This window comes from Pituophis catenifer, unplaced genomic scaffold, assembly GCF_029215685.1.
Source record: "Pituophis catenifer annectens isolate HBS135680 unplaced genomic scaffold, rPitCat1.0.hap2 SCAF_6, whole genome shotgun sequence".
Lineage (NCBI taxonomy): Eukaryota > Metazoa > Chordata > Lepidosauria > Squamata > Colubridae > Pituophis > Pituophis catenifer.
In genome coordinates this window covers 78,003,740-78,064,687 of record NW_027256886.1, presented here as the reverse complement: position 1 = coordinate 78,064,687, position 60,948 = coordinate 78,003,740, and the positions used below count along the sequence as shown (strand labels likewise).

The 60,948-nt window shown below is 40.9% G+C and overlaps 2 protein-coding genes across 2 annotated transcripts; both read left to right on the top strand.

Annotated features, from left to right (window-relative positions):
- The first annotated feature begins 1,188 nt into the window (after window positions 1-1,188).
- On the top strand, window positions 1,189-21,300 carry DDX21 (DExD-box helicase 21). The gene is given in 17 exon segments (XM_070946365.1): window positions 1,189-1,288; window positions 1,291-1,341; window positions 1,344-1,537; window positions 4,746-5,000; window positions 8,253-8,328; window positions 9,348-9,526; window positions 9,747-9,864; window positions 10,401-10,586; window positions 11,557-11,702; window positions 11,872-12,021; window positions 13,281-13,442; window positions 14,679-14,798; window positions 14,966-15,039; window positions 15,737-15,896; window positions 18,690-18,824; window positions 19,235-19,279; window positions 21,038-21,300. Coding segments are annotated over 17 exon segments (2,343 nt in total). The 3' UTR covers window positions 21,230-21,300.
- A 3,482-nt stretch (window positions 21,301-24,782) lies between these two features.
- Window positions 24,783-37,069, top strand: KIFBP (kinesin family binding protein). Its single transcript, XM_070945891.1, has 7 exons — window positions 24,783-25,218; window positions 27,803-27,901; window positions 30,458-30,534; window positions 30,729-30,912; window positions 32,724-32,808; window positions 33,854-33,963; window positions 35,679-37,069. Exons 1-7 carry the CDS (start codon window positions 24,820-24,822, stop codon window positions 36,555-36,557), a joined length of 1,833 nt encoding a protein of 610 aa, XP_070801992.1. The 5' UTR covers window positions 24,783-24,819; the 3' UTR covers window positions 36,558-37,069.
- The last annotated feature ends 23,879 nt before the right edge of the window (window positions 37,070-60,948 follow it).

Genomic DNA, 60,948 nt, shown 5'->3' with positions numbered 1-60,948 from the left:
CAGCACCATTATAATCTTGAATGTTCACTAAACAAATAGTTGTTGAGTTGTTAAGTTGTAAGGATTTGGAAGCTAAAAATGGACAAAATTTACAGGAAAGTTTAAAGTGATATTTGACAAAAAGACAAGCGGGAGACATAGTTCTACATTTTTTATTTTTTCCCTATTGAGAGAGGGAGACAAGACATGATACTGTTGTCCCAGGAAGTCTGAGGATTTTTAGACGTTGTGCTCCACCCAGATGTAGAGAGATCTTTGCAAAACTTTAGTCTATACAGAATACTTGATGCTTCAGAATAGATTCCAAATCAAGCATATTGTCCACTTCAAGGTGAGTTCCATTTATATAGTTCTTACAAACTGTCCCTTTAAAAGAATAGTCATAAATCATTCAGTCTCAGACCTTTTACCGCCTCTCCCTTCTCACTAGACAGGAATCTACAAGTAGCTTGTTTCTGTTTATCCCATGGAAATTGTCCCATTGTTCTGATAGTTTTCTCACATTTCATATCCTATTGGTACAATTTCCATGCAGTTTTGCTTCTATGTAGGGTAGTTTTATTATCATATTTCGTGAATCTACAATTTGTCCTTGTTTGGTGCATTCCTCCTCCCTCCCTGACACCCTGCATCAAGCCCGTTTTAAATAGAATTTTTTTTTCTGCTGTATAGTGCAATACTAATGCAATATCGGGTTTTCAATTCAATTGTGTAGAATGTGAAGGATGGGTGTTTGTGTTTTATTTTTATAGTTATAATGTACACTGAAGACGGCATTCAATTTCGGTGTAGGAAGTTTTTCTTCTTTCTTTCTCGTCTTTCTTTCTCTCTTCTTTCTTTCCTTTTCTTCTTTCTTTTTCTTCTTCCTTCCTTCCTTCCTTCCTTCTCTTCTTTCTTTTTTCTTTTCTTTTTCTTCTTTCTTTTCTTCTTTCTTTCTCTTTCTTCCTTCTTTCCTTTTCTTTCTTTCTTTTTCTTCTTTCTTTCTTCCTTCTTTCTTTCCTTCCTTCTTTCTTTCTCTTCTTTCTTTCTTTTTCTTCTTTTTCTTTTCTTTTCTTTCTTTCTTCCTTTTCTTCCTTTCGTCCTTCTCACATTTTCCAATTCCTACCCGACCACACCTCGTCCCCGTCCCCTTCTGGACGCGCCGAAAGCGGCCACGCACCAGGAGGGCTCCCGGCGGCCCTGCCTTTCATGTGGGCGACCCGGCTGCTCCGCGGGGTGACGCCGCACCTGCAGCCCTGGCGAGGCCCTTAGCGAGAGCCGAGTCGCCTTCCTCCCCGGCCCGCCGTCTCCCGCTGCACGGCCGCTCCTCCTCCCGCGCCGCCCCTCTTCCCTCCGCAGGGCCGGCGGGGCGGAGCTCTTTCCTTTCACGCCGGCCTCGGTTTCGAGTAGCCGCTTCTGCCGTCGCCTCCGCGGCCAAGAGTCCCAGGAAATGCCCGCGGCCCCCCGCTTCGAGTCCCAGAGCGAGGACGACCTGGAGCCCGAGACCCCCATGGAGCCCGACGCCGCTCCGCACAACGGCGGCCCCAAAAAGAACAAGGTTAGGCGGCCCAGGCTGTCAGGCCGGCCTCGTGGCGGCTGTAGCAAGCGGCCGGGGAAGGAGGGGCCGAAGGCGGGGCAGCGGGCGAGGAAACGACGCGGCTGCGTCAGGAACCGAGCGGCCTGCTTTGCTGCGTGTCGGCCTGGCCTGGCTCCGGAAGCGGAGGGCTGGGGGTCTGCGGGGGCTTCCCCATTGTAGGTTTTGCGTCTAACATCCCTACCTGCCCTGGGCTTTTTTTCAGTACAAAAATGGACAAATCCTCCCCCCCCCCCAAATAATAGCGGATATACCAAGACGAGAGGCTCACGTCTTGCTCTTATTTCTTTCCCACAAAAAAAAAAACCGTTTTCTAATCCAGGTTTTATGTGCCATCTGTAGATGTAACAAACAATGCTTGTTTATTTCCTTCGTCCTGGTTCTAAAAGCAGGAGCACGTGGAAGGCCAGAATGCATCCCTCCTCCGCTTTCTAATTAAAAACCTCACCGTTCCACCCGTTTTTATTTTTGCCAACTTGTCAGAGAGAACTTAGAATTTCAAGGTTTAAATATCAGCATGTTAAAAAAAAACATATATATTTTTTAAATTTATTGCCACCATTATTGGTGGCAATAAATTAAAGGTATTCCGTAATGACAGTTTTTGTTTTTGTGATAGAAAACAAGGAAGAGTTAGTAAAAGGTCCTGTATAATGGATATTCAGTACATTTCCATTTCTATATATTTCTACTTGTTTCTGGATATTTTCTTTTTTTTTTATATATTTATAACACAACACAATATAACAAACACAAAAGACATAATATAAATTCCTTTTTTACAACTGTTTCCTAACGGTCATCTTCTAATATTTACATCTTCCCCCTGTTTCTGAATATTTTCAGCATATCTGAACATTTTATATCTGGCTAATTTTTTTTCCCTCTCTGGATAGTTTCCTGTACACATATTTTGGGTGTCTGTTAGGTGATTGATTCCAAGAGTTGGAATCAAAATACATCTGGAAGGGTAAAAGGAAGTTCAGTTAGGATGAAGGAAATATAATTGCTTTATTTAAATATATAACCATTGCGATGATTTCTTGTTTTGAGCCTTAATTTAATATCCATCTTTGGGGATATATTTTAATGCTTTAATTTTCAGACTTGGTTGCTTAACAATAGTAACATATTCAATCCCCAATAAAAAAATCTCTGGTTTAAAATCTGTGTGTTTTTTTGTAATTTTTTCCAACCATGTGTGGATTTTAGTCCAATATCTTTTGGCTTCTGGACATATGGTAATATGAACCTGGTATCTGATGACATTTCCAACATTTTTCAGATTTATTCTTGAACATTCTGGCTATTCTCGTCGGGGTTAGATGCCACCTGTAAAACATCTTATACAAATTTTCTTTATATGCAGTTGACGTCATTTTATAATTTTGCAACCACAATTATTGCCATTTGTCTAAGTCTATCCCATGTTCAAAATTTTTCCCCCAAGCAATCATTGTTCCTTTGAATTTCTTATTTTTTTAAATTTAATTGTGTTATGTTTTTACTGTAAGGTGCACAGATTGGTGTTGAGTTGGGCAGCCTTGTATATTGTAAAATTAAGTAACATAAAATTAGTTATTAAACTATAGTAACAAATGAAATAAAAAGAAAAAAAAAGAAATCCCCAAAATGAACATAATAAATTGATATACATCACTTAAATGCATTGCATATTTAATAATTGTATTGAATTATGCATTAAAACTGTTCTTGTAAAATACTGTATTATGAAATCTGCCAAAAGGAAAAAATGTGCCATTTGTTTCATTAGTAGAAAGATAGCTGTTCTAAAACTTGATGGGTTACAATATTCTTTAAATGTCATCTTTCATGTCTAGGGCAATAGTACATTTTGTGGATGGAGCATTAATTACCATTTAATGCACAAAGTCTGTAGAGATTCTCAGTCATCCAAATCATGGTTGTCTCAAAGATGCTTTTTCAGGAGGCAACTGGACTTACTTTTTTTTTCTTTGAAGACTTCATTTCTCATCCAAGAAGCCTCTTCAGCTCTGACAGGATAGTGAGGAATGGAAGGATTTACTATTCCTTGCAGACAGCTGGTACATTTGCATCCTTTTAGAGGGTCCTTGAAGCACTTGGAGGTTTATCTATTTCCTCAGGGTCACTGAATGATGTGGGAGCAGGAATGGATTTCCAGAGGAAAAATTGCAGACTCCAGGAAGCAGGAGCACAATTCAGGTGACCCTGAGGACACAGATAAACCTCCAAGTGCTTCAAGCACCCTCTAAAAGGATTCAAATTACCAGCTGTCTGCAAGGAGTATTATAAACCTTTCCATTTCCCACTATCCTGTCAGAGCTGAAGAATGAGATGGATGAGAAGCGAAACGAAACTTCTTCAAAGAAAAAAAAAGAAAGCCTCCTGAAAAAGCACCTTTGAGACATTTAATGCACATAGCCGGCAATTCTGGATAATCTGGACATAGAGCAGATACAAACGGATTTGGTCTAGGTATGAATTCAAAGCACCTGTGTCCCAAGCGGATATGTGTGTCAGGGTAGGATTTGTGAGACCAGGACAGTGGCCATTGGGGCAGCAGAGATGAGGGAAAAGAAAATGTGTGTGTGTGTGGGGGGGGTGAGTTGTGTATTCCATGCTTGAATTCAGCCATGGTTGTTGAGTGGTAAAGGAAAGGATGGTCCTGGGAAGATCAAGGCAAGAGTTGCAGGTTACCTGGGCCAGGTAGATAATGCCATGCATGGATTCAGTTTTGCTGCATGAGGAGTAATAAAAGGAAGGAACTGAGGAGCATAAAAGGAAGGGAGGACCTGGGAAAGTCAGAACATAGGCCATAAGAAGGAAGAGAATGAAGTGTGCAAGGTATGCCCTGCTCATGCCCTAAGATCCTTATAGGTTTTGTCTCAGCCAAAACCCAGAACCACCATCTTTGAGTTTTGCTAGCATATAATTCAATTTGCAGTGTGTTTGTCTCAGATCCAAAACAAAACACATTTTCCATTTTATGCATCCTGTCTACCTCAATAACAGCAACATCTCTATGGCAATGATTTCTGTTCTGCTTTGTTTCTTCTGTATAAAATTATATTCCTAACATTGTAATAACTGTTAGGAAAATTATTTGTGCGGTTTGAAGAAAGTATGTCCAATAATTTGAATATTTTTCTTTAATATGCTTGTTTTTCAGAAGGATAAAAAAGATAAAGCAGAAAAGCAGAAACGGAAAAAGCATACGTTAGCCGAGACTGAATTACTGGATTTGGAGTTGGAGCCACCAAAAGCAAAGAAAATTAAAAAAAAGAAAGAAATGGCTAATAAAAATGAAGATGCAATTTCAGAATGCAATTCAATATTTCACATGAGTAATGGGGTAAAGCACTCAAAAAAGGATAATAATTCTGGCGAAGATTCACATACAGAATGTGAAAGCGATCAAGATCAGGTGAGATTATTCTTTGTACTAAATATCTTTTATTTAGAAATGTCAATACTATAAAGAAGAAAGATCAGACATTTTACAGCTATGTCAGGGCAAAGCATAATCCTGATGACTCATTAGTGTAATATTTATGTGCATTTCTATTGGAATATTAAGTATTTTTGAGATTATAAAAACATGATTTTACCAACTGGGAGTTTGAATAAAAAGCATAGAATCAGGCTGCATATCTCATTCTCTGATTTCAAATATAGTATGTTAATATTGAGATATTGACATAGAGCCACTTTCTTATGATGTTTAATAGGTAGTCCTTGTTTTAGGGACTGTTTGATTATGACAATGATGAAAAAGTAACTTTGTGACCTATACTTGCATATATGACCTTTACAGGTCTGTAAAGCAAAGGAAAGTAAGATCACAAGTGCAATTATAGTTTCACTTAGTGACTGCTTCACTTAATAACCAAGTAGCCAGTCCCAATTGTGTCTGTAGACTATCTATATTGCAACAAGACATTTACTTATGAAAGTGTAATAAAAAAATATTAGAATGTGCTGAGATCAATAGACTGACACTTAAGATAAAAGAAAAGGAAGAAACAGAACACTTTTTAATATGGGGTATATTTTACTAATGGTTAACTAACAGAAACAGAGGTTAGAATTTAAAAAGAATTTAAAGAGGTAATAAAAATTTGTATTATTGCAAGATGGACAAACTAATTGTATTATTATTTTGTGATTAATATTGATATTAACCACAAAATTTATTAAGATTACTAGTAAGATTATGGTTGCTGTTATACCTTTATTCAAAATTAATTATGCGCAGACAACACACTGTTTAGATTAGACATGGATTTTTGTATGTTTTTAAAGAAAAAATGTACCAATAAAACATATTTTTTTAAAAAAGACATTTACTTAACAGACATATTTATTGCCGTGCATCTCACTGAAATGTGACTCTTCTTGGGTGGTATACATAAAACCGTAAAAAAATAATTACAAAAATACTCTAAAATTAAAATAATATTAAATAAGAAACAGGGTAGGGAGAGCATAGATGTTATATATATGTTATAATCTAGCCACCTCATTAAATCTCCATTTCTGAGAGGCCCCTAAGCCTGTTGACTTAATCATGTTTTAAGGGACTTCTGTAGAGGAACATCAAGGAGGGTTCCAGTCGTACCTCAGGGGTGGGTGGGAATAATGTTCCACAGAGTGGGTGCCATGTAGTGGTGGGTTGCTCCTGGTTCAGTCTGGTTCTATAGAACTGGTAGTAAAACTGGCGGGAGGCTCCGCCCACCCGTCACAATGTCATAATGGGTGATCTGCGCATGTGCAGAAGACCATGTGCGGGCAGTCCTGTTGCAAACCGGTAGTAAAGATAAGTGGAACCCACCCCTGGTGCCATGACAGAAAACACCCATCAAATAGCTGCTTAGGAGACAGAGCCTGGAACATGCATCTCCTGCTGGATCTGATGTGATGAGTAGATGTAATTGGAAAGATGCAATTCTCAGATAACCTCCCCCATGCCATAAAGGCCAGAAGCAGCACTTTGAATTGGACGCAGAAGCAAACTGGCAGCCAATGCAGCTTGCAGATCAGAGGTATAATGTGTGTCATTCTAAATCTAGGAGCACACATAACTGCCTGCACCGCTGCATTTTGCACCAGCTGAAGCATCTGCATGCTCATCAAGGGCAGCCCCATGCAGAGCACATTACAGTAGTTCACCCTGGAGAAGATCAGGGCATGAATGACTGTGAGCTGAGCTAACCCTTGATCCAGCAACTCACATCATTAATGAACTGCCAATCTTCCAACACTAAGCTTACTGGAACAGTGATGCAACTTAACAGGCAGATTCATATATTTGTTAAACATAGCAGTAATCAGATCCTAAAGCTATGAAATAATAGATTTCTGTGTATTAATAACCGAAAACAACTTTTTAGAATTACCAGTGTTCTTTTGTCATACTCCATATGGTGCATGCTACCATGCATAATACAGTTGTTAGTATTCATCCTCCATTATTTTGTATGTTCCTACTCTTTGCATTTCTGATGTTTATCTTTGGTGCATTTTGTATTTAACATTCTTAGCACATCTATGTTATTTATTTATTCACATGCATACATACATTATTGCTCTATAAAGAAATTACAATGTTCTGTCCCCAACCCCACGCACACACAACAACAGACGTTCAGGAGTTAAAGACCAAACCAGCCGGCAAAATCCTTTTCCTTATGATAACGGAACTTGGCAACAACCTAGTGGCTGCCTGCCAAGAGTTTATTATTTACAAAGAGGAGAGATAACTTCTCCCCACTTCTGATACATCAAAGGAAAGCAGCTCAATAATTACGGAATTAATCAAGTCCAGAGATACTCCAGCAAAGTCTTAAAGCAAAAGTCCGGCAATGCAGAATGGCGTGGAAGCTTTCAGCTTTGTTCGTCACAAGGTTTGACTGGCCACCACGCTCCCTTTTATTTTTATTTTTTTTATTTTTATTTTTTTATTTTTTTTAAAATTTGATTTATATGCTGCCCTTCTCCGGAGACTCAGGGCGGCTTACAATATGTTAAGCAGTAGCCTTCATACTTTTGTATATTTATACAAAGTCAGCTTATTGCCCCCACAAACTGGGTCCTCATTTAACCTACCTTAGAAAGGATGGAAGGCTGAGTCAACCTTGAGCCTGGTAAGATTCGAACCTGCAGAAATTGCAGGCAGCTGTGTTAATTACAGGGTGCATTAAACCACTGTACTACCAAGGCTCTTATATCCTGTGGGGTGTGGTCCAGTGACTCAGCCTAATCTCGGGCACGCCCTTCTGTTGCGCGCGCTTATCTCTGCGACGCTGACGTGGGTCCAGCCAAGACTCATTACCCTCATCACTGTCCATCTGTGGCTGAGTGGACGTGCTTGGCCCTGGCCCTATCTCTTGCCCTTCGGCGGACACCGAAGGCATTGCCAGAGAGGAGGGTCCTGGAGAGGGAGGCTTTGCCAACTCCTCCCCTTCACTCTCGGAGTCCTCTCCTGACGATGACAAGGCTCCGGTAACGGAGCCACAACATACAACAATAGTTGTGTTTAATTTTTTTTCCCTTGGGAATATTTGAAAGTGTGGTTATTGAGTACTGTAGATGCTTTTTTTCTTTCAATTCTTTAAATATTTTTTGGAATTAAAAGCTTATACTTTCTGTAACTGCTTTTTATTTTTGTTTAAAATAGGAGCTAACAGCAGAACAAAAGGAAGGTGCTTTTGCTAATTTTGATATCTCTAAAGCAACCCTGGATCTTCTGAAAGGTATACCCATTTAATGTTTTCAGCCCAAAGCAAATTTTCACTTATTTTCTAAATCTGGTAGCCTGATGATTTCTGCACGAGAGGATTTGATGTTAGCAGATGAAAATCGGTATAATTGAAATATTCCTAAATTCATTGATGAGTTACTGTCTGCAAAAATTTTGCAATTTTGCATAGATGTTAACTTGGTTTTCAAGTAAATATATTATTATTTTCTTTTGGAAGTAAGGGGTCAAATTTTGACTTATTCTGATGTTACTATGATTCTTACTAGATCCTGTAAATTCATGAATAAATTTCATGTTCTTTAGAAAAGCTCAGAGAAAAGTCGAGGAATAATAACATTTGGTGCCACATACAACATTTCATGTAGATACGCAAACTATATATAGCTTTATTAAAGCCGCATCAGGGTTGTGTTTGACCTTGGGGGACGGGTGGTTGTGGCCATGGTGGGTGTGGCCAGCTTGACATCACTCCTGTTGGCGCCTGTGTCGGCCCGAGCGCTCTACCAGCGGAAACAGGCTCCTGAGCTCCGTTTTCGGCTGCCACGGCCTCCTGCAACCCTCTGCCAGTGAAAATGGAGCTCAGGAGGGGCGCACGCGGCCCTCCTGACCTCTGTTTTCACTGGCAGCGGGTTGCAGGAGGCTGTAGCAGTAGAAAACGGAGCTCAAGAGCCTGTTTCCACTGGCAGAAGCATCGTGGGCCGTCCTTTGCTATTTCCAGGGTGGCTTGTGGTACCTGTGGGCCGTATCCGGCCCCCGGGCCTTGAGTTTAATACACCTGATCTATGGGATTAATTATCTGGGTAAATTTCTAGGACAGCATTTCTCAGTCTCGGCCACTTTAAGATTTGTGGACTTTAACTTTATGTTGACTGGAAATCTGGGAGTTGACGTCCACCTCTGTTAAAATTGTTGAGCTTGAGAAACACTGCTCTAGGAAGAAGGAAGGAAGGAAGATTTGATTCATAGATCTGACGGATGTAAGCAAATCTAAAAGTATTCTTCCTTCCATAGCTCGTGGTGTCACCTACCTGTTTCCAGTACAAGTGAAGACTTTCAAGCCAGTATTTGAAGGCAAAGACGTAATTGCCCAAGCTCGGACAGGAACAGGAAAAACATTCTCCTTCGCCATTCCATTAATTGAAAAACTTTATAGAGATCCACAGGAAAGAAAAAGAGGCCGTTCGCCAAAGGTAATGAAGTCACAATAAAATTACAAACTTGAGTGGGGGGGGAGGGGGACGACAAAAATACATTGATCACTCATATACATGAGAAGTTGCTCTCATCATGTGGGCCTTAGATTACCTTAACATCTTTATTATGTTTGGGGGATGGGGAGGATGATTCAGCTTGCTCTTAGTGCTGTCTAATTGTGCAAGAATCCACAAATAATTCTTTGTTTGTAATTAGGTACTAGTTCTGACTCCAACCAGAGAATTGGCAATGCAGGTTGCCAGAGACTTCAAAGATATTACAAAGAAACTTACCGTGGCTTGTTTTTATGGAGGAACGGCGTATAATGGACAGTGTAAGAAAGTACAACTTGCTTTTTGATGATATAACATTTCAATTTAAAAACACCTTTTTTAAAACTGTCTTTGTTTTTTGTTTTTTTAATGTGCATTATGTTGCTCCATAATACTTAAAAAAACTATTATAATGCATCATGTTCATTTGTTGGACTCGGAAATGTAAATAAATTGTAACATGTTAATTTTAATGTGTTATTTGAAATAGCTGAAAACCTACATATCAAAGTGAAACAAAATCAATTTAATCTTATGCATACTTGAAGGAATGTTTTAGTATGATGTTTTCGATACTTTAGAGTGGTGCTTAGTTTAAAATAAATGTTCATTGTGGCTTTAGATTCTTATATTTGTAAAATTATTTAGAATATGTATTAAATTAAGCACACAAAGATGAAAATTGTTGGAACTTGTTTGGTGACTAATATAGTTCAAACTCATAAGTAATGCTGACAGATTTCACAACATTGGCCTTAAAATAATTCTTTGAGTTAAGCATTAAATTTGATATATAACATGTTAAAATTCCTTCTAGTGGATCTAATTAGAAATGGCATTGACATCCTGGTTGGGACTCCTGGTCGAATAAAAGATCACCTCCAAAATAATAAATTGGATGTTTCTAAATTGAAACATGTTGTCTTGGATGAAGTTGATCAGATGTTGGATATGGGATTTGCTGAACAAGTAGAAGAAATCTTAGTGAATTCTTATCAGAAAGGTAAGCATGTTGTCTTGTGTATCTGTTGCATTTTGAAATCTTCTGTTCCTGGGTTTTAATGCTCAGAGAATATGTAAGGGATTAAGTGCAGGACTAGGAAAACCAGTTGGTCCATTCGATCACTGATTCTATGTCAAATTTAACTTCACACGGTAAATTTAATTTGGAACCAATTGTAATGTGTCATAGGGCCTGAATATAAAGAACTGGAATGTAGTTAAAAACCTGTATCAAAATAACCTGGGATACAGATTATCAAAGGCAATTGGGAGTAGAATTAAAATCACTTAGGGACGTGGTTGTAAAATGGGATGTCAGATGACTGCATTGCTTAACGACAGCCGTTCTAGCACTTCCTAATTGCATGCCGTTGTTAAGCAAGGACATCATGTCATCATTAACTGCGACCCTATTGTTTCCATACTGACTTTGCTTTGCTTGTAGGAAGTTGGTGAAAAATGTCACAAACAGTGACCAGCCAGAATGTTTGAAGACGGTTCATAAGTACCACTTATTCAGAGACATTGCAAGTTTGAATAAGTGGTTGTTGAGCGAGGACCACCTGTATATTAAAAGCATTATAATTTATTCCCTTAGTTATTTTCTTGCTGGCCCATCCAAAAATAATTTGGAAGTACTTGGCAATAATGACAGCACACAAATAATCAATTTGCTTTTTATTCTGAGACGTGTTCTCTTGTTGATTATATTTTATATAACAATGATTAGAGATGTACAAAACATTGTGAATTCAAATCATTGAAGGCTAATTTGCTCATTTGGGGAATGTTTGAAACCTGCAATCTGTTGAGTTTTTCAAATGGCATGATGCAAAACTGAAAGCAGGGCATTCAGATTCAAAAAAATGTATATTTCTAGATACCATCATATAAATGTTTCTTGCTTTGCTCTTTTATGAGCATGTATATGGATTTTCTAAACATTTATATGTGTTATTTATTTGTTTAAGATTCTGAAGATAACCCCCAGACTCTCTTGTTTTCTGCAACTTGCCCTCAGTGGGTTTACAATGTAGCAAAGAAATATATGAAATCCAAATATGAGCAAGTTGATCTTATTGGAAAGAAGACTAAAAAAACTGCTATGACTGTAGAGGTAAATTACCTTTTTATAATAGCATAAGGTTAATACTGTAACTGCATCTGGCTGGAAATCATGAACATGTATGCATACACATGCCTTTCTAAGGGTGCAACCAGAATTTCACATTTTTTATGTCTATCACCCCCATTCTTTGCTAATGAATACGGCTTTGCTTTGGCAGCATTTAGCCATCGAATGCCATTGGTCCCAAAGAGCTGCAGTGATTGGAGATGTCATTCAAGTCTACAGCGGGAGTCATGGACGAACCATCATATTTTGTGAGACAAAAAGAGAAGCAACTGAACTAGCTCTTAATGCCTCAATAAAACAGGTAGAGTGACACAAAAGTATGAAAAGGAATAAATATAATAGAACACAAGAGAATGATTAACAACTTATTCAGATATGGAATATTCCTTAGAGCAATTTGCTTCAAAATACTTTCAAATTCATGTGCTTGATTTCTCCCCCTTGAAGCTTTATCTTTTTTCCAAAGGGTAGTTTTAATATCAATCCCAATTTCCATTTATACATAGTTTTTCTTCAGTTTGTGACCTTATATAATTGAATACAAAACCTGATGTATAGAATTCAAGTAAAATAAGGCTTGTGACTAAGATTTCCATACTGTATTTATTTCCTCTTTATTTTAATATACCTCAGTTGTTCTTTAATAATGTTTCTAACCATTACTTTCTGATTTTCCAAATGTCCTAAATGGGTTTTGGGGGAGTATTCTGGGGTGGCAGCCATAGTCATTGGAGTAAAATTTGTTCCACATATTTGAGACGGAAGTGTCAGAATCAAGGGAAGAGGCAGAATTGACAGCCAGGAATTGGGTGCAGATTGGCTGCAATCTGTCACTGTGAGCAGTAGTAATAGAGGAGAGATTGAGTAGATGAGACATAAGCAGGTATCATTCAAAAGGAGATCAAGACAAGGGAAAAGGAAGTTTAGCTCTGCAATGAATAACATCCTGGAGTTTAGTTGAAGGAAAATATGGAAACTTCTGGGGAGCCTTTTCTAATTCTAAGATGTGGTATTATGATGTTATCTGAAGTGCTTTTGTCTTGAGGCAGTTTAGCCGTCAAAATATTTGGAGTAACTCTAATATAGTCTTGGACGTAGTGGCTAAGAGACTGAGCTTGTGGATCGAAAGGTCGGCAGTTCAGCGGTTTGAATCTCTAGTGCTGCATAACGGGGTGAGCTCCCGTTACTTGTCCCAGCTTCTGCCAACCTAGCAGTTCAAAAGCACGTAAAAAATGCAAATAGAAAAATAGGGACCATCTTTGGTGGGAAGGTAACAGCGTTCCATGCACCTTTGGCGTTTAGTCATGCTGGCCTTGGCGTTTAGTCATGCCGGCCACATGACCACGGAGACGTCTTCGGACAGCGGTAGCTCTTCGGCTTTGAAACAGAAATGAGCACCGCCCCCTAGAGTTGGGAATGACTAGCACATATGTGTGAGGGGACCTTTACCTTTACTAATATAGTCTTGTCAAGCAAAGATTTTGATATTTCAGTTGAATTGAGGAAGATCAATCCTGTTATTTGGACAATTCTTTTCATTTATTTCTTTAATGTTTGCAGGATGCACAATCTTTACATGGTGACATTCCCCAAAAGCAGAGAGAGGTCACTTTGAAAGGCTTTCGTAGTGGAACCTTTGGAGTACTGGTTGCAACTAATGTGGCTGCCCGTGGCTTAGATATTCCAGAAGTTGATCTGGTAATACAGAATTCCCCACCAAAGGTAAAATAACTGGTTTTGGGCAGAGGGAAAAGTTACTTGTACCAAAAGGTGCTGTTGCTTAGTTAAAGTGACACAAAAAAATTGTTAAAGCTTGCTGCAAAGAGGACTTGGGATCCTCATTTGAATTGCTTTGCCTTTTCTGCTGGAAAACTCAGCACAGTTGAAGTGAGAAAGTCGGAAAATTATTGTTATTTCTTCAAAAATAGAACTTTATTCTGTTTCTTAGACTGCTGGCTAAAATTTGCTATACTGTCTTATCAGGAATCCAAAGCAGCTATTACTCCAGGCACATCCATGAATATCGTACTTTTCGGAGTATAAGACGCACTCCCCCCACCCCAAAAGAGGGTGGAAATGTTGGTGCATCTTATACACTGAATACAGCCATTTTTGGCCTCTTGAAACCCTGCCCCGCACATCCTGTTTTCACCAAAAACAGGCCCATTTTTCGCAAAAAGTGGATGTGTAGAGGGTTTGGGAGGCCTGCAGAGTGCTCCTGGGGGCTGGGGAGAGCAAAATTGCGATGTGTGGGGGGGTTTGGGAGGCAAAAAACGGGCCCATTCACAAAAATGGTGTTTTTGCCCCCCCCCCCCCCCCCCCCCCCCCGCCCTCAGGAGCACTCTACAAACCTCCCAAACACTCTGTGTGCTCTGTTTTTGTGAAAAACGGGCCCATTTTTGGCCTCCCAAACACCCCATGCATCGAGTTTTTTCCCTCCCCAGCCCCCAGGAGCACTCTGCAGGTCTCCCAAACCCTTTGCAGGCCCCGTTTTTGCGAAAAACGGGATGCACAGAGGGTTTGGGAGGCCTGCAGAGTGCTTCTGGGGCCGGGGAGGGCAAATTTTTTTTTTCTTTTTTTACCTCTTTGAAATCTTGGTGCGTCTTATACTCCAGTGCGTATTATAGTCCAAAAAATACGGTATTTTGTAATTCTTCTAAATTCTACCTATAAAGGTGTAAATTTATTCAAATATCATCTTGCTGTTCAAGTGGTTTCTAAGTAGATTCCTTTGGAATTTATTAATTTTAACATTCTTAAAATTTGTTGAATTCTCATTATAAATGTCACACAATGGTAACATAATTTTCTGTTCAGGCAATTCATAGTTTACAAAGATAGTTTCGTTTCATCTTTCATTAATAGTGTATTTTAAAGAGTATACCATTCTCTGTATTTGTAAGTAAAAATGCTGGCTTTTCTGCAAGATGCATATCATTTGTATGTTTCTTTGTAAAGGATGTAGAGTCTTACATTCATCGGTCTGGACGCACAGGCCGAGCTGGACGGACTGGGGTCTGTATCTGTTTCTATCAGCGCAGGGAAGATTATCAGCTGAAACAAGTAGAACAAAAAGCGGTAATTATTTCTGAATTTCTTAGTGGAAGCTGTGACATCTCTCTATGTTGTAATTTTTTGAAAGCCATGTAAGTTTTTAAAGTGCTTTTTACCATTTCAACTAAAGTATTTAGGACTAGTTTTTTGACCAACTTTACTCAGTGAAACTGTGTGCCTTCTATTTTCAGGGCATTACATTTAAGCGTGTAGGTGTTCCTACAGCAACAGACATAATTAAAGCTTCCAGTAAAGATGCAACCAGGTACGTTAATCTGTATATATAAAAGCAAAAACCACTCACGCCGTAATCAGGATATCTCCAGAACCGTAAAGCCTACAAACTTGAAATTTGCCACATATGTTCCTCTTGGCTTCTAGGTGCTCACTAAGAAAGGATTTTTCAAAGTGACCATCAGATCATTAGTATTTCTTATATTATTATTACTAACATGCTCTGATGCTAATTATTTAGACATTCTACTCCCCCTCCCAACTTGAGAATAACTGGGGAGAACAGGACAGGCTTCTGTGGGGCAAGCCTGAGGGAAAGAAGGGGCTAGAAAGCCTGAGGGAGAGAAGGATAAGAGACGTTTCTGTGGGCCAAGGCTGAGGGAGAGAAGAGGATAGGATGGGGAGGCTTCTGTGGGACAAGGCTGAGGGAGAGAAGGGGAGAGGAGAGGCTGATTGTAACTACTCATTAATTTTCAAGCTTTAAGAGTCAATTTGTCAAGCCCCATCACATAGTTTCGTAGCGGGTGTCCAGTTAGTCCTAAATATTAAGTAAAAGTTAGTATCTGAAATGTGATAAGCAGCTTTATGACAAGCCCCACTCCTTTTTTTTTTCATGTGTGTTATATGGATGCTGCTACCACTGTAAATTAGTTTGTTTGAACATTTCATAAATAGTTCCTTGTTTATTTTAATGGTTTTGTAAATAATTCTTAAAATTTTTCATTCAGAGCTTTGGATTCTGTTCCTCCATCTGCCATTGACTACTTCAGACAATCTGCTGAACAGCTAATAGAAGAAAAGGGGGCCGTGGAAGCTCTGGCTGCAGCCCTGGCTCATATCTCGGGAGCTACATCTATTGAACAGCGCTCTTTGCTCAACTCTGATGTGGTAATAAATACATGGAGTTTAATAGTTACTTACGCACATCCTGATTTTCCTAATGCAATAGATGTAACCTGAGGAATCATTTAAAATTTATGCATTATACTTATGTTTTCAAAGAGGCCTTTACAGGTACAGTTTTTAATCACAATTAAGAAAATATAAACAGTTTCTTCTTTGGTGATGATTTCCCCACTGGTGCTTTTGAATAACTAGGTGAATACCGACACCTTTCAGGATTTGACTGGCCAATCTTCCTGGGTATAGAAACTTAGGTAGTATATGGATGGGTACTGAGGAGAGTTAAGGAAGATGACCTTGAATGGCAATTGGCAGGATGCTACCAGGGCATGGATTATTCTAAGTAGCTAATAAATTGGTGTAAAGTAGTAAAAAGTATTGTGTTAACTCCAAAGTTAAGTAAATATTCCTGGAAAATTCGACGTCCGGTTTAATATTTAATATTTCCCACAATGAAGGCGTTTAAATACATTTAGTCATTACAGGGTAAGAAATTCAAATGTAAGTTTAGCTGTCATGCAAACTTGATATGGTGGAATTACCCTTATTTAAAAAAAAAAAAATCAGCAAAAATGTTTTCTTTGCAAAACATGGGGTAAAATTAAGATAGTTAATCAGTTATTAATGATACTTCAAAAACTTTTTAAAAACTACAAGGAATGTGCCAAAACAACTGAATGGCAATGAATTCAGTTAAAACTTCATATGTTTCCCATTTGGTCCAAATGCCTTCCTTGCCTCTAAAACCTGTGATTTTGAATGTATTTCAAAGAGATTTTAAGAAATTACAAAAATATGAATATTGTATAAGAAATTTACAGTGAAGGCTTGGAGTTTCCTATATTACAAATCAATGGCTCAATACTTCTTAAATGTGTTTCATGAAGTAAAACCAGTGCAAATTAAAAATAGTTAACTATTATCCTTAAACTGTTGATGAACACACGCAGAGATACATTAATACATTAATCATGTCCAAATGTATAATAATATACATGTATAACTGGACAACCGTTTGACTGAGATGGTATAAGGTCTTCTGTCTTGAGCAAAGGGGGGCGGGGTGGGTTGGACTCTCAAGTTCCTTCCAGCCCTGTTTCTACATTGTATGTATTTTCCTTTTTATTTATTTATTTATTTATTTAATTAAATTTTTATACCGCCCTTCTCCAAAATAGGACTCAGGGCGGTGCACAGCCAAGGTAAAAACAAGACATATATACAAACATGGTGAATCTAAAAAAAAAAACTATTTAAAATAATTAAATGTTTTGGCCGAATTAAAACCATTTCCAATTTAAAATCAATTTAAAAATTAAAAAAAAATTTGGTCAAGCCAGCCCAGCTTGTTGGAATAAATAGGTTTTTAGGGCCCGACGAAAAATCCGGAGGTCTGTTATTATGCGTAATTCTGGGGGGAGGGTGTTCCAGAGGGTAGGCGCCACCACAGAGAAGGCTCTCCCCCTGGGGGTCGCCAGCCGACATTGCCTGGCGGACGGCACCCTGAGGAGGCCCACTCTGTGTGAGCGTACTGGCCGGTGGGAGGCTATTGGTGGCAGAAGGCGGTCTCGTAAGTACCCCGGCCCTAAGCCATGGAGCGCTTTAAAGGTGGTCACCAGCACCTTGAAGCGCACCCGGAAGACCACCGGGAGCCAGTGCAGCTCGCGCAGGAGAGGTGTCACGTGGGAGCGCCTCGTCGCCCCCATGATCCCCCGCGCGGCCGCGTTCTGGACCAGCTGGAGCCTCCGGGTGCACCCCAGGGGGAGCCCCATGTAGAGAGCGTTGCAGTAGTCCAGGCGGGAGGTGACGAGGGCCTGAGTGACTGTGCGTAGGGAGTCCCGATCTAGAAAGGGACGCAACTGGCGTATCAGGCGAACCTGATAAAAAGCCCCCCTGGCCACGGCCGTCAAATGATCTTCCAAGGACAGCCGTGCGTCCAGGAGGACGCCCAAGTTGCGAGCCCTCTCCGTGGGGGCGAGTGATTCACCCCCAATAGTCAGCGATGGCGTCAGCTGGCTATATCGGGACGCCGGAAGCCACAGCCACTCGGTCTTGGAGGGGTTGAGTTGGAGCCTGTTTCTCCCCATCCAGGCCCGCACGGCCTCCAGGCACTGGGACAACACTTCAAGGGCATCATTGGGGTGGCCTGGGGTGGAGATATACAGCTGGGTGTCATCAGCGTATTGATGGAACTCCACCCCGAAGCCACGGATGATCTCACCCAGCGGCTTTACATAAATGTTGAACAGAAGGGGCGAGAGTACCGACCCTTGTGGCACCCCACAAGCAAGGTGCCTCGGGGTCGACCGCTGCCCCCCTGTCAACACAGATTGCGACCGGTCGGAGAGGTAGGAGGAGAACCACCGCAAAACGGTGCCTCCCACCCCCAACCCCGCCAACCGGTGCAACATGATACCATGGTCGATGGTATCAAAAGCCGCTGAGAGGTCTAACAGGACCAGGATAGAGGAATGACCCCTATCCCGGGCCCTCCAGAGATCATCCACCAATGCGACCAATGCCGTTTCCGTGCTGTGCCCAGGCCGGAAGCCGGACTGGAGCGGGTCTAGATAGACAGCTTTTTGGCTGGTTATTATATTGCCTGCTGGCCTTATCCCATTTTTCAGTTGTTTGCCCTTTGCTTGCTGAAAAAATTGTTTAGCAGATCTCTCAACATTCCTTAAGAAGAGCTTTAGTAATATAATAGGTATCTTTGTACATGAACTAATAATTGCACTCTATCATAATTGTATCTCACTAATTTTTTTTTTAACAAAGGGTTATGTGACCATGATACTTCAGTGCTCGGTAGAAATGCATGCCACTGGTTATGCTTGGCGGGGTCTGAAAGAACAATTGGGTGAGGACGTGGACAACAAAATAGCCAGAATGTGTTTTCTCAAAGGAAAAATGGTAAGAAACATTTTTTTCTGTCTATACGGGTTATAGGTGTTACTTTAAAATGTTCTTCTAGTAATTGCTTTCTTTTCTGCCTAATCTGGTAATGAGTGAAGCTTAAGTCAGGCATACAGTGTTGATAAAGTATTGGAGAAGATTTGTATAGCTAGCTAATTTTATCTAGAAGAGAGTTTTGAGTTTAAATAGAAGATACTTGGACTTGAATGGTTGTTTATAATTTATGAATAAATTACAGTTCAGGATTCCTGTGTGGGCCAACTGTTATAACTAGGATAGTAGATTAAATACAGGTGTTCTTGACTAATCTGTTGCTTGAAACATGTATATTAATGCAAGTATCCTGCTCCTTAAAAGAGTTTTGAATTTCCTCAATGACTGATATTCTGTCTCTTTCTTGTGTTAAGGGTGTATGTTTTGATATTCCAAAAGCTGAATTAAATAAAATAAAGGTAAGATTTTACTTTCCAATGTGGATCAATCTTGAGTAGCTCATGCCATTGGATGCCCTTCAGCTGTCATTTATACTCGGATGATCTTAAATATATTTACTTGTTATGCTTGTTTCACAGTCCACTGTTGCAAAAGACTTCATAAAATGCCAGGGTGAACTTAAAGTATGTACAGGTAGTCCCTGCTTAACAACCCTAATTAGACCCAGAATTTTCACTTCTAAGCGATGCAGTTAGGTGAAACGCTGTGTGACCACACTGCTTTGCCATGGCAGTTTTAGTAGTCCTGGTTGCATTCATTAAGCAATTCTTAATCACACTTCTCCTGACTTGCTGCACTTGCCTCTGTTTCGTGTCAAATCAAATCTTAATTACAGTCAAATATTTAAAATGTAGAGATTTATCTTGAAGGCTGTTTGAGCCAGGCAGTCCTGCAAAGTTTGATTTCTAACATTTGAGCAATGGATGGGAAGGAATCCATTGGCTCCAGAGTTGGGAGGGGAAATTTGTGCTGTGCATAGAGGATGCATTTGTTGGGGCCCAAATCTAGCATTGAAGTCCTCTCCCAGGTCTGCAAATTTGGATTCAGCAATACTGTATAGAGTCAGCAGCAGAAGTTTCCAGTTCAGCCTATGAGAATCTGATCTGGGTTTTTTGCACCATTGGGGGCATATAAGTATTTATTACCAATAGGGCCATTGTGATTGAATTGAATTAACACTGCTGTGACATATAATATTAATGGGAAGAAGGGGCTTGATATAGCATGTAGAGTAGTGGAGACTAGAACCCCCAAGTCCCCTTTCATTCTTCCATACTTTACCCCTAGTTCTGCCCCAATTGAAAATGAATGAAATCCATAAGCAGTTTGTCAGCTGTGTCGTGTTTCCTAAATTACAGTGATGCCATGGCATAACTACCTCCATTTCAATTCCCCCCACCCACCTATCTCCCCTCCTCTGCCCATTTAGCCACTCTGCACTGTGTCCTGCACCCCCACTGCCCTGCACTTCAGTGCTCCTGTTGCCTTCCACCTGCCCCCAGCTGACCTTTGCCATCTTCTTCCTCCCACAGCTGATGAGTCACACATGGCCTGGACCTTCACGAGGCAGTTGCTGGCCATGCGATGCCTTCCCAAGCTTGGGCTGTACAAAATTCCTCTATCACCTTAGGGATGAAGTTTTATCCATGTAGTTTAAGCTTCTGGTATTTTTTCTAAACAGCTGAATAGGAGATAGAGTAAACTGGAATGTTAATTGATCTACACTGTAGGCACAGGCATGCATTGGGGGGGGGAGCAAGGAGCAAATGATGAAAACTTCATGATGACATCAATGCACATTTTGTCATTCTGATGAATCCTCTGGAACTATTGTGGAGGATCTCAAACTTAGGCTGAGGATGTGCTGCTGGTGGTTGTACATCCTTTTTTAAAGAATTGATTGTTTCTTATTCAAGGGTTAAATAAGTTGCCTTTTCCTATTATTGTTCTATAAGGGTGAAAGCAACTTTCATTTACACTATTTTCTGTGTTACCTTAAATACCAAGTTTTGAAATGCTTTGAAAACATTGTTCTGAAAGAAGGCAAAAGACTTCTTGAATTCAGGTACAAAAAGTAGTTCGTGATAATTCATATTTGTCTTTTGTGAAGTTAACCATTTTTTATTGCTTTCTGTTTAGTAGTAAATGTTGGTCAGTATGCAAGTTTGTCAATTCCGCTCTTCCTATAGAATAATAAATGTTTTTTTTTTAATTAGGAAACATGGCAAGATACAAGACGCTGGCAACTTTCTGTAGCAACAGAATTGCCTGAGCTTGAAAATTTACCACGTGAGGGAGGCCGAAATCCAGGCTCGGAATTCAGGAATGGAAGACGAAATGGTGGTTTCAACAGGCCTGACCGATTCAGAAATAGGGGCCAAAAACGGAACTATAATCAAGCTTTTTGATATTTTGTTAATATGTCAAAATGGGACTCGAACCTCTTGTTTTACCATAAGTAAAATTAATTTACACTTTATTTATTAGCCTGGTAATTTGTGTTTTAATTATTAGCCTGGATGTGTCTCATTCATTCAATTTGGGCTGCAAAAATTCAGGTTGAAAAGATGATTTAAGCACAAGGACTGCTACACTGTCACAATTATTGCAGTGCCCCATATCTTGGGGACAAGTAAATCTCTAGCTTTTGGAGGTTGGTACCACATTAGAAATTTTGAGAATATGTTGTGGATGCTCCCTATGGCTTTTTCCCCCTTCCCCCATTCTCTGTATTATTTTACTTTACTTTTTCCAAATCAATGAGAATTTCTAATGAAACAGTGATCTACACAGTCATCCATTCTTCTTGCTTTGTAAGAAAGCTTTTGAGGATCCTTTCATATCAAATTTCCAATTCTTGAGATTTGTTCATTCAGTTGGCTTCCCTTTTATAAAATACTGTTATTCAATTAAATCAGCCATGAGTCTGCTAGGTGCTTAGATATTAAATAAATTAACCTCAAGGACATGTGTGACAGAAGTAGGACAAAAGACAACTGAATATCATTTTAAAAACATTTTTACAAAAGCCTATGTATCAGGAAGAATGTATTCAATGATTTTTTTTTGCATTTGCCCTAACATGGAAGAAGGAGACACTCGGTGTTCAACTTAAATTGAAATTGCAGAAGTTGAAATTGTATTGTTTTATTTTTTCCTATAATACATTCCTTTACTGGTATAAGTAAATATTGACTATTTTATTTAAAAGATGTTACTTGACTTTTTTTCAGGTGATATTTAGAGAATTAAACAGAATTTGTATTTTATTTAGGAATACTGCAGATCTCTTTCTGATACATTGTGTATAGCATGCTGCCCAGAGATGCCAATTCCTGGCTCACGCGATACCTCTCAAAAGTTTTGATAATAAAACACAGTTCACTATTTTAAAAAACCCAGGAAGCACTGGTCTAATTAAAATTCTCTTCATGTAAATAGTTGGATGAAAGTAGATTTGATTAATTCCCTGGGTCATTTGCTTAAAGAAGTTAGAATTTTTTAATACTGTGCATAGTGTAAGGACAGTAACAGAATTATTCCTTTCTTGCCCCTAATAGTGCTCTGAAATGAAGAAAGCATAGGGGGAACTCCCCATGTAATGAATTTGGAGATAAAGTGCTTGCAAGCTCTATTTATGTCTCCTACGGTATTCAAACTTGTGGGCACAATTCTTTCTAGTTACTGAGCTGTTGAGGTTTAGCATAAGAACAAACTAGATCTTGCAAGCCTGGAGTTGACTATTTTATAGAAGTAAGATTTTAAGGTTAATCCCTTGAAATCATACATGGTTGTCTTGATCTTTTTCTGCCCCTTAAGATTGTTTTACAAAGCTTAAAAAAAAAAAGATTTGCAGCATGTGTTCTGAACTACTGTATTATTATTTTTTGCTCCGAAACATGAGATCTACTCAAGAAACAACTAATATATTTGAATATTCCTTGAAAATAGTCTATTTGCAATAGCAATGCAATTTAAAGTAGGGTTAACCTAAATGGTTTAGGGCCATTTAAAATCATTTAGATATATATATTTTTATAAGTTTACCCAAAGTAAAGTTTTGTATAACCTACAGAGATGGAACTGAAATTCTAATAAACTAGTGGTGTATTTACTATTAGAAAACCAAAAAGATGCAAAGTTTCATATAGTGCCTAGGAATCCACTTATCAATCCTTTTAAAGAAAATGCTAAATATTCCAAATGGCCGAGGAGTATATGTAATATTAAAAAAGCACCGCACCGTTGGGAAACCTACCATGGTTTTGAGTGAGGAAAAAGTTGGATAATTTCAATAATGAATTTAATTTTAAAATAATGAAAATTGAAATTGGGGGAGTCTGTGCTGCTTATTTTCTTTGTAGAATTATAGTTTCCCAGGGTTCTTCAGCTAGAGGTCGAAGTGATTTGTAAACTACCGGTATGTGGAACTAGGCTGCATTAAGAGCCTGTAGTACAGTGGACTAAGCACTGTTATTAAGATCTGCTGCTTGCAATTACTGCAAGTTCAAATCTCACCAGGCTCAATGTTGACTCAGCCTTCCATCCTTTCAAAGGTAGGTGAAATGAGGACCCAGATGGTGGGGGCAATAAGCTGACTTTGTATAAATATACAAAAGTATGAAGGCTATTACTTAACGCATTGTAAGCCGTCCTGAGTCTCCGGAGAAGGGTGGCATATAAATTAAAGCCAAAAAAAAAAAAAAAAATAGAAAGGTAGAATCAAGATCATGTGAAGTCTTAATGCCCGTTTTATAATGCCTTGGCAAGACCATACTTGGAATGCTGCATCTAATTTTGGTCACAATATAAAAAAAGATGTTGAGACGCTGGAAAGAGTGCAGAGAAGAGCAACAAAGAATGATTAGGGGGCAGGAGGCTAAAACATACGAAGAACGGTTGCAGGAATTGGGCACATCTAATCTAGTGAAATGGACAAGGGGTGACTTTAGCAATCATCCAATATTTGAAAGAGGGGTCAACCTATTTTCCAAAACAGCAGAAAGCAAAACAAGAAGTGATGGATGGAAACTAATTAAGGAGAGAAGCAACCTAGAACGAAGGGAGAAATTTCCTGACAGTGAGAACAATTTAATCAGTGGAACAACTTTCCTCCGGAAGTTATGAATGCTCCAACACTGGAAGTTTTTAAGAAGAGACTGTTTGAAACAATATAGGCTTCTTGCTTGAGCAGGGGGTTGGACTAGAAGACCTCCAAGGTCCCTTCCAACTCTGTAACTCTTGTTATATAAGTGAAAGCTAACTTGAAAAAAAGCTAACTAGAGTCCGAGCAGATTAATACCCGGATGGGAAACCCCAAAAGAAAAGCTAGGACTACAGTTTATAGCAGGGAAGTCGAAAGGAACATGGGGGAAAAAATCAATGGCGAAACCCCTGTCCCTTTTGGTGTCAAAAAAGGTACATGCTCAGCCATATCCCTGGACCTGAGGACTGGAGGGAACCAGAACCAGTTTAGAGCAAGGAAGTACGCCACTATACTGTGTTTCTCAGTCACTAGAAGGATACCATGGTTGATGGAATCAAAGACAGCCATGTCCCTGGACCTGAGGACTGGAGGGAACCTGCGAGCAAATTAAAATTAAACTAACAAAATCCAGTGATAATTGAAGATGCAATCAAGGCCCAAATGCCCCCCTGGAAGATGCCTCCATTTGAGCACCACTTGAAAAAGTAGAAGTCCACTGGAGCAGGGGTCTCCAACCTTGGCCAAGGTTGGAGACGCCTGTTCTAGATGAGACCCTTGAACGAAGGTATTTCTCTCATAGAGTCCGAGGTTGCCTAGCGACCGTTGCCACGAGCAACTTCCTCTGGCGGCGGGCGGAGGTTCCATTTTGACTGCGAGAAGACAGCCGCGTCAGGGAACGCGCGTATCTCTCTCCGCGCATGCGGACTATTAGAGAGAGACCCGGGCGGGGGAGCGTCCGTCGGGCGACGCCAAGCCGAGCAGCATCTCCGAGCAGCAGCGCCAAGCGGGCAAATGGCGGCAGCTGAGGCGTCCGAGTGGGCCTCGCTGTGCGAAACTTTCCGCAGCGCCCTCAACCTCTCCTACGTGGAGTCCAAGAAGGACCCGGACAACGAGCCTTACCGCTCCAAGTACAGCGCGCGGGAGCTGCTCGAAGGCCTCAAGCAGCTGCTGGGCGCCGGGGAGGCCGAAGGCGCTCGCGGCCCTGGCGAGGAGGAGGCGGCGGAGTCGGAGTCCGAGGGCGAGCAGCGGCTAAGCGCCGTGCGACTGGCCGCGGTCGAATATGAGCTGGGGGTGAACCACACCGACACCCAGGAGTGCTCGGCCGGCGAGGAACACCTGGCCAAGTGCCTGCAGCTGCTGGAGCGGCACCGCCTCTCCCGCGACTGCGTCTCCCTCTACATCCAGGCCCAGGTGCGGGAAGGACACCCTCCATGCCCCCACACCCAGCAGGAGCCTGGAGCGGATGGAAGCGTCGCCCGGAGGAGGCCGACAAGGCATCGGCAGCACCGGAGGGAGGGGGGGGGGAAAGGGAGAGGCGGATAGGACAAAGCTCCTGCGGCGTTGCTTCATTTGGGGAAGAGGATGCTAGGATGTGGGGTGGGGGGGGGGAGAGAATTGTAGTCGGAGCAGATGCATCCGATATACAGTTCAGACGAGGATGGAAGTATTGGCATTCTGCAACTGCTTGCAGTCTTGCATTTTTGCATGGAGGTATTGCATTCTGCAACTTCTTTGGAACCAAATACCCCCTGGAATACGAATAATCCCAGATCTTCCCACTTTCCGACGTGCCCTGAAGACCTTTCTGTTTCAACAAGCAGGGCTAGCATAAACATCTAAATTCTATGCCAAGATCTTAGCAGATACACCAAGTTGACTCAATTTATTATTTACTGTTATATATATATATATATATATATATATATATATATATATATATATATATATATATATATATATATATATATATATATTATATGTATATATATATATATATATATATATATATATATATATATATATATATGTATATATATATATATATATATATATATATATATATATATATTATATGTATATGAAATCTTAATCTGTTCACCGCCCTGAGTCCTTCGGGAGAAGGGCGGTATAGAAATTAAATAAATAAATAAACTTCTTGAGTTTTTGCATGGAGGTATTGCATTCTGCAACTTCTTGCATTTTTGCATGGAGGTATTGCATTCTGCAACTTCTTGCATTTTTGCATGGAGGTATTGCATTCTGCAACTCCTTGCATGGAGGTATTGGCATTCTGCAACTCCTTGCATTCTTGCATGGAGGTATTGCATTCTGCAAAGGACGTGGTGGCTCACTGGCTAAGACGCTGAGCTTGCCGATGGAAAAGTCAGCAGTTCAGCTTTTTGAATCCCTAGGGCCAAGTAACTTTGTCTCAGCTTCTGCCAACCTAGCAGTTCGAAAGCAGGTAAAAAATGCAAGTAGGAAAATAGGGACCACCTTTGGTGGGAAGATAATAGCATTCGTGCGCCTTTGGCGTTTAGTCTTGCCGGCCACATGACCACGGAGATGTCTTCAGACAGCGCTGGCTCTTCGGTTTAGAAACGGAGATGAACTCTGCCCCCTAGAGTCAGGAACGACTAACACATATGTGCAAGGGGAACTTTTACCTTTATTGCATTCTGCAGACTTTTGCGTTCTTGCATTTTTGCATGGAGGTATTGCAGTTCTGCAAGCCTTAGCCAGCCAGCTCGGACCCAGGAACTTTTGGGCTGCTTTTTTTTACATGTATTGACTAACTCCCAGAATTTCCCAATGATGAGTGAGTTTTTGGAGTCAGAAGGCCTATTTGGAGGAGTGTGTTCCATGTTGAAGACGCTAGGTTGGCTTGGCTCTTACGTGTTTGTTGTATGTATTTTCGAGTACTAAAAAATAGTTGACAAAAGGCCAGGCTGGACAGTGATGCAAAGTTCTGAGAGTTGGGTAATAATAAAACTTCAGTCTGCATGAGCTGGTAAAAGCAGAATATTGCAGTGTGGATGGTGTTTCAGTGTTGACAGACGCATTATTTTCACCCACCGTTTAGTGATCTGTTGCAAGCTTTGATCAGACAGCAGTATTGCCTTGACCAATTCCTCAAAGTGGCTACCCTGTGGGGATGGAGCTTTGGAATTGGCTAATAAGAGACCCAGTGAAAGGGGTTGGCTCCTTTGCATCTTTCACAAATCAGAATAAGAACTTTACCATTTAGAATGATTTTTTCCTACTTCATACTGGAAGCCTGCAAAAGAAATATCTATTCTAGGCAATATAAGGGTTTTGGGGGGTTGGGGGGAGAGAATGGTAACATTCCCCCCCCCCCCCCCAGCGTGCTGTGTCTCTCTGCTGTCATCAATTCTGAGTTTGTGTTAAATCATCAAGGAATTTCAGCTGTTCTATCCAGCAGTAGACTGGCAGTAAGGGAACTAATACATACTGCTCCGTTGGAAGCGACCATCATTTCCATCTGCAGTTTAGGAATATCGTGTGCTGTTGAAGGCAGAGTTGAATGCCTGTTATTCACTGGATCACTCTGGGCAGTCAGGAATTTTATGCATTACATAATTAAAAATTCCTTTATTTTGGTATTTCCTGCCAAATAACATTGAGCAATAGGAACCATTGTTAGTAACGTCCTGTTTGAATTACGCCTTCAGCTACCCAATATTTTCCTTAAAATTATAGAATTGAAAAGAATATCTGATGCAATATTTTAGATCATTTTTTACTGCTCCTAGTAGGTAACATTGACATTGAATACAGTTTGTGTTTTAGGAGTTGCCCCTGAATAAAGCATGAAATGTTTCCAGTATTTGAAATGATTCTAGTATTTCTGCTTAGTGCAGTTCATATAGTATTTATTTCTGAAATGACCCCATATCACTCCTATGTAATTTCAGGTTTAGGTTATCTGTCATTTGTCATTTTAAAAAATAACCCACTTGTTCCTCATGTTTTGTAGAATAATCTGGGTATCCTCTGGTCAGAAAGAAATGACATTAAAACAGCACAGACTTATCTGGAATCCGCAGAGGCTTTATATAATCGGTACATGAAAGAGGTAATACGTGAATCAATGTACTTCATGATTTTGTGGTATTCCTTGGATATTTATGTGGATGATTGAGTTTTCTGAGAAAATGTACACAAAGATTTTTAAACGTTTTCCTCGTGTCATTCTTTTGAAAATCAATAGCTAAGCCTAGCTGAGGTACCAATGTTGCAGTTGCAAAAAATTCTTGGCATTTAAGCATCAGTGCAAAAATGCATAAAATATTAGCATAGTTGCAACATTAAATTGTATTAACATTTTAAACATTTTAGCTATTAAAGCATTTCCAAAACAATCTTACCATTACTTCTGTAAGTTTTACTAACTGTATTGAAATATTCTAGTAAGAGTATTGTTGTGTGGCTATAATGCTACAAAGAACAATCAAATTTCATTGTTTTTTTATAAAGCATTTTGTAATGGGCCAGTCTCACCATGCATTACAATCAGTTGATTTTGTTATATTGTTAAATTAGCACAATGGACCTATTGTTATAGCCATCTTTGGCTCTATTTATATATGGAAGTGTACCCCAGGAGACATTTTCAGACATATTATAGCATGAATTATAGCAGAAAATTGGTGAATGAATGCATATGAATGTAGAAAATATTTCACTTGGTTTGTGTTATTGTTCAGGTCTTATGTAACTGAATTTTCTTTCAACTAGAAGACACACCAATTCTTCGACTACTGTTTTAATAGGTTCTCTGCCAGACTTCATCTTTTACTTGAGTTTACTCATTAGTGGTCTTTTCCATACCAAATCTGTTATCTTTATGTCATTCCACTGCATAGAAGTGTATCCAAGTTCTACAAGATCATATCTGATTGGATGCTCCCTAGTAGAGGTTAAAAAAGTATTCCATTTGGTCCTTTCTGTTTTTTGATTTACAAGTGTTCGGCCTGCCTTTCATTCTGGTGGATGACCAAGCCATGTACTTTAATACCAATTTTATTTGTTTATTTATTTATTTATTTATTGGTTCGATTTATATGCCACCCTTCTCTGGAGACTCAGGGTGGCTTACAATGCATTAAGCAATAGCCTTCATACTTTTGTATATACCTGCTTAGTAGGGCTTTTGGCCTCTCCTAAGCGGTTGTTACTCAACTCACTAGTAGAGATAGTCCTTGACTTAACAACTTAACAACAGTCCTCGATAATCCTCGACTTAACAACAGTTCATTTAGTGACTGTTCAAAGTTACAGTGGCTTTGAAAAAAGTGACTTATGATTGTTTTTCACACTTACAACCTATGCAACATCCCCATAGTATGTGATCAAAATTCAGACATTTGACAACTGACTCATATTTATGACGTTACAGTGTCCTGGCATCATGTGATCATCTTTTGCGACCTGACAAGCAAAGTCAGTGGGGAAGCCACATTCATTTTACAACCTTGGTACTAACTTAATTACAGTGATTCACTTAACAACTGTTGCAAGGAAGGTCATAAAATGGGGCAAAACTCACTTAAAACTGTCTAGCTTAACAATGGAAATTTTGGGTTCAATTATGGTTGTAAGTTGAGGACTACCTGTAAAATACTGGAATGTAGCAACCCAACTTTTTTTTAAGCCTGTAGATTATGTGCGATCTAGAAGGAATTCTTGTAAACAAGATTATGCTTGATGTTAATGTTTTGCTTTTAAGTACACTAATTTTTAAGTTAGTTATTTTTATTGCCTTAAGTACTTAAGGGCAGAAAAGGTCATGTGCATATTGGTATCTCTGGGTGCTAGATTACTTGTCCTCAGTTTAAAAATGTTACCTTTCTATCAGTTCTCCTTTGTTGGAATAAGGAAAACGGAATATACCGTATGTTAAACCCAAGTGGCTAACAGAATATGCTATGCAATAAAGCTCAGTGATCTGGATGTGTAGCAGAGCCAGTGTTGTTTTTATCTTTTTTTTTTAATTGCTTTGTGTTTTGATTAGTGCCCTTAACTATTGTTAGCTGCCCAGGGTCATGAATTTGAGATTGGCAGTCATAAATTGAAATAATTTGTTTCTCCTGAAGAGAAACAATTGAATTGCCTTTAATTTCTGCTATTTCATTTTGTTTATACATTTGGAGTGATTCCTTAGAACAGGGGTGTCAAACTCAATTTCATTGAGGGCCGCATTAGGGTTGTGTTCGACCTCGGGGGCTGGGGTAAGCACGGCCAGCTCGACGTCACTTGTGTCGAGGCACCTGTGGTGGCCTGAGTGCTCTGCCAGCGAAAACGGGCTCCTGAGCTCCTTTTTGGGCTGCAACAGCCTCCTGCAACCCTCTGCCAGGAAAAATGGAGCTTGGGTGGGCTGCGGGCAGCCCTCCCAAGCTCCATTTTCACTGACAGGGGCACTACAGGCCGGTCCTTCGCTGTTAACGCTGTCCCACGGGCCAGATCTAAGCACTCCATGGGCCTGATCCAGCCCCCAGGCCTTGAGTTTGACACCCCTGCCTTAGAGTGTTTCCTAGTTCTAAAAAGTTTGGCCGTAGTACCCAAATGCAGCCAGCAGAGTGAGCACAAGTTTGCTATATATGTTACTTTCAGCACATGCTATGTTTTGCAGAATGGGAATCCTCCACTTGATTCCAGCGAGCACTTCATGATAGAAGAGAAACTCTCAGACCAAGAGCGTTCAAAAAGGTGGGTGAGCTAAAACAGGAGTTTCCAACCTTGGCAACTTTAAGACTTGTGGACTTCAACTTCCAGAGTTCTGGGAGTTGAAGTCCACAAGTCTTAAAGTTGCCAAGGTTGGAGACCCCTGAACTAAAGCATAAAATGGAAATTGGTGAAAGAGTTTATTTTGTATCATTAAAACTAAGCCATTGTTTCTCCAGGTTTGAGAAAGTCTATACTCATACACTGTATTATCTGGCCCAAGTCTACCAACACCTGGAAATGACTGAGAAAGCTGCACAATATTGCCACACCACTCTCAAACGGCAGCTTGAGTATAGTGGCTACTACCCAATAGAATGGGCTCTCAATGCAGCCATTTTATCTCAATATTATCTCACCAAGGTAATTATTTCAATGTTTTCTTCTGTGTAACTTATTTGTTAAATCAAAATATTAAAAGGATGATGCTTATTGGCAGGCATGAGATTCAGTATGGACTCACCTGGTTGAACTGGATTGCTATTAAAATTATTTTGTCATACAAATAGCTCTGACATTGATTTCCAGTTATATAACTTGTTTTCCTACATTTGATCAAAACTGGACCAGTAATGCATAATAATTAGACATATTCAGTAAAAGTAGCTATGAAAGTAAGTTTGACACTGTTTTATTTATTTTTATTTGTTGAAAAGGAGTTTCCTTGGGCACACTTTTTTTTAATTTTTAAAAATTAATCATTCAAAATTAAAAACATCGGCCATAGATATGACATCACTGGTTCTAAATACCTTTCAGCACTTTAAACTAATACAAATTATGTTAACGTTAATATTATAATTCTTTAACCTTAAACGTTATTTATACATAACATCATACTAACAAACTATATCATATTTCTACACAATTATACATACTTGTCTATTAATCTATACCTGTACCTATTTATGCAATTTACATACATATTTATCTGTCATACCATATATATTTCTCATCCAACACTACACCCTTGTCTCGGCTATCCTCCTTTTGTCTAGCCATTTGTAAAAAAAAATCCAGATTATATAGTACTGTGTTTCACACTTATCCTTGAGCTCTAAGGTAAGTCTGTCCATTTCTGCACAGTTAAGAATTTTTAGTAATATTTCCTCTTCAGTTGGGGTATCTTTCTCTTTCCACTTTTGAGCAAAGGCTATCCGTGCCGCTGTGAATATATGCAATAATAGATAATTTATCTTTCTTATATTATACCCTATTATAATAATTATATTTCCTTTTGGAAATGACAGAGGGCACACTTGCTTACTGTTAAATTGACAAATATTAAAGGATATGTCTGTATAGCAAGTTTTATTTTAAGACTACGATATAAAGTAGATGCACATATTTATGTCCACATACCCTTACACACAGATCAGTAAAATATTGCTGCAGAAATTATCTTAAATTTTAGGATTCGGGAAGCATGTTTTATCTCCCAAAAGGTAGAGAAGGGAACTAGAGGATTTAATTCTTACTGATGGAGATGAAATAATAGTCTTCCAATAGTATACTGTTATATACACTTCCCTTTACAAAAACTACTGCAAGTTGCCCACATTCACATATGGTGCCCCTTCTAGGATGCCCCAAGACATGCTTTGATTGCACCATTTCCAAATAAGAGGCAGATTGTGTGTATTATTTTTAAGGGACACTTACAAATTAGGTGGCCAATTTTTTTTACCAGGTCAAACAGCTGTGCAAAACTTTTTAATTAGACATGTTTTATTCTCTCATTATGTTTTCCCTTAAGATCTGATTGTTGTATTAAACCATTCTTTCTTTCTGTATTTTTTATTATAAAGGCTGGTCAAAGACTAATCAAAGACCATGATAAAGATATTTGGCAAAAGTGCTGTGGCTTTTTAGAGTCTCTGGCTTTTATATAAGTGAAAGTTATATAAGTTATACTCAATAACATCTAAGTAGCAAAAGATTGGTGGTGACAATCGTACTTTTTCATTTTTGAATTATATTCTCTTTTGGAACAGTTTTTATGCAGGCAAAATTTTATTTGCTGTCTGGTTTTTCAGCGCTAGGTGCTATAAGGTCAAGCCACATAGTAGGTCATCTAGTTTCAGAAAGCTAACATTTAAGTGTTTTACAATTAAATGAAATCTAGGAGCGTATTATGGTCCAGAAACAATCACTGTTCTATTGTCTCCCTACAGCAATGTTTCATGGAATCCAGGCATTGTTTAGCAGCTGCCAGTGTCATCATTGGCCAAGCTGGACACATGCCATCTGCAGAAGACAGTAAGTAACCTCATTCCAGTTTCAACTGGGGTGATATTGATTTTGGCTTAGCGTCGATGCTAAATGCCTTTTTTTCTTTTCATGACTTCAGCCATTGTTCCCCTTCATCCCTGCCTGTAATCCAATCAGTTTCACTATCCAGTTGATTTTTGTAAGATTAAAACGAGGCTTCAGTTCAGAAAATAAAAATAAAAATACCTCTTTCCTTTTACCAAGCTAGAATTTCTACGGATAGCTTATAAATGTTTTTGCCCCTACTGTTTCTCTTGCATCAGCCAGTAGGAGTAAAAACGGTCAGAGGGAAGAGTAGCAGCTTGAGAGGAAATTTCACCATGAGCCAGACCTACTCTTGTAGCGGCCATTTCCTCTGAAATCTTCCATGGCCCAGAGATTAAGTAACAGGATAGTGTCTGAGGTAAGGGGAAACTTATACTGTATATGCTTTTGGCTATCCCTAATAATTTTTACATTATTTTAAATGTTCAGGTACATTGAGAAGGTTGGTTATAAGTACTCCAAATAAGACTTTATTTTCAACGTTATGCTTATATCATTGTGAAGGTTTTGGCGTAGATTTAGGCTACTGCCATGCTAATGCTAAGGGGGGAAATGGCTTTGCTATTTTGCCTTTAGGCAGAAGGAAGGAAGAAAACATTTGATAGGTTCCTTTGTCAGTATAATTTATGTTTGCAATATACTCTGCTCCTTTTATTTATTTATTTTACTTGGAGGGTTGATATAGAAATTGATTTAAATTATTTTAATCCTATTAGGAAAACTGTGTTTCACTTCTAAATTGTGTTTATATCCTGCCTTTCCCAAATGGAAATTAGCAGAGCCAAGGAAGTGTCATGAAATTGATCAATATTAGTACATGGAATAACTTCAGAATCAGATTTTGGCTACATAATCAGCCTTTCTTTATTACATAGCTAATAAGAATGAAAATTGGAATCTTGAAATGATAACTTGTTCTTTTCTTGAGAAAACTCTTCCAGGTCTAGCTGGGGGCTAGCTTAACATATGCCTTATTTTTAAAAATCAGACGAATCAGAACAAGACCAGCAAGATCTTCGACAGAAAAAAGCTGAAATTGCGAGATGTTGGATTAAATACTGTTTGAACCTGTTACAGGAGGCCCGAAAGCTGCTTGAGGTATGCAAGGGAATATATGCAAATAACTGTGATTTGTTGCTGTTTACTATTGTAACTATAACCCTAAATAATGACACATCTACTGAAACTGAAGCCTTAAGAAAGGGAGCCTATTTCATCCAGCCCTACGTTACTTTAAGACTAATTTTCGGTAGCAGTTCTGTACCAATGGTGGATCAGGACAAAGGGGCAAAAATGTGAATGTAGAATTCATTTTTTCTCATATATGAAGCTATTCTCATATCTTACATGCATATTACTTTACTCCTGCCATTAAGCATAGTACAAACATCTCATTCAAAACTCTTTCCCCGTCCCCACGCAGCAGCAGACGACATTACAAAAAAACTGTTCGCTGTGGGATGAGATATCAGTGGAGCAGAAGTGAATGTTAGGGGTTTTTAAAAAGAAAAAAAGGGGGGTGGGAGAAGAAATCCTATGCGTTTCCTTGAGGGGCTTGTTCCAAGCCTAATTTCTCAGGCAGACATTAAGATGGGGATACTATGGGCCAGTTTTTGATGCTTGTAAGCCACAAATTGCTACATCTACAAAGATAGGAGCTAGTTGTTAGGTTCTAGAAATGTAAGTGTGGTGTATAAAAACACATAATCGGCTTCTGTTTCAGTAACAAACTCTTAATTGTGTGTCTATCAACTATTAAGCACAAAAAAGGCAGCATCGAGTACAGTTAAAAGAAAAATATACGAATGTGTGAGGGTAGATTTTGCCCATTCTATTACTTTTTGAGTTTAAAGAGATGGTTTAAATTATTTTTGCTTTCACCTAATAATTAGTCAAGTTTCTTCACGGAATATTACACTTGGCTGTTTCTGTGTCTAAATATGCATCTAGAAATTGAAAAAGAAGCCTCATGCAGAACCTAAAGGGCTGCAAAATTATTTAACTGTGCTATGTGCATCTAAAGCAGCAAACCACTGCCACCTTATTAAAGGATTGGCTATGTTTGTACAGAATGGTAATGCAACCATTTACCATACTAACTCACACTGCTTGGACTGTTTTCCTGGCACCTCCTGATAGCAGGCGTAGCCAACAACTGCTCCCTTTGTGATTTGTTTCCCAAGTCAGATAAAAGAAGAGTTTTGGATTATTTCTGTTGAAAGATTGGAAAAGGATCATATTTGAATATCTAGTACATACAACAATAAATAAATTGTGGCTTCCAGTGGAATCGGGTCAGAACCAAATCAGCAGGCATTAAGCAGGACTCGTTCATAGTGGTCTGTTAATTTATTTTCAGGCAGGATGAATACCTGTCAGTCTACTCCAAAATGCATTTCCAGGTATCTTGGCAGATGTGAATACGTCAGCATTTCACAAATATTCACATAAATTGCAAGTGTGAAGTGCACTGCTTTATGAGACTTTCCTTTAGATATAATTCTAGTTTTAATTCATCTATTTTAGTTGTAATGTATGGTAATTCAAGTGAAGTCTGAGAAACTGGTTTGTAATACATAGAGAATTGTTGAAAAGCTTAGCTGTAGATTCTTTCAAATTGCCAAAGATAGGAAACTCCTTGTGAGGAGGAGAAAAAAGAAAAAAATGTTGGAACTAGTCTAATTGAAATTATAAACAATTGGAGTGGTTTTTATCATACTAAGAACTTAAGAGTTGTTCTTATGTAAGGAATTAACTCATCAGTTCTGTGACATCCAAGCCATTATTTAAAAAATGAATTCTGCTGATTTTAGGACAACATTGGGGAGCTGGATCCAGACAGGCAAGTGGAACTGAAAGCCCAGCAGGAAAAAGAGGAGGACGAGAAGGAAAAAGGAAGAAAGAAGGCTGTTCTTTTCGGAACTAGTGATTTGTGTGATTCTATTTTGGCCATGGAAGAGAAAGTGAGTTGTGTGTTTCCATTAGACTTCAAAGAAGCCAGAGAAGTCTTCCTAGTAGGTCAGAACTCGGTCAATGAAGCAAAAGAGTTCTTTCAAGTAGATGGGTATGTCACTGATCACATTGAGATTGTCCAAGACCACAGTGCTTTGTTTAAAGTGCTGGCTTTCTTTGAAGACGATTTTGAGAGGCGTTGCAAGATGCATAAGCGTAGGGTCGATATGCTGGAGCCACTATACTCGGGCTTAAATCCTCAGTATTATCTGCTGCTTACTAGGCAACTTCAGTTTGAATTGGCAGATACCTATTATGAGATGATGGATTTAAAAGTGGCCATTGGCAATAAACTAGAAGAGCTTGACTCCCACACCGTAAAGAAAATAAATTCACTTGCTCAGATGGCAATGAAGTTCTATGAACTCTTCTTAGATTCACTGAGGAGCCCCGATAAGATCTTCCCAGAGACACTTGAGGAAGATGTCCTGCGCCCGGCAATGGTGGCCAAATTTCATATTGCACGCCTTTATGGCAAGCTTATTACGGCAGATGGCAAAAAGCAGTTGGAGAACATGCAGACCTCCTTGGAATATTACTCATTTCTAGTAGATTATTGTGAGAAGCACCCAGATGCATCCCAAGCTATTGAAACCGAGCTAGAACTGAGTAAAGAAATGGTTGACCTCCTTCCAGCCAGAATGGAAAGGCTAAAAGCAAAGCTTTCAACTTCCACATAACTCCTTTTATTTCCATGGCAGTGTGCAATATTAATATGATGTCTGTCTAAAAAAAGAGAGTGTCCCTTATGGCAGTTTCTTTGTAGTAATTGAACAACTTTTCTTGCAAATACCTGCTGTGACAGGCAGCATGGAACCTGTTTCAGACTGAAAACTGTCCAGTGTAGTTGCTCTCCCGCACTTCAATATTAAATATACAGTGAGTGGTCACTGATGCTCTGTATGATTTGCACCCTTCTGACATGCAAGCCTTCCTGCCTTACATTTTTCCTCCTTCCACTGCATGGCCAGTTTCCAGCTGCAGTGTTGTTTTCCAGCTATTTCCTATACTAGGGAACATTTTGTACAGTCCTAGCTATCACTATAACCCTAGGCACTTGGCTGTGTGGCACTGATCCAGATTTAGATTTATCTTTAAGATTTTTGTTAACAAATCACTAATTTAATTGTGTCATTTTTGTATATGTTGTCCTTCTATCCCCTTTTAAAGGAATCCATAAATAAACATACTCAATGGCAAATTTTCTTGGCATCTTTTGTGTGCGAATTAATCTATTCACAGCAGTGGGAACGGTCTCTTAATTTCTTTTCCACGTCGAGATTTTAATGTTCTCTTCAACTATAGGTTGGGGCCTTTTTTTCACTGGGTCCTAAAATTTACAAGCTTTTATTTGTTCTCATTTTGCATAATTCTAGCCATGGGAAAGAGATTTGAGGAAGAAGAGAGAGAAATTGATTGGGAAAAGCCTCACCTTAATTCCTAAGGAATCTCATTTTTAATTGATAAATTATTGATTTATAAACCCTCCCAATGCTGGACAGAAAAGTGGAGTATAGAGTTTTACATTGTGTAGCTACATTTCAAGTTAAGATGTTTCTCACATATTTAAAGCCTCTTCTATACATTAGAAGTGATATATACACCAATTGTCTAGAACCTTCATTAGCTCTAGTAATAGATGGTCTGGAAGGTTCTATAAGGGAAAGAGAAGCAGATTTCCCTAGCCATCTACCTCAGTGCTACAGGGCAAGAGGTAGCACTGTGCAAATTACCTCATTTTTTTTCATGTCTCCCCTTATAATTTGCCCCAAAAGACTATTTTTCCCATGTATTCATATCTTCTTTTTTGCAAAATAGACTGATCGTAGAAAAAATAATAACACTGTGTTTCCTTGAAAATGAGATGGGGTCTTATTTTGGGGGGGGCAAAATAAGAGCCATTAGGTCTTATTTTGCGGGATGTCTTATTTTGTAGCCGCCTGCTCCCACCCACCATCTGCTTGCCTGCGGCCTCAACGGCTTACAGGGTTTCCCAGGGCAGACGCAGTTTTTGCCTGGACAGAGAAATGACGGAGACTGGAAGCTTCGTCTGCCTGCAAATGGGACACTGAACATTGGGATCACCTGCGCTTTTCACCCAGAGGGAGACGAAACTTCAAGTCTCTGTCATTCCTCCATCCGGGCGAAAAGTGTTTCGGCACTTATGGGGCTCGGGAACAGAACAATTTGCTCCATTCCCAAGCACCCCATAGGCGCCCAAACACTTTTCACCCGGAAGGAGAAAGGACAGAGACTCAAAGCTTTGTCTGCTTGCAAATGGGACGCTTTGAAATGGAGTTTCAAAGCATCCCATTTGCAAGCAGACAAAGCTTCGTCTCCCTCTGGGCGAAAAGTGTGTGGCGGAGCCAGGCAGAGGCATGGGGCGGGAGGCAAGCGATCCCAACGCGCTGTCCACTTCATCCCACCGTCTCTGCTTGCCCATGGCTGAACGGGGCAGGTACCCATGTGGGGGTGACGGGATTGCCTGCCTCTCCCCTCCCCGTGCTTCTGCCTCCTGCTGATGCCGCCGCACGAGCCTCCCACAAGCCGCCTGTGAGCCAGCCAGCCACGCAGCACATCCGGATCGCCTGTCTCCCGTCTCCCCCCGGCCTCTGCCTCCACACTCAGACTTATCTGCACTGTGCCAAGGGTCCAGCGAGCTGTGGCTGCTGCCAGACACTATCAGCCCCCACGGTCTCTGTGCCTCTTGTGCTGACCACACCCATCCCCGGGTTTATTTTTGGGGTAGGGCTTATATTAGGCCCAACCCAACAAACCAGGCTAGGGCTTATTTTCGGGGAAACACGGTATTAAACATTAAAATCTCTGTCTTTAGTACTTATAAACAAAAGCAGAATACAGATTTGTTCAAATTATAACTAATAATGTAAAAGGATGTTCCATAGAGAAATCCAGGGCTTTGGCAGGCCATGAGATAGTGCTCGTCTGTTCCTATATTGTGGAGGCAGCTCTGCTATAAAGAGTTCAAAGTTGTATAAAACAAAGTGCTGGTACTGAGGACATAGGGGTTGGAGGCAACGTATTAGATGTTACACAAGAAGAAAAACCAAGCCTTCCCACCAGGGGCCAGACCAACCAAACTCTTATCCTCCTGACTTAACACCCACCCCCTTCCTAGCCCAATGTCAACTTGCAAAGCTTTCAAGTTGCCATGAGCAGGAGGGAGGGAGAACTGATAGAGCTGATTGATTTCCCTAACTGAAGTGCATTCCATACATTCTTCCTGACCGCAATCAGAAGGAGGGTGTTGGATTTCACAGCCAGCCAAAGTGGTTAATTGGAGAATGTGATTTGTGACATGGGCAGAGAGGAGGGGAGAGACAGGGTCATAGGGGAACGTAAATCTACGTGGGATTAGTTCTAACTGCATCTGAATATTGCCGAAATGGTGCTCCTAATAAATGACTGTATTTCTTTTGAAGTTTGGCTCATGGCTCATGAATTAATTAGGGCATCTTTCGGAAACTTCACACCCAGCATGGAAGATCCACATCTTCATGGTCTTCTGATGGCTAAAATAGTAACCCAATTTGATTAATCTTGAGACTGTTGTGAAGCTGGAACAAACCCAGTTTCTTTTCTCAGCCTTAGTTCCCTGCCTCTTCCTCTGTTTTCAAAAGATAAATAAGACTTTCTCGCAGAAGGGAGGAGTTTGGGTCAGCTAATTCGCCCATTTGTGCGATCTCTAGCCTTTTCTCCGGTAGCTTGAATGTCTACTAAAACTTAGATGCTGCTATCAGCAACTGTGGGGTGGGGACTCAGACCATCCCTGGAAGAAAGAACATTCTCCAAGTACTATTGGAGTATTTAGATGTTCTCTTTAGTTCAGGGAACCTGAAGAACAAGAGAGGCCCACATGCTATGGATTAAGGGAGTTGAAACAATAGTGGATTAACTTTTTCCTGGGGAAGTGAAAAGTACCTCAATAGCTAGGAAGGATTTTGTTGTGGCCCCCCAGCAGCCAGCAGAGCTGACAGCAGATTCGGACAGTGAGGAGTTTGGGGAGGAACATGGGCCAGTCCTGGAGTCTGGGGGAGGCTCTGATGAGGACTCTGCATCGGAGGCAGAGATGGGGCCAGGGCCGTATACCAATTATCAGCTGCCTTCGGAGTCAGACATCAGTGAGGAGACAAACAACTGGAGCCTGTTCCCAGTATGTGCATGCACAGAGTTGCCAGATGAAGGGAACAGCTAAAGAATAAGGGTTGACTTGGGAGTAAGGCCACAGGTGGACGATGAGTGGCCCCTCACAGAGGGAATAAAAGAGGAGTGAAAGGGGAGTGGAGTTTGCAGGAGACAATTAGTTCACTTAATTGGTTTGTGACTCTCCGAGGCTCTTTGTCAAGTTTTGAAGATATCAGCCTGGCAGCTCTCCAAGCCAGATAAGGTCTCTGACTGTAAATTCTCCCTTGAAAGACTTTGCTGAAGGTGAATGAGAGGAATTCATTGTTTGTTTAATAAAAGGGGTTTTGTCGGGACCAGGATTCTGCTTCGTGCTTTTAGGGGAAGCCTAGATCAGAACAGATTTTTAGAAAGATATTCATGTGCTCAACCAATTGAATAAGGGATGCACAAAATGATTCACATACAACCAGTTGTCTCTGTGGAATACCTGATTCGGAGTGGCTTGCCTCCAACCTGAAATATGAAAATTTGGTCCAGAATGATGGAAAATGAAAGGTGGTTTCTTCTGTTTGCAAATGGTTGTTTCCAGGTAATCTTGTACAAGCATGATACAGATCGGATTAAGGATTTTCTTGGTGACAGCAAGCATTAGTGATATTAATATTGATTGGGGAAGGGGGACAGCAAGATAAAGTCAGTTTGAAGGAAGGCAGGGAGACAATGGAATTGCTGGGAAGATTGACATGCCCAGAGTGATTGAGACCCATAAAGGAATAGGGACATAGGCCATGGCAGTGGTAATAGGTGCAGTCGTAGAAGGAAAGAGGAAGAGCGAAGACCAGCTCTGCCTTACTCTTCCTGTGAAATCCCTTCAGGAACTCTAGTTTTTATTTTGGCTTAAAATCTAGAACAGCAGCAAGAACTGGCTTTATTTCTGACTGCTGAACTAAAACAATTTGACAGAACTTCTGATATGCAATGTGCTTGTTTCAGATTTAGAACAGAATGCATTTTCTGTTTTATATGTGCCCCTACTATAGAGGTGGCTCAGTGGCTAAGATGCTGAGCTTGTCAATCAGAAGGTCAGCAGTTTAGCGGTTCGAATCCCTAGCGCCCCGTAACGGAGTGAGCTCCCGTTACTTGTCTCAGCTTCTGCCAACCTAGCAGTTCGAAAACACGTAAAAAATGCAAGTAGAAAAATAGGGACCATCTTTGGTGGGAAGGTAACAGCTTTCTGTGTGCCTTCGGCGTTTACTCATGCTGGCCACATGACCACGGAGTCGTCTTTGGACAGCGCTGGCCCTTCGGCTTTGAAACGGAGATGAGCACCGCTCTCTAGAGTCAACTAGCACATATGTGAGAGGGGAACTTTTACATTTACCTTTACTACTGAGGTGTGCCTTTTATGTTCATCAAAGCTTTGAATGTTCAGAATTCAAGAGGCTGCAAACAAAGTATTATCACCAAATCTTTTACACATTTGGAGAATTCATGATATATTTTAATTATTTAGAAGATTATGTTTTCACTATAATGCTATAATATATATATAAATACGAAACGTTGCCAAGACACTTCCAATTTTACGCGGGAGAAAACCCGAATAACCAAAGACCTACATACAAACACCCGCGAAAACCTCAGAAAACAAATATATAAATATATATACAATCTGCATTTCTTAATCCACGATCTACACGTAAAGTCAGTTTGAATAGTTCCATATATAACCCATTAACCAGATCTTAACAGTCCCCAGTGAATCAACACGAAGCTGCTTTTGTGCTTGTTTCAGAACTTGCAAACTAGCCTGCACTTATAAATGTGTAAAATAAATCTCAAAACAATGAACAGCTACTTTACGTTTAGTTTCTCCCTATAGTAGCATAAATAGACTCTAGCATGTTGTTTGCCCACTTCCTGTTTGCTCACACTATTCCTCAGTAGATAAATGTGATAGTTTATCAGGCATAACACATGCATTTCTTGTTAATCAAAAGATCTATCAATATTTGAGGGCAGATATGCCATCTGCTGTGAGGGGAAGTTTTTTTTACTTTAGAGTGTTTAATATTCTTTTATTATTATTTTCTTCAGATTTTTTATTTTTAGGTCAGCTATGTACACAGTTGTTTTATTGACTTTCTGTAAACAGGAGAAAAGAAGAAAAGCCTTTGATCCAATGCATCATTTCCATTGGTGGAACAGAAAAGAAGAAAATTTACCAAATCTCCATTTTCCTTTGACTTCATTTTTTAAAGTGCTATTAAAAGATTTACATTTCAGCTATGATGGTAGGAGGAACACAAAACCGTGGTATACAGTTAACATTGTTTAAATGTGGAGCAAACACCAATTCTGAATTCTTTTTTTTTAAAAAACTGAAGCCAATAAAGTTGTTTATCTTATTTTAAATTTCAAAATTTGAAATCAACAGTTTTGCTTGTCTTGATTGTGGCAGAATCTGTATACTATGAAAACTCTCTAACTTTAACTGGGTGTGAAGCAGTGCATCATGGGGCAAAATATTTCTAAACAAGGAACCTCAAATGAGCTAACTTACAGAATGTGTCCAAAATCCAGGACCCATGACTTTGGTAGAATTGATATTTGGCAAATTTTGTAAAACATTTTATGACATAAAATTATCACACTAACCATTTTATGACATTTTACATTCCTGTGGTCAACTCAGATGTCTGACGTCTACGGAGTTCAACATGGACTACTTTCAGTTCTGATTATCTCTCTGAATTTTTAAGAACTTTTCAAGTACATTAGAAGTTCTGCCATTGTTGAAGGCATTGGGGAATCTGGTAATGAAATACCTCTGAAACGATGATCCAACAGGTCACGGGTAGTTTAGGATATTGTTGTGGTCCGCTGGCAGCCTGCGGAGCTGGCAGCAGAGTTGGACGGTGAGGAGGCTGGCGAGGAACATGGGCCAGTCCTGGAGTCTGGGGAAGGCTCGGATGAGGACTCTGCATCGGAGGCAGAGACGGGGCCAGGGCCATCTGGGAGTTATGTACTGACTCTGGAGCCTCCAGAGTCTGACATCAGCAAGACAGAGGAACAGAGGGAGCCTATTCCCAGTGTGCACATGCGCAGAGCTGCCAAAAGGCAAGAACAGTTAAGACAAAAGGGGCAACTTGGGAGTAAGGCTTGGAGATGATTGGCCCCTCCCATAAGACATAAAGGAGGAGCAAAGGCACATGAGCCTTTGCAGGAAGCAACTTTGTTCGTTCTGGTCGGTTTAAATTCTGAAGCTCTGTTTTGACTCTGTGCTCCGTGTGGCCTTGCAAAGCTAATTGACAATTAGATCTTTGGCAACGTGTCAAGGGAGATAAAGGTGGGTGCTTATCCTGAAGGACTGTGGCAGACTTCTGTCGGACTCTTTATTTCTGACTCGTTACGGGCTGTGAATGAACATAATTCACAGCCGTTGAAGTAAAAAGAGGGTTTTTGGGACTAATTGTGTGCTTTTTACTGTCTTAGGAAGCCTAGGTCAGAACAGATATATATAAAAACAGATAAGTTGACACCTGGCAAATATTGTAAATCTGTATATTAAAATAATAGTTAATACAAGATAAAAACCAACTTTAATGCCCAGTGTATAGTATTATATGATAGCCATCATTCCTGATACCGTGTTTTCCCGAAAATAAGAAAGGGTCTTATTTTCTTTTGACCTCCCAAATAAGGGCTTGGCCTTATTATCGGGGGGTCTTATTATTTTAGGGGTGAAGGAGGCGGTAAGCGTGGGACTGGGTGTCCCGTTGCTGCTGTTGCCTCCCCTCCCCATTCTTCACATTGGCTGCTGCCCTGATGTCTCCTGCCGCCGCTGCTTCCTCGTGGAGCAGGACTCTGCAAGGCTTGTGCTGTTGCATACACGAAATGCAGCACAGCTGGCATCCTGCTGCTTGCAGCTGTGCCAGTATGTTGAACCTCGTGGCTGTGCCGCAGGTCCTGCATGCAATGGCACAAGCCTTGCAGAGTCCTGTTCTACGAGGCAGCGGATGAGGCGCGACGAGTCTCACAAAGACTCGTTCCTGGCAGTGGGGCGGGGGAGAAGTGAGACGCGTGGAGCGAGACATGGCTCCCCTTGCTGTCTCACAGCCCAACACGTCCCATCCCACCCCAATGGCAACAGCAGCCTGGCTGCTTTCCTTCCCCACCGTCTCTTTATTGAGAGGGGTGGCAGGTGGGCTGGGGGAGAAGCTGGACGTGCGTCTTACCTTTCTAGTACCGTCGCATTCCTCACCATTCTGTTCAGGGAGACACATTGTAAAAAAATGTTTCTCGCGAGTTCAGCCAAACTCCTTGAACTCGCAAGAAAGTGTTTTCTACAATGTACGTCTCTGGACAGAAAGGCAAGGAAGGTGATGGTGATGGAAAGGTAAGACGCGCATCTCACAGCCCAACGCATCCCACCCCAATGGCAACAGCAGCCTGGCTGCTTCCCTTCCCTTCCCCACTGTCTCTTTATTGAGAGGGATGGCAGGTGGGGCGGGGGAAAAGCGAGATGTTTCTCGCCCACCCCATCTGCCATTCCCAAATTGTACCCTAAAGGGGGGTGGGGGCAGGTGGGGGCAGGTGGCTAAGTGAGGGGCAGCCACCCTGTCATGCCTGGCGGGGTGAGTGGAGCGCGTAGTTGAGGGGGGTTATTTTGCGGGGATGGCTTATATTATCACATGTCCTGAAAAGCCCGATTGGCCTTATTTTCAGGACATGTCTTATTTTCAGGGAAACACGGTACTAATAAGTCTAAAAACCACTTCCTATATCAATGTATGCATGACTTGCGTTAATCTACCATATAGCTTCATGGGTCAATGGTGCCTCCCATGAGCTTGATTGTTGATGTAGGCCATCATCAGATATAGTAAGAAATTTTGGAATACTGTATCATACAACATCCTAAAATCTGCTGTGGTTCCTTGAGCTCCATGACATGTTCTTCAACTGAAGGTATTGCACAATTTAGCACCTGGAATTGTTCTGTGGGGTATTACATGTCTCCTAATGATATGTTTTCTTTGTTGACTCTGGTATTCTTAAAGAGTTTCTTTATAACCTTCTTTTTACAACGCTTCACAGATTTTGAAACCTCTCATCTCGAAAATACAACTTTGGAGTCTCTTACAACATTTGTTTCCAACATTATGTGTGGCAACATGAGCCACACAGAAATTGGATGTTAGGTATGCTTTTGGTAATTCCATTTCCCTCTGTTTTCCCAAGAACGTTGAAGCACCATTTCCCCAAAATGGCAAACGTGGCATTATCATTATCATTGCCCCAATTTACTCTTTGGTAGGCAGCATAGCGTCCGGTTTTCTTATTCTGCAGCACTCAGTTCTTTCAGGATGAAAAGGGCGTTCTCCAATGTCATTTCAATAATTGCCTTTTCGTGCATCAATGTAGAGCAGGGGTGTCAAACTCAAGGCCCACAGGCCAGATCTGGCCTGTGGGGTGCTTAAATCCAGCCCTCGGGGCCAGCCTGCGGTGCCTCTGCTGGCCAAAACAGGCTGCATGTAGGCCCCCCATGGCCCGTTTTCAGCCTCCCCGGCCTCCTGCAGCACCCTGCCAGCCAGAAACAGGCCACATGGAGGCCTCGTGAGGCCTCTGCGTGTCTCGTTTTTCTCCGGCAGAGTACTGCTGGAGGCCAGGGAGGCCGAAAATAGGCCACACGGGGGCGTTGTGAGGCCTTTGGACACCCCGCTTTGGCTAGCAGGGTGCTGCAGGAGGCGTCCATCCCGTCTCCCCGCCAGCCCGCGGAGAACTACAGTGCTGATCCAGCTCTCAAAGAAATCCAGTTTGACACCCCTGATGTAGAGTAAAACACACATGTGCTTTGAATTGCCTCTAAAACGTCAGTCTCATCACAAGCTGCTGAATGCATGGAAAGAGGGAAACGGGGAAAGTCTTAGCTCTTGGATCTGTCTCACCACCATCATGGCAAGGAAATGTTTAATTAGGCATCGTTTTTAGAAGATGAACCATTCAAACTCTTTCATTGTTAGAGATGATGTTCAGAATAACAGAGTAATGTCTTGCTGACTACAGACTTAGCACGATCTTTGTTTAACTTATCTTGCTGTAGACTATAATCTCAGTATGAAATGTTTGTCAAAGGCTATGGTATGTTTACATGACTGATAACTTTCAGGTTTTCCTGGAATGCAACATCAAAGAGCTCCACAGTTCTATTCTGCTGGCCCAGTGCTAGGTTTTGGGTAACAGAAGCATTCTCCTGGTGACAGTGAACCTTCTGAGATCATTTTGTGGATAAAGATCTTCTGATGCAATCTTCTCCTGAAACTGAAAATTGGGCTTCTTCTATGTGCTTGATGCCTTCTCGTGACTTCCAGATCTCTAGCCTAACTTTTTCCCATCCTATAGAATATTATGTGGATAGAATATTAAACCTAAAGAATTTGCAAAAAAAGCAGCAACCTTCTGGAATTATGAATATATAAGCTATTGTCTCCATTTGTTATCCTAAGGGACATACTAGACAGATTCTTGGATGCAATAGCACTTAGACTTATATACTGCTTCATAGTGCTTCATAGTGTTGTGTGTGACCTATGGTGACTTGTCCACTTACCTGAAGGGGACAAAGAAGCAGGCTGATGGGAAGGCTGGAATGCCTCCAGGACCTAACTGGTTCCCTCTACTACCTCCTCATCTGCTGTGGAGCAGCTGACTCATCCCATGAGGAGATTACTGTTCTTTGGGGCAGCTCCCTGGAGCACTTAAGTAACTCACAAGAACAGAGACTTCTCCTGTTTTCCTGAAGCTCCCATCTCTTATCTCTCCTTCTGCTGCCTGGGGCATTCTGGAGTTGAAGTCTTTAGATCTTAAAGTTGCCAAGATTGAGAAACACTGATCTTCTTGTTGTTAGTTGCAAAGTTGTGTCTGACCCATCGTGACCCCATGGACAACTTTCCTCCAGGCCTTCCTGTCCTCTACCATCCCCCAGAGTCCATTTAAGCTCACGCGGACTGCTTCAGTGACTCCATCCAGCCACCTCATTCTCTGCCGTCCCATTCTTCTTTTGCCCTCAATCTTTCTCAGCATTAGGCTCTTCTCCACCTCATTAGGTGGCCAAAGTATTTGAGTTTCCTCTTCAGGATCTGGCCTTCTAAAGAGCAGTCAGGGTTGATCTCCTCTAGGACTGACTGGTTTGATCGCCTTGCAGTCCAAGGGACTCGCAGGAGTCTTCTCTAGCACCAGAGTTCAAAGGCCTCAATTCTTTGGCACTCAGCCTTCCTTATGGTCTAACTTTCACAGCCATACATTGCAACTGGGAAAACCATAGCCTTGACTATACGCGCTTTTGTTGGCAGGGTGATGTCTCTGCTTTTTAGTATGCTGTCTAGATTTGCCATAGCTTTCCTCCCCAGGATCAAGCGTCTTTTAATTTCTTGGCTGCAGTCCCCACATGCTGTGATCTTGGAGCCCCGGAAAATAAAATCTGTCACTACCTCCATTTCTTCCCCTGATCTAGAGGCCAGCAAATACACCTCCATAGCAGGAGACACACTGTCTTACGCCTGAGGCCGGGCTGCCTTGTTTCACCTCAAAGTAAAATCAACCTCAAGAAAGGATGATCACATCAGCTTAGATAACACATCTCTAGGCCAGCCATTCTGAATCTGACCGAACACTGGTAAGGTCTCATATTAAGACCTACCTGGTGGCGATAAAAGTGGCGAAGTATAACTATTTTGCCGCTTTTATTGCATCATCAGATAATCGCCTGGCCGCCCTGTTTAGGGTGACCCGCTCCCTGCTCCACCAGGAAGCGCAGGAGGACCCCTTGGAGGGTAGAGCCGAGGATTTTGTACAGTATCTGTATGACAAAATCGTTCAGATTCAGAAACACCTGGATTCTGACTGGGTAGATTCAGGGGGTAGGATAGAGGCAGCTCTTGTGAGTATTATCTGGGAAGAGTTTGATTCTGTGACGCCCGAAGACGTGGACACAATACTGGGCAGACTGAGCGCAGCCACATGTTTACTGGACCCGTGTCCCTCCTGGCTGGTGCTGGCCTCTCGGGAGGTTACACGAGGCTGGCTCCAGGGGAGTATAAATGCTTCTCTGAGTGAGGGTGTCTTCTCTGCCCCCTTGAAAGAGGCGGTGGTGAGGCCTCTCCTCAAGAAGCCTTCCCTGGACCAGGCAATGTTGGCAAATTACCATCCAGTCTCCAACCTTCGCTTCATTGTGAAGGTTGTTGAGAGTGTGGTAGTGCGACAGCTCCCTCAGTACCTGGATGAATCATCGTATCTGGATCCGTTCCAGTCGGGCTTCAGGCCTGGGTACAGCACGGAAACGGCATTGGTCGCATTGGCTGATGATCTCTGGAGGGCTCAGGACAGGGGTTGTTCCTCTGTCCTAGTCCTATTAGACCTCTCAGCGGCTTTTGATACCATCGACCATGGTATCATGCTGCACTGGCTAGAGGAGTTAGGGGTGGGGGGCACCATCCTACGGTGGTTCTCCTCCTTTCACCACCCTGAGTCCTCCGGGAGTAGGTGGTATAGAAATTTGATAAATAAATAAAATAAATAAATAAATAGACAGCCTAGATAAAAATCTCTGAGAGGCATTCCAATAAATCACAAGCATAAAAATGCAGGAACACAGAGGTGACTCCAAAGACCAAGGCAAAAAGAAGCCTCCAGTACATATCCACTGATTTTTGGACAAAAGACACAGATATATAACTGTTCTGACTTAGGCTTCCCAAGATCATGAAGCAGACTCCTCATCCCGATAAAACCCCTTTTATTTAGTTTAAAGGGAATTCCTCTCCAGCAAAGTCCCAGCCAACAGTCTTTCAAGAGATTTTACAACTACAGACCTTTATCAGGCTTGGAGAGCTGCCAGGCCGATATCTTCCATACACCACTCTGTAGCAGACAGTACTTGGCAAGAAGTCAGGAACAGATCTTCACTCTAATGAATTGAACTAATTGTCTCCTGCAAACTCCCCTCCCTTTTTGCTCCTCTTTATTCCCTATGGGAGGGACCATTCACCATCCACCTGTGGCTTTACTCCTGAGTCGACCCTTGTTCCTTAGCTGTTTCCTTCTCCTGGCAGCTCTGCGTATGCACACACTGGGAACAGGCTTCAGCTGTTCTTCTGCCCCACTGATGTCTGACTCCAAAGGCAGCTGACAATTGTCAGATGGCCCTGGCCCCATCTCTGCCTCCAACGCAGAGCCTTCCCCAGACTCCAGGCCCATGTTCCTCCCCAACCTCCTCACTGTCCGAATCTGCTACCAGATCTGCTGGCTGCTGGCGGGCCACAACAATAACTTGGTGTGTTTAGAGACCCAGATCTGTTTATTGGATTCTAGGTTTCATGCTTTTGCCAACCATTCAAATCTGCATATTCCCTCACCATAAGTATGGGGAAAAGGGACACATGGGTGAATTTGAAGGCATTCACCACCCAGCATTTAACTGTCCCTCTTCCATCAGAGGTGCATTCCAACCCATTAACCCAGCACAATAACTATATTCAAATGGGACCCAATGGCGGAGGAAGGCTTAAACGGTAAGTTAATAGCAACTTCAAGTTAATAGCAACTTCACGGATAAATGTGGGTTGTCACGAGGCAGTAAATTATAATTGGAAAACACATTATTTGGTGTAACTTCTCTGTAATTTCTCTCTCCTCCTGGCGTTATTTCGGTCTTTGGCTGATGCGCTTTGGGATTCTTCAATAACAGGTCAAGGTCTGTGAACAGCCACCCTGGAATTAGAAGGCAGGATTTTGTTTGTTATTGTTTTAAATATCTCAAAGGAACTTGGTGATACCAAAAGGTTTTCCCGCAAAACCTTTGCCCTTCTTGCTCTTACACTTTCAGATTCGGGTTAATGTCAGGGTTCCAAGTAACACCCCCAAGGAAAGAAAACGCCGAGGCTTGAAATTCCTCAAAGCTACATTTTATTAGAAATGGCATATTGGAACATCTGGGAAAACCGCCTTCTTACGAGACCGCCTTCTGCCACCAATAGCCTCCCACCGGCCAGTACGCTCGCACAGAGTGGGCCTCCTCAGGGTGCCGTCCGCCAGACAATGTCGGCTGGCGACCCGCAGGGGGAGAGCCTTCTCTGTGACGGCACCCACCCTCTGGAACAACCTCCCCCCAGAGTTACGTACAATAACAGACCTCCGGATTTTTCGTCGGGCCCTGAAAACCTATTTATTTCAACTAGCTGGGCTGGCTTGAGTTAAATTTTAGATTGATTTTAAATTGGGTTGTTTTAATTTGCGGCCAAAATATTTAATTATTTTAATACTGTTTTTTAAATTTTGTATGCTCTGTTTTTTACTTCGGCTGTTCACCGCCCTGAGTCCTATTTGGAGAAGGGCGGTATAGAAATGGAAACAAATAAATAAAATAAATAAAATAAATAAAATAAATAAAAACCCGAATCTGAAAGCTTCCAGGTTTTCCCCACCCAAAGAAAAGTTCAAGTTCCTGCCCAACACCCACATGTCCATCACATGGTCCAATCAAACATCGTCCCAACTGGAGATAACTCCCAGTTCCAGTCTTCCAGGTGCAGGGCAAGATGTCCTTGACTTTTTGAGAAAAGAATGTTATTATGACTATATATCCTCCCTCCCAGTTTCCCACAGTAGTAAACATGGCAGGTCTGAAGGCCTAATACAAAAGATGGCTTCCACGCCTGACAAAAGCCACCTATCGTTTTGTTCCTAGCAAAACTCCAGGTCACTGCAACCGGTGACTCTTCAGAGAAGACAAGCCTAGAAACTTGTAGGATTTTCAGTCTTAATTTTGTACAGTATTACAGTCTGAATTTTTTATAGTTAGCAACTAAATCATGGATTTCCTACCCTTGTTGTTGCAAAGTAAAATTGGTGATAAAGTGCTATTTGTTCAGCTTAATCTGCAACATTCTGTGGATTTTTAAAAACAGAACGATGTTAGTATTTAGTGGTTGATCTATTCAGAAAAAATTTGGAACACTCTTCCTACTTTCATGTTATTCCGTAGCAGTGCATTTCTTGCAGGTTTGCTTGGAAATAAGCCTCGTAATATTCAACGAGGCTTACCAAGAAAGAGCATGGTCCTGAAATAACCACATAAGGGGTCCCACAACATATATACATACTATTTTCATATTCTCTCTCTCTCTCTCTCTCTCTCTCCCTCTCTCTCTCTCTCTCTCTCTCTCACACACACACACACACGGAGGGGGAGAGGGGGATGATTTTAGAAAGTATATAAAACTTCAACATAGAATGTTATAATCATCCATCCATAGATTGATTATATCCCATCAAGCCAGTGTCAACTCTTAAGCACCTCACAGATTCCCTCCGTGATACACTGAATTGTGCAATAGCAACCAAACTTTTTACTCTACATCAGAGTACACTATAAGGCAGCAAAATGCCGCCATTTTCTTTACATAAGGAAACCAATCTCAAGTCTGAACTCTGGCATATGTTATCTTATCTTGCACAAACTGTCCCAGAGCTAAATTTGTTCTGTGCTTTCGACTCTCTCTTTTTGGGTATTTTACTCTCTATATTCCTTTGAAACATATTAAGAATTAGAAGCAGAAAAGACAAGCAAATACATTCATTTCTTATAATAATATAAATATATATTTACATATATATATGTATTTATATATATTTACATAAGTGATCCTTGATATCCAAACCCTTCCCTTTCCTGTAACAAGCGTTCATTACCATTTAGTTCAAATAGTCTAAGAAAAAAAGTAGTAAATATAGTCATTCCTTTTGCCTTGAAACTCATATCATATCATATAGATTGAACCTCACTCTTCCTTCCTTTAAATTTTGAATTAAGAGCCTGGTGGCGCAGCAGACTAATAGCCTGTTATTAACATTCAGCTGCCTGCAATTACTGCAAGTTCGAATCTCCCCAGGCTCAAGGTTGACTCAGCCTTCCATCCTTTCAAAGGTAGGTAAATTGAGGACCCAGATTGTGGGGGCAATAAGCTGACTTTGTATAAATATACAAAAGTATGAAGGCTATTGCTTAACGCATTGTAAGCCGCCCTGAGTCTCCGGAGAAGGGTGGCATATAAATCAAATTTAAAAAAAAAAATTGAATGGGGATATAAACTAATTCCTGCATCTATATTATGTATAGTAGGGATGTCAAACTCAAGGTCTAGGGGCCGGATGCAGCCCGCGGGGTGTTTAGATCTGGCCCACAGGGCCGCCCTGGAAACAGTGAAGGACTGACCCGCAGTGCCTCTGCCAGCGGCTCACTGGCAGAGGGTTGCAGGAGCCTGTTTTCACTGACAGACCGCTCGGGCCTCCACAGGCGCCCCTGACACAAATGATGTTGAGCTGGCCTTGCCCACCCTGGCCCCCCGAGGTCAAACACAAAGTTGATATGGCCCTCAATGAAATCGAGTTTGACACCCCTGATCTGTAGTAAAATAATATTTCTTTTCTGAAAATTTTAAATAGATAATGATGTGAAAAGGTAGAGGGGAATCCAAAGAGCATCAAATTGTTCATATCGTAATGCTCCCAATTGCCCTGAATTAAATTGCTGAATCCAGAAAGCCTCACTTTATGCTATTTGATCATTTATTCACATCAGTTTGACTTTGTGTCCTGCCATTATTTTTGTTTCATCTAGATGACCTTATGTGGGCTTGGCAGAAGCTAGATAGGATAGGATGAAATTAGTACTTGATCGGGAGATCTGAAGGCTAAATGGGGAAACTGAAAAGATGTTTTGGAAGAAGGCAATGGCGTATGACTTCTTTATCTAGGAAGTCACCCAAAATTGAAGTTGAGTTGCTCAATCCCGGTTATCTTTCCAATAACTTAATATTATGTTTGAAGGTATCATCTGTCTTCAAAGCTGAATATATAGTCTATCTTCTTCCAATCTGTCCATTAAGGAATTAGCCATTAGTCTGATAATGCTTGATCTGTTACTGCAGAAAATGTAAGCAAGACCTACCAACCACAGTTTCCTCTCTAGGTTGTAGTGATGTCAGCAGGACTGGAGGGGGCATGGAGACGGGCTGCTGATCTGGACAAGAAACTAATTCAGTTTGGAATGGATTCAGAAGGATGGATTTTAGTCACTGTGTCCAGTTAAAGATCTTGTGAACTCATGCAATTATGCTAAGACTATGGTGTGGTTGCAAAGGACAACTTGCCCGTTAAAATGGCTGCATGGGAAAACATTATCAACCATTTGCTTAGCGGCTGTTCAGAGTTAAAATGGCGCTGGAAAAAAATGACTTATGTCCAGTCCTTGCACTTATGACCATCCCAGCATCCTTATGGTCACGTGATCAAAATTCAGTTGCTTGGCAACCGACTTGCAGTTACGATGGTTGCAATGTTCCAGTCATCCTTTCCGACCTTCCCAGCCAGTTTCCGAAAAACAAAGCCACTGGGGGAAGCTGGATTCACTTAATGACTGCAATGATTCATTAACAAATGTGGCCAAAAGGTCATAAAATCAGGCATGACTCACTTAACATCTGCCTTGCTTAGCATGGAAATTCTGGTCCTAGTTACGGTTGTAAGTTGAAGACTCCTTGTATATGTACTGTATGTATCTTAAAATAGATTGTTTTTATTGGACATCTCAGCAAATATTTAAGAAAGTTTGGAATTATTGTGGAAGTAAAGATGACAATGGTGACCAGTGCCCTGCCTGCAGTGAACAGAACTGCAATTTCTGAGATGATGCAAATCCTCCCTGCAGACGAGAAAGTCGCAATGCAGCTCCATATTCTATATGTACTTTAGAGTCTCATAAAGGTACATAAACTGGGCTGCAAGCGGTTATTGCTGTGTTTTTATTTATTGCACGGCTTTGCAACATGTATGCTTAACATCCACTGTAGCCTCAGAATGAAGCAATCTGAGTGAGAAACAAGGGAATTACGGAAATCATCCATTAACTGCTAACCCACAAAGGCCCGGAAAGAAATATGCAGAAATCTCTAGCAAACAAGTAGGCTTATTTTCCAGAAAAACAGATGAGATAGACCAGATCCTTCAGAAGTGCCGATAGGATTCATAAAATTAAATGATTCCATTTACATTAAGTACTATCCAGCCCAGATAGGGTTGCCAGGTCTGCTTCCAAAAAATAGCGGACAAGTGGGGGGGGGGTGTTAAGTAGTAAAAAAAAATAAAAAAATTACAATTAAATTATATATTTTCTTACAAACATTTTAACACGTATTAAAATAATCACTTCAAAACTTTACTTAAAATTCAAAACATCAAATATATTATAATAATATGTAAAATATTAAATTACATTTTACTTTGCGGTCGTGTGTATTTTTTATTTGACTGCGCAGCTTTGATCAATTCTTTGTGTTTAAGGAATAATTCTTTAATTTCAGTACAACGTTGAGAAATATTTAAAAATATACAAAGTTCACTTCAAACTGATGGTACAAGCAGTCGGTTACGTTTGTCAGTCCACAAATTTCCCATGACGCTGAAAATTCATTCAACGTTTGCATTTGATACCGGAATTGATGCACAATACTGGAACAGTTTCAGTAAACTCGGAGCTGGCTCTTTCTTGAAAAAGTACGTCCACTTATCAAGGGATGAATCGCCCTGCAGATGAACATAAACTTCTTCTAAGGCAGAAATTTCATCGAAGAGAGTGTTGGGTGGAAGTTCTTCTCGCCATGGTGATAATAACCAGATGTTCGTCATTTCTTCTAAAGTTGGAGGATCATTGTGATCAATTAGATTGAAACAACTTAGTATCTTATATACTGAATCGGTGAAATTATATCACTTTTCTAGGTATGCAATGGCTCTTTGATACATGTTGATGGCTTCTTTCTTGAACTTTTGCACGGCATTCTCAGGCAAATGTTTTTTACATAAGGCAAATAAAACTTTCATTCCAAAAAACTGCTCATCGTATTTTTTTTGCACAGAATCACGCAGCTTACACATGATAATGTGAAGATCACATGCAAGAATTTTCTTGCTTTCCAGCTTCAGTAGGGTGTCTTGCATTATTGACATGAAGAAGTGCGTGAAATATAAATACAATTCTGAAATTGTTGGTTCATCGTCCTTTGCGAGTTCATTTTCCTGATCCGAAATAAGTTCCAGATAACCTTATGGCACTCATCAGATCCAAGAGAAATAAAATACGATTTTAGAGGTATCCAGTTTAAAAGAAGTCTTTCGACCGCTTTAAACAAACTTAACCAATGTGTTGGAACATGGCACAAAACTTCATGGAATTCTGACTCGCAAAACTTACATACCATTTCATCATAAAGCTTTTGAATAAAAAAAATGTCCACTATTTTGTGAAAAAAAAAATAGTGAACATAATGGACTGTCCGCTCAAATAGTGGACACCTGGCAACCCTAAGCCCAGAAGAGCTAATATCAGAAGAAAGGCTAATCTTTTCTAGGGCTAAGAGATGGGTCTGTAAAGATCTAGACCACCACTGGGGGCAGCAAAGGAATATATAAAATCCTAGTTCCTTGCTGCCATCTACTGATCATCTGGAGTTTTGCAGCCCTATCACTCTCCTGGTATTAAGGACATGACTGCGGTCAATGATCAGTCCACAAAACACCTTAGCTACATAAAACTGATATTGATTAACAATTAGGTAAACAGATCAATCAGACAAACTGCTGTGCATCTTACATATAACAAAATTTGGCCATGCTTCAAGACATGGAATCAAGCTCAACCCTTCCAAGACTGAGTGGCTGTGGCTCCCGGCATCCCGATATAGTCAGTTGACTCCATCACTGACTATTGGGGGCGAGTCTTTGGCCCCCACTGAAAGGGCTCGCAATCTGGGAGTCCTCCTGGATAGGCAGCTGTCTTTGGAGGAACATCTGACGGCTGTTACCAGGGGGACCTTTTATCAGGTTCGCCTGATTCACCAGTTGCGGCCCTTTCTCGATCGGAATTCCTTGTGCTCAGTCACTCACGCCCTCGTCACCTCTCGCCTTGACTACTGCAATGCTCTCTACATGGGGCTCCTCTTGAAGAGCACCCGGAGGCTCCAGCTGGTCCAGAATGCAGCAGCGCAGGTAGTGATGGGAGCAACATGGCGCTCCCATGTAACACCGCTCCTGCGTGAGCTGCACTGGCTCCCGGTGGTCTTCTGGGTGCGCTTCAAGGTGTTGGTTATCACCTTTAAAGCACTCCATGGCATAGGGCCTAGCTATCTGCGAGACTGCCTGCTGCTACCGACGACCTCCCATCGACCCGTGCGCTCCCACAGAGAGGGCCTCCTCAGGGTGCCATCAGCCAAACAATGTAGGCTGGTGACCCCCAAGGGGAGGGCCTTCTCGGTGAGGGTTCCCACCCTCTGGAATCAGTTGCCCCCGGAGATAAGGAGAATCCATGACCTCAATGCCTTCCGTCGTTCCCTTAAAACCCATCTTTTCCAGCAAGCCGGGTTGGCTTAAGAAGAAATTTTTAAATTATTTTAATTAGTTTGTGATTTCTTAACTTTCGGGCCAAAATTTATATATATTTTTAAATGTTTTTTAATATTTGTATTCTATGTTTTTTATCTTGGCTGTACACCGCCCTGAGTCCTCAGGGAGAAGGGCGGTATATAAATTGGAAATTAAATTAAATTAATTGAAAGAAAACTTTTAAATATAAATCTGGTTAGAATGGCCAGGATTTTAAGTAGACATGGAACTAGCAGTAAATGTAAAATGGACAGATTAATAAAACATGTTTGGTGTTCAATGTCTCCTTCATCATATGGGCAAAGTGTGGAATGGAACATGAAGTTCCATTAAATAGCAATAGCACCAAGACTTACATACTGCTTCACAGTGCTTTTACAGCCCTCTCTAAGCAGTTTAGAGAGTCAGCATCTTGCCCCCAACAATCTGGGTCCTCATTTTACTGACCTCGGAAGAATGGAAGGCTGAGTCTACCTTGAATTAATGAGAATCAAACTGCTGGCAGTCAGGAGAAGTAGCCTGCGATATTGCATTCTAACCACTGGGCCACCACAGCTCTTGCTACAGAATGATGATATTTGATATTATTTCTCAATGAATCACACAGCTGAGTTTTGGGGCAAAGTTTAAGAAACAGATCTAAACAGATAAAAACTACTTTAAAATATTTAGGGTGGTACATATCTGAGTCATTCACTGCTCAGGGAATTTGTGCGAGATGGGTGGCCATGTAAATTTGATGAACAAGTAAACATTTATAGTAAATGATGGTTAAGAAAATCTATTATGCAAAGATATGAGAACAAAATATAGCCTCTTGCTATAAACCCTGAATTTAAATCTCAGAGTCTAAAGAAGGTCCATGGAAGGCTTTGTCTTGAAGGTGAATTGGAGAGTAAATTCCAGTTCTGAGGGTTTTCTGAGGCACAGTCCAATATATATATATATCTTGAGAGATGCAAAGCCCATTCATTCTTGATTGATTGATTTATTTGTATTTCACCTTTATTATTTTTACAAATAACTCAAGGCGGCAAACATATCCAACACACCTCCCTCCTCGTATTTTCCCCACAACAACGACTTCTGTTGGGCTGACAGAGAGAGGGACTGGCCCCGTGGTGGGTTGCCCCCCGGTTTGGGCCGGTTCGCACGAACCGGTAGTAAAACCAGCAGGAGGCTCTGCCCACCACCCGATGTCATCATAGGCAATCTGCGCATGTTCAGAAGCTTGGCGCGCGAGCAAAGCAAGTACGCATGCACAATCCCATTGCGAACCGGTAGTAAAGGTAAGTAGAACCCACCCCTGAAGTGGCCCAAGTTCACCCCAGCTGGCTTTCATGGCTAAGGCAGGACTCGAACTCAAGAGTTTCCTGCTTTTTAGTCTGGTGCCTGATTCAGCCTTCCATCCTTCTGAGGTCAGTAAAATGAGGACCCAGATTGTTGGGGGCAATATGCTGACTCTGTAAACTGCTTAGAGAGGGCTGTAAAGCACTGTGAAGCAGTATATAAGTCAAAGTGCTATTGCTATTAGAGCAAACTAACTCTCACCAAATTGATAAAAAGAATATTCACGAGGGACATATTCTGATTGTCCCCAGTGTTACCTAAAACTAAGAACTTGTGGATAAATAAAATGGACACCCTCCCGGAAGGGCTCAGAAAGAATAGGGTAAGATCTTCTGCCAAAGTTTTCAACAGATACTAGTAAAAAGAACCAATACCCTGTTTCCCCAAAAATAAGTCATCCCCTGATAATAATAATAATATAGAAATAAAATTATTATTATTATTATTATTATTATTATTATTATTATTATTATTATTATTATTATTATTATTATTATTATTATTATTATTATTATAAGCCCAATCGGGCTTTTGAGCGCATGTGCTAAAATAAGCCCCTCCTGAAAATAAGCCCTCCCCAAAAATATTTAAACGCAGAGCTGGAAATCAGGTAAGATGGCAAGAGGAGTCCCATATTGCTCCACGCGCCCCAAAATAATAAGACCTCCCCGAAAATAAGGCCAAGTGCTTATTTTGGGGTTCAAACAAATATAAGACAGAGTCTTATTTTCGGGGAAACACGGTATTATTAATTGCCTCATTCGTTTCAAAACATTGAAACTGTACTGAACACCCTTGGGATCAGTGTACAAAATGAAGATAGATTCTTAATATTGCTGGCAGTGTGTGAGAGACATCACTTACTGGCTCTTACCAAAGCCAAGGACAGTTTTCCAGAAAAATAAAAAATTCATTGGTGATAAAATGTGAATTTTTAACTTAGCTTTTCTTAAGATCTGGCTTGCAAAAGGACATTAAAATTGTTTTATTTTCAGATTCATTGGACTCTACATAAGTAGATTTTCTGTATGTCAATATTGATATTCGAGAGTGTCAAATGTTGAACATTTTTATCATCTAAAATTATCAAGAGTACAAGAACACAAATACATCATGTAGTTTGTCTTCTCTATCCAGAAGATCGAACTATTATATAATACTTTATATAAACCGGATTTCTACAAATTAGCTGTTGATTTTACAGATGTCTAATTTTCTAATTTTTAAAATCTCTAGTTGTTTTTAGATATTCTGTCTTTGCATATTTTTGCTTGTCTTAAAAATAAACGTACACATATATAGTATTTAAGCAAGTTTTGCACACGGATTCTATAGCACATCTCCATTTTCATAAATCATTTAAGATTGGTTTCAGGTTAATAGTTGTGCAGGTATTCTGCAGTTTGCCTTCTAAAACCACTCAGAGCAAATTTTGCATCACCACTGCTTGAAATTGATTGTTTCGTCACTCCCCAGCATATGGTATGCACATGTGGAGAGAGGATTGAATCATTAGCAACAAGTGGAAGAAATTGTTGTATTTGGCAACCGGCTGCATGTGATCTCTTAAAAAAAAAAGTCAGCCAAACTATCAGCAACAGTTTCATTGCATGGTAGGTCCACTTGCCTCCCATTCTTTTGTCACTTGGGATGGCCAATGGAGGAACATTAAAAAGCTGCCCTCTTTCCTTGCCATGTTTACATCTTAAGTTTTTTTTTCTAAAAATGAACAGAGTTCTTATAGAGGGGGTGAGCTCAGAACAACCCAAAAGCAGGGGGGAAACAGAGCAGGGGTGGGCTTCAAAAATTTTAGCAAGGGGTTCTCTGCCTGGTTGCTGGGTGGGCGTGGTCTTGGTGGGCGTGGCCTAGTCGGCCTCCTGCACCACAGCAGGGGGGGCATTTTTGCTCTCCCCAGGCTCCAGAGGCTTTCTTCGAGCCTCCAGGAGGGTGAAAACGGCCTCCCCAGGCTCCGGAGGCCCTTTGGGTGCTGGAAACGGGGCCAAACTTCCGGTAGGCCCGTTTTTCACCCTCCCCGAGCCTCCGCGTGTGCCCTACACTTACTTGCATCCAAAATGGGCCACGTGGGGACTCCTGGGAGGGGAGGGGAGGATGGGGCCAGCCAGGAGTGGGATTTGGGGGTTCTCCGAACTGCACAGAATCTTAGCTAGAGGTTCTCCCGAACCCCTGCAGCCCACCCCTGAAACAGCAGCAATCTTACATGGGGTCTTCACTATAAAAGGGAAGGTAAAACCTCAAACGATGGAGAACCAGGAGCTCCCACAAATAAGGGAACTGTCTGCAGACTACGAGGGGGGGGGGAGTGGATTTAGCAATCCATGTTTGTTTTCTTAGAAATTGCAGCTGAGACAATTAACTTCTCAGGAACCTCTTCCAAAGTTGCTGTGTAGTAAGATGGCAGCTAATAAATTTTACAAATAAATAAATAAATCATGCAGACATCTGAAGTCCACCAGAAAGACTATGATATCTAGCGACATGCAGTAACAGCCTTCATCACACTAACTTTGGATGGGAAAAGGTGTTATATATCACGAGTTTGCAGCATATATTTTTCAAGTAATCTGCAGGTAGTCCTTGATTTATGATCACAATTGAGCCCAACATTTCTGTTGCTAAACAAGACATATGTTAAGCAAATTTTGCCCCATTGTATAACCTTTTTTGCCACAATTGTTAAGTGAATCACTGCAGTTAAGTTAGCAACACAGTTCTTGAGTGAACCTGCCGGTATTCACTTACCTTCGCTACCGGTTCACAAATGTTTTTTAATTTTATGGAGGTTTGTATTTTAACTTTTCTTAACTAAAATAAAAATGGAACAGAAGAAGGAGAAGGAGAAAGAGGAGAAGGAGAAGGAGAAGGAGAAGAAGAAGAAGGAGGAGGAGGAGGAGGAGGAGGAGGAGGAGGAGGAGGAGGAGGAGGAGGAGGAGGAGAAGAAGAAGAAGAAGAAGAAGAAGAAGAAGAAGAAGAAGAAGAAGAAGAAGAAGAAGAAGAAGAAGAAGAAGAAGAAGAAGAAGAAGAAGAAGAAGAAGAAGAAGAAGAAGAAGAGGAGGAGGA

Bases quoted from the DNA above. Each gene is read 5' to 3' on its own strand.
- KIFBP (XM_070945891.1), top strand. From the start codon at position 24,820: ATGGCGGCAGCTGAGGCGTCCGAGTGGGCCTCGCTGTGCGAAACTTTC. The intron at 25,219-27,802 runs GTGCGGGAAGGA...CATGTTTTGTAG, and splicing joins CCCTCTACATCCAGGCCCAG to AATAATCTGGGTATCCTCTG. The intron at 27,902-30,457 runs GTAATACGTGAA...TATGTTTTGCAG, and splicing joins ATAATCGGTACATGAAAGAG to AATGGGAATCCTCCACTTGA.